The sequence below is a fragment of the Danio aesculapii genome, chromosome 7 (genome assembly GCF_903798145.1).
Source record: "Danio aesculapii chromosome 7, fDanAes4.1, whole genome shotgun sequence".
NCBI lineage: Eukaryota > Metazoa > Chordata > Actinopteri > Cypriniformes > Danionidae > Danio > Danio aesculapii.
Genome location: NC_079441.1, coordinates 23651508 through 23723596, shown reverse-complemented (window position 1 = coordinate 23723596; position 72089 = coordinate 23651508). Strand labels below are relative to the sequence as shown.

General features: G+C 37.4%; 1 protein-coding gene across 1 annotated transcript; it reads right to left on the bottom strand.

The window, feature by feature from the left end:
* Positions 1–23067: 23067 nt before the first annotated feature.
* On the bottom strand, positions 23068–47806 carry LOC130231884 (cytochrome P450 26B1). The gene is made up of 6 exons (XM_056461354.1): positions 46844–47806; positions 36848–37072; positions 32153–32428; positions 30590–30745; positions 26932–27213; positions 23068–25062 (listed from the first exon to the last, which is right to left on the bottom strand). The coding sequence occupies exons 1-6, from the start codon at positions 47045–47047 to the stop codon at positions 24670–24672; spliced, it is 1536 nt and encodes a 511-aa protein (XP_056317329.1). The 5' UTR covers positions 47048–47806; the 3' UTR covers positions 23068–24669.
* Positions 47807–72089: the final 24283 nt, after the last annotated feature.

Here is a 72089-nt window from a genome sequence, read left to right as displayed (position 1 = left end):
ACACGCAGCAGTGCAGGGCAGAACAGCTTCCAGCCGGATGAGGATCTCCAGCAGTGGTCGGGTTACACAGAGGACACGGCTCATCATCTCTGCTTCCTCACAAAGGTGTACTTCAGCACTGCCTATCTGTAAATCTCTCTGCGGTGTGTTTGTGGTGTCCCGTATCTGTTCCTGCTAACACCAGCTGCTGATCAGCATGCCATCACCCATCTTCTGCAGGATCCCACCTCTCTTTCCTCTCTTTCCTCAGTCAGAAAACACAAAGGTCATTCAGAGGGTAAGATGTTATGTTCTTGGCTAGGGGAAGGAAAATATCTGGTCATTCGATCTGCACGGTCATGTTGTAAACTGGAACCGAGTTTCGTAATTAACTTTTTTTCTCCATTTAGTTTTTAAATCTCACATCGGCCATTTGTTTATATCTCACAATTCAGATGATTTTTTTAATTTATTTTTCAGATCTCAGAATGCTGACTTTAGATTTTACAACTCCACACAGGCTCATTAGAAATCCGTGCTTCAGCCTACATGAAACTGCATGAAACTTGCATAAATAATACAAAACCTACTTAAATATACGTTTGACAGTAGTTTCATGGTAAAATGAACCCCTGCAGGGCAATATGACACCAATATTTCTTGTTCTATTTCACACTAATGATATTTACAGGGATATGTTATTGATGAATAAATTTTCACGTAAATTGTGGCACATGACCAAATATACACCACACAACATAACAGTGTCTGTGATTTGCAATCGAGTATGTTTGCCTCAACTATCATCTCCATTTGAACATCTATTCTAGTCTGACCCATTTGCTCAGTGGCTCACTTTGTATGGGGATGTTCTTGTGATTCAGAGCACTCGTGTTCAATTCCTGTGAAGCACAGTTCCACAAGACAGATAAAAGCAATGTAAAATCAAGGGAACACTACATGGACACAGTGTACTTTTCTCGTATGTTTGGTTTGGTTTAGGGAAGGGTTTAGGTCACAGGTGTCAAACTCAGTTCCTGGAGGGCCACAGCTATGCACAGTTTAGCTTTAACCCTAATTAAGCACAACTGATAAAACTAATTGAGTCATTCAGGCTTATTTGGAACCTACTGTACAGGTAACTGTTTTGATGCAGGGTTGGAACTAAACTCTGCAGTGCTGCAGCTCTCTAGAAACTTGAGTTTGACACTCCTGGGGTAGGTCATCTCCACAACAAGCCCTGCCTTCTCAAGGACACCTTTCTGGAACAGACAACAAAATATATCTATATATCAACCTCTAGGGCAGCACGGTCAGTTGGCATTTCTGTGTGGAGTTTGCATGTTCTCCCCGTGTTCGCAAGGGTTTCGTCTAGGTGCTCCGGTTTCCCCAACAGTCCAGAGACATGCGGTACAGGTTAATTGAATAAACTAAATTGGCCGTAGTGTATGAGTGTGAATGTATGGGTGTTTCCCAATACTAGGTTAAAGTTGGAAGGGCATCCGGTGGACATTTGCTGCATAAGTTGGCGGTTCATTCCACTATGGTGACCCCTGATAAATAAAGGGACTAAGCTGAAGGAAAATTTATGAATGAATAAATGAAAGAACATTAACTTCTAATGAATTTGTCATCTGAAATGTGCAATGAAACGTACTTGGAGCAAGGAATTATATGTTTCGAAGTATAAGGTGTATGAGGTTGGCACCAATTGCCTCATGGGAAGTGCTTATATAACACCATATAACACCATTGTGCTTGGGGCATCCTGGGTTTGAGTCCTGGCTTTCAGATCTCTTTGCCATCTTGACATTATAACTGCTGGAACAAAAATAATGCAATACAATACACTAATAAAACAAATGAAGAGTATCTGATTTAGAAAATAATTGACATTTCTTGGAAGTTGTCCAATAGATAGAGATAATAATTAAAGACAAGATACATTAATGCATCTCCATTCATTAATCATTTTATGTCGTCTTGTTTTACCGCATTACTTTTTTCTTATGTCTGTGGCAGAAATTAGCTTTCATAGTATGGATTCAAACCAATTAATAATAGTTAATAAAGTTGTAAGACAATTTATTGTTTCCTTTATTTGGAGATTTGTGACTATTCTAAATAATTACTTTTTAAAGACTGTAAAATTACAGAATATGTTTGTCACCATTACTTCTCAAAATATGGTGTCAAACATGTCCCATAACTACTCCTCCTTGCATCCGAGTCTATTTCCATCAAATCTGATCCTTCATCCATCTCTCGTGTCACCCATCATCTGGATCCAATTCTCTAGCACTTATTTTGAAAGGTCAGAGGCATGTGTGTGTGTCTATACGACAGTATATACGTTCATGTAATTGTGTTTGTGTGGACAGGCCTCTGATTGAGGTTGATGACTGTACATGAAAGAAAGGCCTTAGGCTAAATGAAAATAAAGAGAGACCGCTCATATTAATTATAAAGATTTTATCAGAAGTGTTCACATTTCATATCTGAGTTTGCTGACATCTTGAAGAAAGGATGGATGTTAGCAACATAGCGCACATTGTTTACATCACCTCAGAATGTTCCAAACTGATTTTAAATTCATTCATGAAGAGTTCTATTTAGCATTTTATTTTAGCATGGATAGCAAGTCAAATATGTTTACATTCAAAAGCTTATTTGTTAATGCAAGCTTATGATGTCTACATATCTCCACCACTTCTCATGTGTTGATTTGAGAAGTTGGCAGAGAACTTCTTGTAGATCTCTATCACTCCATCGTATGACCTGAAATTCGAATACAGTTACCCATTCCTGATCAGCCAGTACCAAGATGGCTGGATAAAATAAGGTTTTTACTGTGCACTCCTCTGTTCCCTCTTTTTCTTTGGTCGCTCTACAGTCCGTCCGCTATGTCTGTTTCTCATTATCTGCTCACATCTCCCCTCTTTTCCCCTTACCTCTTCAACTTCTTTTTTCTATTTCTCCTCTGTTTGTGTCTTTGAGGTTCCTGCATGTAGACAAAGCACTCATGTCGCTCTCTCGCTGCCGAATGTTTTGGCTGCTTTGCTGAACCACAGAATATTTCGTAACTCTGTTGGAGAATATGGATATGAAACATGTGTTTCCAGTATATTGGAAGAAAAGCCCATCTATTAGAAGACACCTGCCAGCAGAGGAGACGACTGCATTAATGGCAGCCTAAAACTGCTTCTACCACGAGTATGGAAATAAAGTATGATTCCATTAGCCTTTAGGGGTTTACATTGAACTCACATGACCATAATTTAAAGACATCAGCACAGAACGGCCTTTCAGAACCACTTTAGAGTGAGCCCATCCTTGGGTAAACTCCAGACATTTCTATGTTAAACACAGGTCTACAGTATATCAAGTGCTGTAATTTTGTAATTTTCTGTTTTATGTTTTTATATACCACCCTGATAAGTTTGCTAAATGGAGATGAAATCACAATGGGTTATAAGGACAGATCTATATCCTACTTGATAAACATTCCATTCAGTGTCTTGTAGAGCTGCACACTTAAACCTACAAACCTAACAGATCACTCAGATCTTTAGGATCAAATAGATTAGAAATCCCAAGAGTTCAGTCAAAGCAGGGTGAATCGGCTTTCAGCTACTACGCCCCTCGCTGCTGGAATCAGCTTCCAGAAATGATCAGATGTGCTCCAACATTAGGCACATTCAAATCAAGACTGAAAACACATCTGTTTAGCTGTGCCTTTACTGAATGAGCACTGTGCTACGTCCGACAGATCGAACTACTATGTTTTTCTCTTCTTTTTAACTCTTTTATAACACATTTTATCAGCTTTTATTTTATTTTATTTTTATTCTGTTTGTTTTTATTTCTCTTATAATTGTTTCTTTTATTCCTGTTTATGTAAAGCACTTTGAATTGCCACTGTGTATGAAATGTGCTATATAAATAAACTTGCCTTGCCTTGCCTTGCCTTGCCTTAATCATTAAAACATCAGAATCTCAGTTCAAACACCCACATGGTCTTAAACCTAAATGTTCGTGGTTTGCATATATTTATTAAACCTTTGATGATCATTCAATTCAAGTTTATTTGTATAGCACTTTTTACAATAATTATTGTTTCAAAGCAGCTTCACAAAAAGTGCACATTTCTGCATTACAATCAAGTTACAATCAAATATAAGTTATTATATTTAACCTGCATTTTTTTTGTGAATAGGTGATATCTATGAAGTTTATTAAGTGCACAGTGCTCAGCATAATTGAGTACACCCCATTTTGAAAATGAATATTTTTATCCATTTCTCAGTGAATATAGGCAATGTATTTTGGTGTATTCAAACAAAACTTAATATACAAAAACAAAAAAAACAAAGAATGTATTTTAGTCACCAAACATATTTAGAAATTAAAAGATAATACAAGAAATTTCAAGAAAAATATTGCAAAAAAATGACAACTTACAAACTAAATTTTTCTTTGTTTTTTAGCTTCTCTTGATTTTTCCTCTTTTTAAAATTTGTATTTAATATTTTTCTATAAGATATAAATTTGGATGTAGTAGTTTTTAGACTGTTATCGTAAGTTATTGAGGTTTTTTCCTCACTTTCTCCAATTGGTGAAGTTTTTCTTCTTTTTTTGTTTTTTTTTCCTCGCCGCTGTCGCCACTAGCTAGCCTGGTTCAGGATCTGTAGAGCTGCGCATCGATAAATTTGCTCTTCAGTGTTTGGACTCTCAGTAGTGATTATTAAACCACACTGAACTGAGCTAAACTGAACTGAACTTAAACTTTAAAAACTGAACTAAACTATTTCAATTTACTATGATCTTTTATGTGAAGCTGCTTTTACACAATCTACGTTGTAAAAGCGCTATACAAATAAAGGTGAATTGAATTGAATTATTTTGTTAGATAAGCTCCAGATTTGGCTTCAGTACTGACTAATCTAATGTATGCACAGATATAATATTGTATAATTTCCTATTAAAAATATGAATTTAAAAGAGAGATTTGTCAGGGGTGTACTTATATATGCTGAGCACCGTATGTGTTGTCCTGGAAGTCCTCGATGGTTGGCATCATCTCTTCGTATGTTGGACTTGGGGTCCTCGATGGTTGGCATATCCTCTTCACAAAATGCCTGGTGCATTAAGACAGGAGGAGTGTGTTCTACAGGTGGTTTGACAAGCCCACTTACACTCATGCATCATACCAATATGTGTGTGTATGCTTTGTGTGTATGCTTTACTAAAAAGACAGGTCTTTATTCTAGCTTCAAACTGACACAGTGTGTCTGAGTCTCAGAGTTTAGGAGCCATAAATTGGAAGGCTCGCCCTCCTTTAGTAGACTTTGCTTTTCTGGGTACTAGCATAAGCTCTGTGTTTTGATATCTTAAAGAGCGGGTTGAATCGTAGCAAGGCAGAAGGTTAGTTAGATAAACAGGAGCTAGATTATTTAAAGCTTTATAGTTAAGAAGCATTTTTATAATCAATGCAAAACTTAACAGGCAGCCATTGTAAGGAATATTATAATGATCATCATCCAAGTCTCATTCAAATTGTCACAGAAGTACTGGATAACAGTTTATTCAGTGCTCACCAAGTAAAAAAAAAAAAAAAGATGTCTAATAGACGTCTAAACATGGTCGTCTTGGTTAAAACAAGACTAAATTTGGGCTGTCAGTGAAAATCAAATAGACATCTAAGATTAGGCCAAAACTAGACTAGTCGTCAAATAAACAGAAATGAATGACTACAAATAAAGTCTGCCTATTAGACGACTAGTCTAGTTTTGGGCTGTCCTTAGATGTCTATAAGATTTTCACAGACAGGCCAAGCTTGGCCTTGTTTTAGTCAAGCTGTCTACATTTAGATGTGTATTAGATGTCTATTAAACACAAAATTGTTTGCTGGGTGATGTCTAAAGTAAGGAAAGATTTTGAATGCAACTATAATAATTTATTCAAGACATTTTTAAAAAAGTTTTTCAATAATTTATCCAAACTAAGATTTAAAAAAGACAAACAAAAAAAGTTATTCAGAGTTCATATTGATTCATTCAGCTTTAGTATCTTGCATGTTTCAGTTTTTAGATATAAATAAGATTTGATGTAAAAGGTGACATCATTTTTTATTTTTATTTTTTTGGTCTCAGCGCCACAGCCAAAAGCTTTTACTTGTTGCTGTACTTGCTTAATTTATTGGTGTGAACTTCACTGATGAACTCATCATGAGATATGTTCGGTGTGTGAGCACATTTGTGTGTGAATGAGCATGCGAGAACGCTGCTGTATATTTTATTAAAGTCTGGTGAGGTCATCACAGAAGCGGCCGATGGTGGGGTTTGTAAAAGTTAATCAAAGTTCAGTTGCTGACCCCATAATGTGCTACATGTGGCGCTAAACTGTGACATTGACACACTGAGTGCATTGCGATTGAACCATCTTGCCTCCCTGCAGTTTAATGATCTTTTTAAATGACGCAGAAGAAATATTGTTCTGCACATGCATCCTAACGCAAAGACATCATAGCATATTTATCTTTTGGTTGGACAGACAGAGAGGACTGAAAACCTGTGAAACCCTCCTCTTGTTCTCGAGCTGACCTAATCGAATAATCTGTGTTCTTGCAGTGATAATGTCTTTGTCTGAAACTTGAAGCCAGTTCCCTTGCATGGTTGGCCGGTCAGTGTTTTGTGTAAGAAGCAGGGTTGCCAGATCTGTGTAACAAAACCAGACGACGGGCGATCAAAAATAGCCCAAAACAAGACCAATTACTCCAATAACCAAATATCAAAATAGACTGTTCTCTTTCATAACTAGAATTTGTATTTTAGAGTCACTGTGTGATATTATACACAATTTCAACAAAAAAAATCATGTTAAAATATGTACACATGCAGTTGAAGTCAGAATTATTAGCCCTCCTGAATTGTTAGCCCCCTATAAAAAAATTCTCCAATTTCTGTTTAACAGAGAAGATTTTTTTCAACACATTTCTAAACATAATAGTTTTATTTTCTAATAACGGATCTCTTTTATCTTTGCTATCATAACAATATTTTTCAAGATACTATTATTCAGCTTACAGTGCAATTTAAAGGCTTAAAAAAGGTTATTTAGGCTAACTAGGCAAGTTAGGGTAATTAGGCAAGTCATTGTATAACAGTGTTTTGTTCTGTAGACAATAGAAAACAATATTGTTTAGGAGTACTAATAGTATTGACCTTAAAATGTTTTAAAAAAAATAAAAACACCTTTATTTTATCTGAAATAAAAGAAATAATACTTTCTACAGAAGAAAAAAAATTATTGGAAAAACTGAAAATTTTCATTTGGAAAATATTGGAAAAAATAATTCACAGGTGGGCTAATAAATTTTAACTGTATTACAGGTGGGCTAATAAATTTGTACTTTATGTTCATCAAGTTACAAAATATTGTTTATAGGGCCATGAAACCCCCTTGTCTCAGCAGCACCTCTAGTTTGAAAACAGTCAGGAAAGTGGGTGAATCCAGTTTTGTTTAGGTGGGTGTGTCCAGCAGTGAAAGAGGGAAGGGTTTGGATGAAAAGGGGAGTTTCATTACGTGCACTACAGCTGATTTTCATACCGGCAACACAGACACAGGTGAGGTCGACTGTGATTCGGAGAGCAGCATTTACAGCGGATCTAAAATCTGTGTGAAAGTTGAGGATTTACAGTCCAAAATAGTGTTATGATCTTACTGTAAACTTAGTACTAAATCTTTTTGACTAAGGTATGTGTTTAAAAACTGAAAGAGTACTGCTGATGATACTAACTAACTTTGCCATCTGAAAAAACATAAACAAAGAACATTGATCACACACTTACCAAATCTGTAGAGACAAGACAATCAGCACCAACTGGAACCGCATCTTTTTTTAAAAAGAAGACAAGTGGTAAATCCAGATTTCACTATTTCCAGATTCGAAAAGCTCTTAGGTAAAAGGTTTGTTCCTTACAAACATATTTTTGTCGCTTGTTAGCAGATCACTGTAATCCACATGCGAGCTGTGCTCTTATTGCAGGGAAATGGAAACAAAACCTTTGTTGCGGCACATTTATCAACACAACAATTCTTCTTCTTCCACTTGTTTGAATCACGGTTGGCAACATAATGTGGTGTCCCTTTGAACACTGTAAAATGAGTCTCCGAAGCTATATCATGCTTATTAATGAAGTTGCATCTCATTCACAATAAAGTGTGCTGATTGGTTTGAACCAAGTCTTTCTCATGAATTAATGAACAGATGTGCTGAAATCTTAATGACGTCACTTTGTACCAGCTGGTACAGACAACCAATCTCCATGCTAGAATTTACACAAGGATCTCATGGCCGTGACAATTTTTATTTTTTAACCGGAAGAAGAAATTAGCTTTAAACAACGCAAAAACAACCAAATCACTTTTTTTTTTTTCAATCACTTTTTTTGTGAAATAATTGTCCAAATAGTGTTTTTAGCAAGATGGGACATATATTACATGTCAAACATCTCAAAAAAGGTGTTTTGGTGTGACCCTTTAATGATGCTTCTTATAGACTCACTCTGTGCAAATCTGTTCTAAACAACATTTTAAAGATGTGAAATGATTGCTTTCTTACGCTGTGAGGTAAGCAGAATTCACATCAGCATGCACAGTTTTTGTATGTTTATTTTCTTTCTCTGAATCACACGTACATCACACACATCTGAGATGATGTTATGTTGGTTTCTGAGCATCATTTTATAAATGAGGCCCCAGATTGGACAAATCTATTTGAAATAAATGCAGTTTATGGGAAATGCACTTGGGTCTACATTGCAATACTGTTTCCAGTCTCTTGAGGTTCAGATTTGCATATTAGGTTTGTGGATCTGTATTTGATATCCAGGGTGGTTTAGGATATCGTGACTGGGCATTGTTCAGGATCCAAGAAAAGTTACATTCCCGGCAGTCTTTTTCCCAGTGACACCGGGAGCTGTCAGGCAGGGAGGTTTAAATGCTCCAACCGTTATCTGTACTTGAGCAGGATGGAAAAAACTAGAAGTGTGCTAATTAGCTTAGCTCTTGTACTCCTGGGGCTCGAGAGAGAGTCAATGAAAGCACAGGATGAGGGACTTTGGCTATACCACTCAGCCAATTCACATTAGCAATACCTCCGCTGGGCCCATGCAGAAAAAAGCGCCCATCCAGAAACGCGTCTAAATGTCTGAGTTAAGAAATTGCAGGCGGTTTAGAGAGGATGAATGGGAGCAAAGAGAGGTGCTCACATCTGAAGTTTATTTCAGTGTAAATCTATTCCAGCTAATGCTGAGTCCTGATGATTTAGGAACTGTGACCTGATATGACACTCAGCAAATGAATGGACCTGCAGACCTGGGCTTTGTCCGAACGTTTGTGGCCAGTTTGAGTCCACCAAGACAAAACATTTTGACAGATACGCCACCACAAAAGAGCGGTGAACTCTCATTAAACTGCCAGTGACCTTAATGTGCGATTTGTCATGTTTTGTTGAGGCTGGAGATCAAACGTGTGTTTAGATCAGGGTGTGGTGGTGTGTCAGTGCCGATGGTGTCACTTGGACAGGCTTTATTTGATAGGGGAGGCAGGAATATGTTGCTGTGATGTGCTAATTGGATTCTGGACCCTTGACAAGTTTGTGACTCAGCATGTGGTTTGTCAGAGCAAGACTTTAGGCTCTGCAACTCTAATACTCTGACAATAAATTCAGACTGTACTCATTCAGCTTAGTTATACCCACAGGAACAATACTAAAAATCTACTAAAAACGTTATCAGTTACACTAGTTAAGTGTGTCAATTCTGTTTCCTGAAACAAACATTTTAATTAGTGATTCAGTGAAATTAGAATCTTTAATCACACTTTACAATAAGCTTAGTTAATGCTAGGTAATGCAACTAAGAATTAGCAAGACCTGTACAGCATTTATTAATTGTAGTTGATGTTAGGGATGTCTAGATCCAATCACGTGATCAGAAATCGGCCCTGATCACGCAGTTTTAAACTCAATCGGAATCGGACGTTACCCCCCAATCAGAACTCGAATATACAGTATATGTATTTTTTAACACATCTATAGTTGTGCGGGGGCACACAGCTACACCTCTTTCTTGACTTCACACAGAAACAGCAATGCTTGCGGATGACCATTTTGTTGCAGAGATGCCATTGGTTAAATGCCAGCAAAGTAGAACACAGAAGCAGCTTGAAGCAGAAAGTGCGAGTATGTCTGTGATCGGGAGGTATTATAAAGTTGATGATGACAACATTGCCATAGCAAACTGTGAGATATGTAAACTTGGGATTGCGAGAGGTGGAAAGGAAAAAGCTATATTTAACACAACAAACAAATAGAGTTGTTGAATGTTAAAGGGCACCTAGGTTGCCCCTTTTTGTCTTTTGTGTCTCCAGAATGTGTCTGTAAAGTTTCAGCTCAAAACACCCATCAGATTTTTCATTATACCTTTTATAAGATTCTATTTTATACATTTTTGCACCAGGAGGCTGTTTTGTTGTACTGCACCTTTAAGGCTAGTCCTTCCCACCTACCATTTCTACGTGCCTTTCAGTGTGCCTTAATCTCCTCCCTCGGCTGCGTCAGACAACAGACAGACATAAGGGAAGCAGATCTTACATAGCGTTTGTGAGAAATACTACAGTAAGAACTTTACCAATTGGTATTTGATGCATTTGTTGTGTTGAGTCCACTTAACGGTGAGTTGCACACAATGTCGTTACAAAGTTCACACACACACACACATACACACACACACACACACACACACACACAGACAGAGCACGCGTTTAGCTTTGCACTCTTTTTGCACGCAAATGTGACAGGATACAGGTTAATCTCCACTGCTCTATGGATATCTGTTATGTTAATGTACACAAATTGAGATTGAAGCATCTTCCTTTATAATTGTTCTGTGGTGATGAAGTAAAGCTGAAGTGAATCACTGTAATTCATTACACACATGCACTGGTTTAAAACACTTTAAACTTGTAAAACTCACTCTTGATCACATTTGATGATGATTGATGATCCTAGCAAACTGAACAGACTTTTTATTCCCGGTTGCTTTGCGCACGTCTGGTCTTGTTGATATGATTATACACGTGACTACCGGGACATGTTAATGCGTGCAGCTGTCAATCAATTCGGTGGACGGGGGGACCGCACTTCTACGTAAAGTTGGTCTGAAAACCGCTCCAATTGGTCCACCGTTTTTATGTTTTAAATTGAAAAAAAGCACTGGGTGTGTTTATATCACCCCAATATGATGGTCTATACACTATACCTGCACATATGTCTGTCCAAACAGCTTGAAAGGTAGATTTTTCACCATAGGTGCCCTTTAAAATAAGGTGAACCAAATAAAAAATAAGGAACATCCTGGATCTGTTTCTTCGCTCTTTATTCTTTTTTTATGTATTAAAGAAGTATCGGATCAGGTTTTGGTATCAATAAATATTGAAATCAAATGACTTGGATTTCGACTCGAGGGCAAAAAATCTTAATCGCGACATCCCTAGTTGATGTTAATTTGAACATTTACAAAAGCGTTATCAAAATCCAAAATTGTGCTTGTTGACATTAGTAAATGCACTGTTAGTTTACAAGGTATAAAAATGAACAACTGTATTTTATTAACAAATATTAAAATTAATAAATCCTATAATACATGTATTGTTTATTGTTTATTTAACAAATACATTAATTACCATTGATTAATGAAGTCTAATTGTAACATGTTAAAAGTTTTTCCATATTCCCAACTCATGGGTGATGTTCTGACCACATTAAGCTTTTGTAAACAGATTGGTATAATTGGTGCCAATAAAATGTAATGTCGGGTGGCACAGTGGCTCAGTGGTTAGCACTGTCACCTCACAGCGAGAAGGTCACTGATTTGAGTCCTGGCTGGGTCAGTTGGCATTTCTGTGTGGAGTGTGCATGTTCTCTCCATGGTCAGTTGGGTTTGAATTATGATTGCCCTAAAACTGACATTCAGCTAAGTTGAATTCAATCCATTCAACTGCTAAGTTACTGTGTCTACTAAACTACAAAATGAACAACTAAAATACAGAACACCATGCTCCCTATGTTCCCACACAGATCCATATGAAGTAGTTGGTGATGTCACTGCTCAATAGGGTACTTACTGTAAGGTGTGTTGTCCAGCATTGTTCTTTTCAATAAGTATCAGACAATTCTCAAATACCTGATTAACATGTGCATGATATGACTGCTTTCAGAAAATCACAATTTAAATTTACATGGACATGATGATATTGTTTACAAAAACTAAAATGCTTTTTTCAGGCCCCCATAATGCTGACGTTATGTATATTATCTATGGTCAAAACTTAAAAGCTTTAAATGATTTTTTTTATTTCTTTGTCTTTTTATAATATCTGTAGTTTTTAATTCTTTTTTGTTTGTTTGTTTGTTTGTTTTAGTTTTAAGTTAGACTAAATGAAATTTTAAAAAGGTCACACTTTATTTTGATGGTCCATTTGTTGAATTTAAGTTAGATTGCATCTACATGCCAACTAATTCTCATTAGATTATTAGTAGACTGTTAGGTTTGGGTTAGGGTTAGGGTTATGGTTAGTGTAAGTTGACATGTACTTGCAAAGTTTCTTATAGTCAGTTAAATGTCTGTTGAATTTCTGTATCAACATATATTAAGCAGACAGTCTACTAATACTCAAATGAACCGTCAAAAAAAAGTGTTACCTTTAGAAATACTTATTGGCAACTTGATGACATAAAATTTGCTTTTTCACTTCATGTTTAACAATTAAAACGCTTCCTAATTTGTTATTAAAAGTGCACCATTGTCATTATCGGTGTGTGTGTGTGTGTGTGTGTGTGTGTGTGTGTATCCCTTATATCAAACAATCCTTTCACCTTCTTAATATTGTTTATTCAGAATTATGCCTAATTTTACCACCGATTTCCACTCGAGTTAGCAACGTAAATTGCGACTGAAAAATAAAGCAAGCCCCTTTGAGCGTTCTCATTTTTGCTGGCAGTCTCAACTTTAGATCTCCTCCAGCTTGGACCGTGCATCCACAACATTTACCCACAGACTTATTCTAATGTGGGTTTTGACAAACTTGATGCTAAATTCTTGAAATAAAAAAGGTACAAACAGAGAGTGGAAAATAAACAAGTTGATATGAGCAGGCATGTCCTGTGAAGAGATTTTGTTTATTTTACAAGAACACTGCGGAACCGAGAGCGATGCAAATGCAGTGACGTCGTGATCCAAACAGAACTTTTCATCAAGATTGTTTTAAAAATATATATTAAAATGAAACCGCACACTGCTGCAAATATGGCTTGAATATTAATATTTTTCTAGACAGAGTTCTAAACATTGTGCATGACTTCTTTTTGCATGAAATGGTCTCAAATAGCTGCACAGACAAATAGAATTATGTAATGAAGTGAATAATTTTCATATGGAACAAATTTCAACCCAGTGGTTATTGAAGATGATTATCACTCACTGGAACCCTTATAGCATTTCTTTTTACATTGTGGTTTTAGGTTATTCTCATCTTCTATCCAATGATTTCATTCTTCTACAGTACCATGGTGTTGTATTTCCAAATTCAGTGCTTTGGTGTCCAAGAATTTAAACGTCACTTTAAATTCTAGATGTTTATGATATAGATTTCATTGCTCTCCTGTGAGAATAGTGATCAATCCAGTAACCCAGATCTAACCTTTAAAAGGTTTCTCCATCTCACCCATATGTTTCTGTGAGATCTCCACATACACCTCTTGCAAAACCTTTTGAACGTCACCATTTCATACCTGAAGAGGAAAATATGCTTATGGGAAAGACTTGAGTGTTATTTTTATCTGGAATATCTAAGCAATGTCAGACCTGCGTTTATTTTAGTCTCCAGCTTGACCCTGCTGTGTCAATGAATCATGCTGTGAATTTCCAATCATTATTCCCTAAAAACTGTTGCAGATTGGACAGACACATAGATGGCCATTCACTGGAGCGTCTGGACACAGTGTGAAGTAAACTCCAGAAAGGTCATTGTTCATAAACAAGCCAGAATGAAGGTCTGAATACAGTCATACACACAGTCTCTCTCTCCTGGTTCTGTCAGCCAGATCCGGCATACACTGAGGGCTTTGTCAATTCAGACTGAAAATTAGAAAGGAAGTTAATATGGTTTGGTTTAACGAATAAAAAAAGATTGAACCACTAGTTTTAACAGAATACCCCACATTAAATCTCCATACTGCCTTGCAGATGCTGTTCTCAATTAAATTTCAATTCTCCAAACCACACCTGATTCATGTGTCCCAGACTCCCTCAGCCGAATCTAATCTGGTGTTTAGGTTAGTCAGGTGTATATGATCTCATATAATGTTTCTTCAAAAAGAAGCTGATCTCCAATGGAAAGCGTGTTTACCTTTGTCCAAGCCTGTGTTTTTGCGGGTTTTGGGTTTGATCGCCGTTCTATGGCCAAACATAGACCAAGTATGTCCTGTCATCACTCCATCCTGGCTTCACAGCTGGGAGTTTTAAACCCCAAATCAGCTTGTAGCAATTACAGGCAAACTGAAAGCGTGCGTCGCTGTGACTTCGTAGTGATACACGTTGCTTCCACTTTTAGTGTACTTATTTGGCAAGCCAGGGGTTGTTCCCATCACAAATTTGATGCTAAACAACCGCAGAAATGTAAAGGCTTGAGCTCTCTTCCTATAAACATAGAGAACACCAAAGTGAAAGAGAAACATGAAGATTAACGGCCGCCCAAGTATATTTAGTGACACATTTTTCTAATATTATAAACATCCTTGTACACTTTTTGTACCCGCTCGATATTACCAAACATCCGCGATTGATTAAGTAGTGGAAAATCTCTTGTTTACCAGTTTCGTTCTGTGCACACGAGACCTGTCAACAATCGTGCACAGTTTCACGTGCTCTTCAGACCCACAGATACGTGCCTTTTTGGCACTTAAAAAATTAGTTCGGCCCAGGTGTCTAAATCTCTTAAAATGTCAGAAATTCAACTTTGGCTTTTGCTTTCTAAAGCTTAGATGCGTTTTTGCATTACTCTTTTATTAAGGATGCCTTGTTATTATCTGCCTGGTTTCACAACTGACAGCGCACGCACAGCCACAATACAGAGAGAAAAAGTAAATAATACATTCATTAATCTAAACGGCTCTGAAAAACTTTACTATATACTCAGAGAGGATGAAATGACTAAACTGGCTGCAAAATATATGTAGGCTACACCATTTGTAATGGTTAATCAATGCATTTGCCTTATTTAAAAACAATACACTCTTTTTAATCTTGCTGTTATGATCATTTTTAGAGATATTGTCTACTTTTAATCAACCTTTCTGTCATTTATTTTTTAATTTGCTGATTATTTTATTAATTTGATGATGTTAATATATTACATAGGCTATTTTATATACATATCTAAAATTCTTTGCCATTCAAGTTTGCTTTAAACTTGAAAGATAGACTTGTCAGTAGGTGAACATGGCTCCTGAATAGCATACACGTATTTCTTTTTTTATTTCAGTCTTTTTTAACAGTCTTTTTTTTTTTCCTTAAGCCATTGAAAAGAAACAGTGTCCTAATAATTACAATTATTATTAAAAATTAAATTATGTTTTGTTTGTCGCATATAGATAATTATTTATGTAATGTGGGTAGATGATGTATTTCAATCCGGCTACCACCACAAGTATATTTCAGACCTGTGGAAAGCACTGATTTGTCATATACTTTTTTACAGCATATTGAAATATATGATTTATTTGAGGGGAAAAATGTCAAAATTATATGACAAAAAGTCTTGTCAACAAATGTTTTATGTTACTTTAATTTTAATAGGTTAATCAGGTTTCAGTTTTTGGTTTTACAAAGTTTAATTGAATATTTTTAATCAGTTTGAGATTACCAGAAAAGTTAAGATTACTAGAAAAGTTCAGTTTATTCAACTATAAGAAAATAGGCAGTGTACAGTGTATAAAATTAAACATTTTACATAATCATACAGAACAAGTATATATAAGAGCAAAAAAAAAATATTCAATCAAACATTTGAACAAACTGAGTTATCTAGATTTTTAAGAAAATACTATATATAGAGGGCTTTCATTCAAGTACAATGTTTTGTTGAGGCACATCCTGTTATGACCATATATATATATATATTTCCCAGTACTGGGTTGCAGCTGGAAGGGCATCCGCTGTGTAAAACATATGCCAGAATAATTGGTGGTTCATTTCACTGTGGCGACCTCTGAAATAGAGACTACGCCGAAGGAAAATTAATGAATGAAAATATATAATGTAAGGTTTTTAAAAGACGTATTTGCTTACTGTTTGACTGAGAGTTTTTTGTGGGTAATTACTTGCATAAAAACTCTTTTCATTGGTGAAAGTAAGTGATGTGTCCACATGCTAAAACAGCAAACAAAACTGTGGGATGTGACCCCTTTCTTTTTTACATTTTAAATGATTAGTAGTTTTCCTCCCCTGAGATAGCGTATACCAATTAAATGGATGTCTCATTTTATTAAAAATAGGCCCTGTTGCCTGGAGGCAACACAGTTCCACAGAGATTTCCCAATTTTGCTTTTGGAGGTTTAACATTAGTTCAAGTTTAAAAATAATAATATTAATAACAGTCTCATTTTCTCCCATTATTCATTCCCATGATGTCTGAAACAATTTGTTCAAAGATCCTAAACCTCTCCTTTCTGAGAGCAGATTTTGCTCTGATCTGACAGATGGCTCAGTCTCTGCCACGACTTCAGTATTTGAGGGTCAAAATAAACATTTTTTGTGGGTTGGTTCAGGAAGTAAGACTAAAATTACTGACAACTTTTTCAGGACGTTCAGAATCAGTTCTTTCTTTTGAGAGACAATATATTTGTTGTTCACTTTAATTTTTAACAGTTTGCAGACCTTTCACATTAACAAACAGCTACATTACAGACTACATAAAGGGAACATCCGAACAAGCATAATTAGAGCACTTTAACTATTTAGCAATACTGAGAATGTGCAAAGGTCAAGTTCATTATAGTAATTGTTCTGTCGCCTACATTTAACAAAAGATCTAGTCCAGCCAGCACTCAAACCCTAAATCTCTTCAGCGTCTGTGTGAACATTGAACATGTGCTTTTCCAAATGTCACAGCCTTTTGTTCCCAAATGTAGTCCAAAATTGGTTGCAACCGTTTGAATGTTCTTGGATATTTAAGTCCATTCAGGATGACCTTTGTCTGTTTCATCCACGAAAATGGGCAAAATGCAGAGGGGAAGTGGAAACATATGAGTGTTCTTCAAGAATGTTGTGGAGAAGAGCGATTGTTAACTCATGGCGGTCTCACTTGTGATGCCGGATGTCTTAGTGTTCTCCGCTGAGAACAATGAGAAAGCTCAAGAATCCTGGAAGCATCTCCACTTCCTCCAAATATCTGCTCACAGATACTGCGGTTGGAAATACGGATTCCTGGGAGGGTTGGAAAAGGGGGGGAGAAAAACTGAAAGGAATCCATTGTTCTGCATCAGAGAAGATAAGACAAAGAGGGCAAGTGGAGTCACATAGATATCTGTTGAAAAGGGAATGGAGGGGAGATGGATAATAAAGGTTAAGATTTCAGAAAAGCATGTGGTCTCTTTGCAGATCACATCACACAACACCTTTCTATGACTGGGCAATGCTCACCAAAATTATTTGGCTCAAGTGGCAGCAGACCTTTAAGTGCTTTAAAATGATAGTTCACTCAAAAATGTAAAGTTTGTCATTAATTATTCACCCTCATGTTGTTTCAAGGTCCCATTCATTTTTAAACACAAATTGAGATATTTTGGATGTAACGCAAGAGCTCTCTGATCCTCCATAAACAGCAATGGTTCCAAGATGTTCAAAGCTCAGATGAGTACCAACAACATCCTCAAAACAGTCTGTGTGCAAAAAGAATTAATTAGAATTTTATGATGCTACAAAAATACTGTTATAATTATATAATCATTGGGTTATATGTCAGCAGTGTGACACAGTGCTCTGGAGAACAACCATTCTGAGCACCATTCTCAACAATGAAGAGAAGAAACTGTTGAATTATTTTACATTTTTTGTTCATATAAATTTTGGACTGATATCTTTAGATCATTTTCCTCTATATATAACAAATATATGGATCCTAATCCTTTGACCTCAGTTTTTAATGCAGTTACAGAAGAAATGCACCTATCAGTTGATCATGTAGAAGTCATTGCCTTCTCTTCATTATCAGACGCCTGATTCTTCTGAGGTGGAAAAAAGCTAATTCACCATCCCACAAACACTGGATATTAGAAGTGTTATCACATCTTAAACTCGATCATCTTAAATACACCTTCCAAGGCTCTACAAAAAAAGTTTTATGAGGTTTGGCAACCCTTTCTATCCTACATTGAATGCTCAGGAGTTACTGTGACAGTTTACCCCTATTTCCCAATTTAGTTAATTGATTAATTTATTTGTTTATTTTCTTTTTTCTTTCTCGTCTTTATATGTTGTTCAATATGTAAAAAATGTAATACTATTGGAAATCAATAAAAATATTAGATTTTTTTTTTTGTATTCTCGTAATTTGGACCCCTGAGGACACATGGATTGTTGTGGAGATGTTCTTGGTGCTTTTTTGAAATTAGAGTGTTTTGTAACCCTCGTTTTAATGGAGGGTCAGAGAGCTCTCACATTTAAAGTATCGTCATTTGTCTTTGAAGAAGAACAAAGATATTACAGGTTAGGAATGACATGACAGAATCTTCTACTTTGAGTGAACTATCCATTTAAGAGTAAACATTCTCAAAATACTTGCTTTGTTAAAAATGGTGTTGAAGCTATTTTTACTCAGAATTTGCTAGTAAATTTTCTGACACTTTTTGATGTCAATTTTATCTGACTCTATGTGAAAAACTGAATTTCTGAGTGATGTACTGAACTTGTTTCACATTAATGAAACCTCATAGCTGAAGAAGTAAAGGTGGCTTGACTTGAAGTTAACACAAATTGAAACAATGTTGTGAGAAATTATCATGGTCAACTCTGTATAAATGTTGTAGATCACTTTTAGAACTGTTTTGGTCTATTGAAATTTTCCTCCAGAGTGAATGAATCAGAATAGTTTTAAAAACTACAAACTATGAAATGCACTGTATAGTTTAATCCATCATATTCGTCATTCATGTCAAAAACTAAATATGTTGTTTCCCAAGTTTTGTCCTCTAGTCTCATAGTTGCACTGTAAAAAATAAATATTTTCCATATTTTGTTTCTTTCGTTTATTTACAGTTGTGAATTGCATTATGGGACCTTGATCTCTGCTTTGTCGACTTTTTAAGTTGAAAATTCAACTTTACAGTTTAACAAAGTGACTTTTATTGACATTTTGAAATAATATAATGTTTAAGAAATAATATATAAAGAAATAAACCTGTAAAATGACAAAACATACTGGCAGCTTATTAAAAGGCTTTTGTACTATAATATTCAACACCAACTCAGACAATATACCACTTTAAACTATTAAAAATGTTGATAAAATCACCTTTTGCAATTTTTTTAAGGTTAAAAGCTGTTAGAAAAATTATTAAGGTCTTATAATGCAATTCACAAGCATAAATAAAGCTAAACTGCTAATTTACTGATATTTTTTAACTTGTTTACTTGTCTTATTGACATGTAATTACAAATACAGTATTTCAGAGTGAGCATACAATGTTTAAAGGGGACCATCAAAATAATGATTTACTGTAAATTTCACAAAGTATTGCAAGTAACTGAATTAAACTTGAACATTTTAAGTAGAAAGTTCACTACGATTAAATAGAAATATACTGCACAAAAAACAAATTTTTTAACACACCTCCACAAATTACCGTTAATTGTGTTTTGTCTTCTTGCAGAAGTGAAAACTTCTACTGAACTTTCACTTTTCTGTATCCCATTGAGTAATCAGCCTCAAAATTGATCTGATGTTCATAAATGATTGTTATCAGATAATGGGGAAAAGGAAGTGACCCCATCAGTGATCTGTTAATGATCTAATGGGAAACCAGATAGTAATGACAGAGATATGCTTTCTTGTGGTCCTAGCTGTCAAGATGTTCCCCACTTAAGTTATTCTGCTTTCACTTACATCATGGATCAATATCATGAAATATTTATTAACCTCCGCTCAAAGAAAGACCTACTGAGATTACGGCATTACCCTTTCATGTAATCGACGCAACTTCCAGAACACTGTTAGGGCAAACTTGGATGATTTTAATAACTAAACAGCATGCAGTAATTATTGAAAAAAGCCATAAATGAATAAGTAATTCTCCAAAGCAAAAATGAGTACATAGCAATGGTTGTTTGTGCGCTAAGGCAGCTCTTTGAAGTCAATGCTGGTCAACACATCTGGCGTCTATTGAATAAAGCTGTTGTTTGTTGAATTGTGTGCATGTGTGTGTGTGTGTTCATATCACTACTGTAAGGTTTGGAGGAAAACTTGGATGTATGCGGTCACTTTACAGTGTGTAGTATTGTTACACCGTGTGTATATGTACTGTACAAACACAGGTCTGAGCATCAACAAATCAAAGATCAGAGAAATCAGCTTTCTTCTTTCCTCTCGCAAACTTCAAAGGAATTTACTGTGGTTCTTAGGTGATGTGAAACAGACTTGCATGTGGTTAACAATTAAAATATTTAGCCATAATTTGAAAGATTGTGTCCAAAACACAACCAGATACCCTTGAATCTAAGTGGTGAAGGAAGTTGTTAAAGGAGCACTCCACTTTTCTGGAAATAGGCTCATGTTATAACTCCCCTAGAGGTAAAGAGAGGAGTTCTTGCATTTTTGAATCTATTCAGCTTATCTCAGGGTCTGGATGGGAGCACTTTTAGCTTAGCTTAGCTTAGCATAAATCGTTGAATCGGATTAGACCATTAGCATGTCTCTTTTTTACTTATTTAAAATGAGCTGTATTATTACAATTCTTGAGTTTTTTTATTCTTAATTCTCAATTTATACTTAATTGTTTTACATTCAATCCACTTGAATTTGTAAAAACAATTAAGTTAACCTAATCGATTTGTGTTGGGAAAACATGAATGAATTGTGTGGTACCCAACATTTTTTTTTGTGTAGCTACATTACAGTTTAGATTCTCTGCCTGAGCCCAGGCTTGACCCACAGGTTGGGTTGGGCCAATATTTCCAGCCACTATCCTCAGGCCAGGCGGGCTGTGATCAAGAATTTGTGTTTTTTTTTTTTTTTTTTTTTTGTCATCACATAATTAGCCTATTGTGTGGAAAGCTATACACAAATCTATAATCTACAAGTACTTTGGTACTGTTTGTGCTCATTTAAGACGAAATTATTTGTGTTTAAATTAAAAGATGCCAGGACGGACTTGTTTACATAAAATTAAGTGTATTTGTCTGTTTAAAAACACACCCAAATCCCAAAACGTCCACGTTTGCTCATCTTCAAATTGTGAGTACAGAAGCTGATTTGAAAAGTGTCTTTATAAAGATATGTTTGTCAGTCACCTGTGCGCAGAGCGTATTGAGAGCAGAAGCAGCGCGCAGGCGTTTGCCTTTCACACCGGCTGTGCCTGCTTCGTGCAGCTGATCGGTGGCTGCTGCACAGATCAATCTATCTCTATTCTATCTAGTTAGCTATCTATCTTTATATATAAATACGCTTTTTTATTATTACTTTTCATCTGCACCAAGGCCAACTTCCTGCACGTGCGGTGTGAGAGATTATATAGTGAATGCAGCCATTTTTTATTAATTTCAACATGGTTTCACTTTTCATAGAATGGTTAAAAATATAGAAGAATCCCAGAAAGCATAACCCTGAGAGTGAGGTAAGATAAATCTAAACTAATTTCTGTAGTTCAAACAACTCAGAATTGTAGTTGAGAACGTCTGTTATAACGGCCCACCTATTAAAAAAATAGTCAGGTTTAAATCGGGCTCATAATTACAGCTAATGTGTCGGACCGTGTCGGGCTCGGAGACAAGGTGCACGGGCTCAGGTATGGTCGGGTTTTTAAAATTTTTTTCTCTGAGCTCTATGTTGCAATGTGTACTAAGTCCAGTGGTGTAAAGTAACAAACTACAAATACTCAAATTCCTATAATTAAGTAGTTTTAATCAGAAGTTGTAATTTACTATGTAATTTTAAAAATGTGTACTTTTGCTGTTCAATGAGCACATTTTAGTGCTGTATTTGTACTTTTACTCCTCTATTTTCCTTCAACCAGCAGTCACTACTTTTTTTGTGGGGTTTGTTTGGGGGGGGGGATTGGCTAATGTAGAATAATCAGTCCTGTGATTCTTGTCCCATCTAATCGCACATAAAAACTCAATTGCAACATACTAAACAACCGCAAGACATTAGTGCTTCATATATGCAATGACCAGTTTGGAAGCATTAAAAGTGTGCAAGAAGATGTTGAAAATCTTTAATGATTGAGAGACTTTATAGACTGCATGTCACTGATGAGAAGATGAATGTTTATTGTATGAGGACTGAAATCACCAAATGCACTTAAACAATTACTAATGCACTACAGAATGTTACGTTTACACATCCGTGCACAAATTGCATGTAAACACATGAGCCGTTCGCATCGTAATCACTACACACTACTCACAACTCTTGATTACTTTTAAAAGGGCTACTTTTCACTCCTACTTTGAGAAATATTTACAACAGATTGTTTTACTCTACTTGCACTACATTTTTGGGCAAGAAATGGTACTTTTACCTGAGTGTGATTTTTCAGTACTCTTTCCTCCCCTGACTAAGTCAGACAGAAATTTTAAACATTGGCTGAAAAGATTCAAAAGTATTGAATTCAAAAGTAACTGTTTAACTCTAGGGGAGTTGTAAAATAAGCAACCCGCCGATCTGCTTCGCCCCCACCCAAAAAAAAAGTGGTGTTCCTTTAATATTGTTATGCGTATTATATCATAATAATGAGGCAGGACCAAGTGACTGATTTTCACATTATAGTTTATTACAAGGGTTTATAAAATTACCAAGTACATTTAAGAATCACTGTAACAAAAAAAGAGAGGGAAAAAAAAACATTCATATTTGAACTAAGTGAAATGTGGTCTTGTAAAAAGGAATAAAATATATGTACAGACAAACGCAACAATCGACAAAAGAGCAGAACATGTAGTCAAATGGCACTCAAAATAAACATACCTCGCAAGTGCTTCTGTTTATTAATAAGAACTAAATGCAATGATAATAATGATAAACAAAAGGAAATTATAATTATTACAATAACATAAAACCATATTAACATTTAAACACTGTGTACAATACAGTATAACTGAAATCCATATCATTCTAAATAGAACAGTATTTACCAACAGACTTGACTTATACTAGAACTCTATTCTGAAATATAACAAAAATAGCACTTAAAATAAGATTTATTACAATAATATTAATAGCAAGAATATTAGGATATTAGACAATGCAAATATGCTTTACCCATGGCTTTCTAATGGTGGAATTCCACTTGCTTAGAAACAGCAAAAACCGTAGCTGAAGGTAGCGATTTAGTCTCTGTTAGAAAACGGTACACTGAAAGCAGCAGACATTATTTTCATTCATAAAAAAAAGATCAGTGGCATATTTTATAAAAAGAAAAGTCATTCTGTTAGAGGAAGTGATGGAGGATTGAGTCCCAGCGCCTCTCAAACTTTCAAGTCCTTTCAGAGGCATCTCATCTTCTGATATATATATTGAGTTATTAACTGATGACTTTCATCATATAATTTCTTCTTATATCGAAATGGAGCAGCAGGAGAAAAAAAAAGAAGCCTTCCTTTGCACTCTGCTCCATCATATAAATAAAAAGCGGCTCCCAAAGCAGCATATACGACTTGATTTTTTTTTTTTGCTTTCTTTTTTTTTCATAAATGTCTTCCGATATAAAATCTGCAGCAGGAACAAGTCCCTCATTCCCTCTATAGCTTGTTTTTGAGAGCCCGCACAGGTTCATTCCTTCTCATATACTGTATATATAATATAATATGTCTTTCTTCATCTCCTTTTCATGCTCTCTTAGCCAGAATATTATGAATTGTCACTTATGTACAGAGCGTGTATAACAAGTACTGGGTTAGTCTGAAAGCTCCTTCTGTACTGCAAACACACACCTGAGTAAATTACACAATCCTCCCATTCATTCTAGTTTACACTGCCTACTCCGACTCCTAATATCTTAGCTGAGTAACAACCTGTCCATGCACGCAAACAGGCACACACACACACACACACACATATACACACGTATTTACACGCACACACGTACTGTATATACATATAGATGAACTCACCAACACTCACACTAGTCGAAAACAATTTCAAGACTGATTCGTCCAGAGCCGTCCTGCGCTGGCCATACCCTGTGACTTATAAAACTGTCCTTTTAACCTCTTTCCGGAAACCTTCCTCTTGTGCTCTCCTGATGTAGCAATACGTTCATATATGTATTTTTGATATACTTCTTTACAAATGATAGACTATACATTTTTGGCAAAATGAGAGTCTTTTTTCGGAAACTTCAGCTCGAGTTTGTCACACACTGGCGTCGAGCATCTCATCCGACTTGGCCATGATCTGGTTCTGATTGGAGTCGAGGCCGAAGAATTTGACGCGGAGGCCGTCGGTGGGATGGACCACAGGGACTGAGATCATTCGTGGGAATGTCCTGGTTGACAGCTCAAATCGGCTGCCTCCGGCGAGCTCCACGGCCAGCAGTTTGAGGAAAAGAGTGGCCAGCTGTTTACCCAGGCAGGAACGAACGCCACCGCCAAAGGGCAGGTAGTGGAAGCGGCCCTCGCGGTCCTCGCTGCGCTCGGGGCTGAATCGGTCTGGGTCAAAAGCCTCCACGTCCTTAAACACAGCTGAGGTGTCGTGGGTGTCGCGGATGCTGTACATCACACTCCAGCCTTTGGGAACCTGGACTCCCTGAGAGACAGACGAAAATAGATTTAAGTAATGTTCATTCATTTTACTTTTTTCTTTCCTTCTGCTTAGTCCCTGATTTATCAGGGGTCGCCAAAGCAGAATGATGTGTGCAAAATATCATGTTAAAAAAAGATATTTATATGTAAAATACAAGATAAAAGCTAAGCAGAAATAGAAAAAAGGTGAAAATACGTATAGTAAAATATAAATAGAGCACAACAAAAATGACTAAAATCTGTACACCTTCAGAGATTTTTTTAAGAAAAATTTAATTTGTAAATAAAAAAATAGGCTATATGCTGAGCTAGTGTTTCTTCTCATACTGATAAACGTACGATGATTGGTTAATGTGACGTTTTTTTCAATTTTATACTGTTCCTTTTACAGTATTGATGCTGCATTGTAATTAAAATATAATCAGTTAAATAGACTTCAGAGTTCATTTAGTTGTTCAATCGTAAAATGAGATGAAAAGCCGTTTACACGCAAGTGCCTGTCAGGATTAGCAGGCTAGTGCAGAAACTCAATTGAATAAACTGGGATAAAATAAATGTTCATATTTTAAAGACATGATGCGAAACAATGTCATTTACTGCAGTGCTTCTTGTACATTCTGTGATCCACTTTCTATCGTACATCAATCAGGCAGTGGAGATCTTTTGATTTAAAAAAAAAAACAGATCTTAAACGCGCCGATTTTGTAACGGCATACAGTTTACTGGAATAGCTAGACCCAGATTACTGATAAATTAAAAGTTCTTCGGCATAATTCTGCATATACCCTATTATATAAAAATAACAAAAGCACAAAATTTAATTAACCCAAAGTTTGGTAATACATACATAAAGTCAGCAACTGAGTTAAGAATTTACTTTTAAAAAATTAACCAAGCAGTCCATATTTTAACCAAAATTTGGGTTTAAACATCCGTTTTTTTTTATGTACTAACACCTGTCCACCCCAAAAAATGTTTTAAGTCTAAATATTACTATACAAAGTATAATTAGTTTTTAAAATTTAAATATTAAATAATCAATAATAAATCTGACTATTAAACTGTTAGAAACTAAAATAGCACTGGTTACATTATTAACAATTAAGAGCACAAGATAAAAGCCCATAAGAAATAGAAAATATTTATAGTAAAATAGAAATAATTAGAATCTGTACACCTTCAGAGGTGGAGCTCAAAAATAAATTTTAAAACATTTTTGGAAGAAAAAAAAAATTGTAAGTTGTAAATAAAAAATATTTAAAAATAGCAAGAGCATAAAATAAAGTTCACCCAAATTTTAGTAATATATACACAAATCCAGCAGCTGAGTTGAGAGCTTAATAAAAAATCTGGGTTTAAACCCAAATTTGGGTTAAAATATAGACTGTTTGGTTAATTTTTTTAAGTACTAACACCTGTGCACCTCAAAAAATGGTCTAAATATTATACATATTTTAACAAATTATTTCAAATGTAAAAATATTGACTAAACAATAACTAATTTGACTACAAAAATACTAGAAAATAAAACAGCACATGTTACATTAGAAACAATTAAAAGCACAGTTCAGATTCCAAAATGGGAATCCTGACATTATTTATTAATGTGATTGCCATTCCAAAGTAGTTATTTCTTCTTCTTCTTCTTTTACATTTAAAAAAACCTTCTAATCCAAACAATAAACAGTAAAGCCCTCCCCCCCACAAAAAAAATATATATTCCTCTTTCTACAGCATTTTACACAATGATAAAACAGCAAATAATATTCAACTATATCAAATAATAAACTTTTATCATGTATGCATACACCTTTATTGACCAAATTGATATTTTGGGTCAAAGTAGACTTTCTGTAAATCCGTAACAACTTACATCCAGCTCAAAGGTCTGCGTGGCTATCCTGTATCCTCCAGACACCGGGGCGAAGAGACGCAGGACCTCTTTAATGACACAGTCCAGGTACTTGAGGCTGATGATGCTGTCCAAGCGTAGCTCCCCCTGACACAGACAGCCATCATGCAGAAGACCACAGCTCCGCAGCTCCTCACGCAGCTTCTCCAGCACCGCAGGGTGACGCAGCAGCTGCATCACAAGAGACGTGCTGGCGCTGGCTGTAGTGGCAAACGCTGCAAAAATCAGCTCGATAGTGGACTCCTAAGGGACAATCAAAGGCGATTTGGTCACTAAATGACACAAATATGTAGACAAAATTCTTGTGGTTTGAAGCATTCTGTACAACTTGAAGATGGTGGCAGCATTCAGTGTCATGAACTCTCTGATATGCAGAGTTGAAATATTTCTTTTGTTTAAACAACGGGGTCATGAACTGCCGTTTTAATTATTTTGTACACTTGTTTATAATTTTTACATTTAAAAAACTATTTAGAAGTAAAACTGTCCTGTTTTGATCCTCCTCATCAGGATTATGATAAATACACACTGATATGATTGACAGTTTTTCATATTTACATATTTTTAGTGCTTCGCCTGTATGCTTTCAATGTTTTTTTTCTTGTCAATTTCTGAAAGTATGTTTGATACAACATATCAATGATGTATACAACTGTGACTGTGGATTTATTTATGTCCGCAGCCTAAAATGATTGTTTTTCTGACATTGTTTCTCAAAACTTATGGCATCATTTGCTTCGGTACTTGTGTTTTTCTGTGAATATACACAAAAATTTAAATTTTCTTGTCATTTTTTTTTTGGACTCAAAGGACGGATTATTAAGGAGTACATAACAAATCATAGATACATAATGTACAGAGTTGTGTGTAACGAGTTCCACAGTAACGCATTAGTGTATTCTAATTACATTTTTGAGGAACGCAGTAATGTAACGAATTACATTTTAAATTTGTGTAATTTGATTACAGTTACTAAAGTCAATGTAATTGTGTTTCTTACGTTACAAATATATATTTTTTAAAAGAAAAAAAAATGCTTCGTTTAAACCACGTTTTCTGCTGCAACATCAGTTAATAATCATACGCTTTTAAATTGCTGGAGAACGCAAGCTGAAATGGCTGATAATGAGAGTGGTTGCTTCTTTAAGTGGAAATACTTTCGACATGGCTGGTTTTTAACTCAACCAGCAACTTGTTCAAGCACTTAAATGGAAAGCATTCTATGACAATACTCATCGTCAAGAAGGACACCAGCACCCAAAAACATGGCAGACCAACTCAGCTCAACTTTTTGTGCAGGATCGAGAGTGAATGTATCTTCTTAATGTGAGGAGAAGCGTAGCTGCTTTTGGGGCCGTTCACATATCGCGTGTTTTGCGCACACGCTCGCATTTCCAGGCGCGAACAGTTGAATTTAGTCAAGTGACAAGAACTGACCGATCAGCTTCATACTTTGGAATATACACATTTAGGTAGACTAATTACCTCGGACAAACACAGAACACCCAAACACTGCAGTGCTTTTGCATCCTATGGATGTCAATGGTTACAGGTATCCAGTTTTCTTCATTTGTGTTAAAAAAAAAAAACAGGTTTGGAACAAGTGAATTATGAGAGAATTTTAAGTTTTGGGCGAACTCAAAGTATTTTGAATATGTCAAGCTGCTGTGATTAACCCATTGTAATTTATTTTAGTGATTATTAAATTACTGAAGGAGCTGATGTATATTTTTGTATTATTATAGGTATATTTTATTTGTTTTAAAAGTAACTTCAAAGTAATTGAAGTAATTAGTAATGTAATCAGATTACAATTTTCCAGTAGTAATCAGTAATTTGTAATTTTCCAGTAGTAATCAGTAATTTGTAATCTATCACTTTTTAAAAGTAACTTACCCAACACTGTAAATGTATGATAACAAACCACTTAAAACCATGTAGAAAATCTGCATCAAATTGTGTCTTGTTAAACAAGTACACAGTAAAATTAAATGAACAGAGCACCATGTTCTTACTATTATGATTTGGAACTCTCTTTCCTAATGCTGGGATTAAAAGAAATGTAATGCAAATACTGAGGTTTTTTGCAGGCATTGATCTTCTGTGAAGAGGGGATTTACAATAGCTAAACTGTTGCATAATAAAGTAGCACATAATATATATTTAAATTAAGAACTTTATGAGTTCTGAAACTTTACTACATATTTGAGTGCAGTGACTCAGCAAGCACAATTTGATTTTTGTTTTGTTCTTAAAAGAAGACTAATAGACGTTTAAACATAGGCAGCTTTCTAAAACAAGGCTAAATGTTGGCTGAAAGTCTGTCTATCTGATGACTAGTTTAGTTTTGGGCCATCCTTAGATTTATTTATTAGATTTGTCTCCTACATTGTCACTGAAAGCCCTAATTTAGCCTTGTTTTAGCCAAGCCATTTCGATGTTTATTAAACACAAAATTGCTTGGTGGGGACTTATATGTCAAAAGATTTTAAGAATTTAGATTTCTCAGTTCATAACTTCCTCAATAATCTTTAGGAATATTTTTACTGTCACTTTTAATCCCTTGCATGCATTCTTGCAGTATACTATATATTAGCATTTTAGTACATTTATTTATTGTCTCTAGTCAGCCACCTCACCACAATCTTTTCCCCCCCAAATTCTTAAGATCGAGCTTCTTTATTTCTTTTCTCTCTTTTTCTTTCATTGAGGTTTGGCAGCCATCTTACACAAGTTTTTCTCTCTCTCTCCTCTTTCTGCCTTCCTTTTTTTAACTGCTTGCCAGTGAGTTGGTGTTGACAGGCTAGGGAGCCATGCACCCCTGCCGCCACTGTCTGAGAACCCTTATCCACCTTAGAGAAGAAAAACGCTGGAATAACCAGGTAAAAGTGGCCTACAGGGAAGCATTTATTGACTATTATCTGTGTCATTAAATACCTGTCATCCCAGTTTGGCCTTGTGACTAGAGAACTGAGCAGGAGAGAGAGAGACGAGAGCAATCAGTGGGTAAAGTGTGCTGTCAAGCAGTCACTGCAAGCCTCTCATTATCAGAGTGTTGACTTCCTTTTCTGCTCTAATATGTAATCAAATGATCACTGTTTGACCTCACATTGAAAACATGATGATCTGCTGAAAGGAAAATTAGCAATATAAAGAGACTAGGAGGATGACTATGTGCTGAAATGCAAGACAAGTTTGACAAAAATGTCATTCAAGTGCTTCATAATTGTATCTCTTTTTTCCAATTTAATTTCTACATTCCATTTTGTTATATTAAGAAACTTTTAGCAGCTTGTTGATGTTTGTTTTTCCCCCAAATTGCATTTAGTTTTTTCCGAATTTAAACTTTTATTTTGAGGAGTTGTTATGAAGTACTGGATATGACTATTTTTTCTGATGTGGGACCGCCAGAACAGCTCAAGATCAGTTCAGGTCCTAATTTAGTGAGTCAGCATCAATTTAACCCGTAACATTTCTCTTGCCTCATAAGAACTAATTCATCATACGCCTACAGTCACTACCATCATTTGCTGATTACTTTTTAGAACAGCCTTCCAAAGAAACCTGTGAGGCCTTAAAATATTGTCTGGATAGTCAACAAGTGTAGTGTCCTGCTCACCTTGAGCTCCTGCATTGTAAGCTCTGTGTTGTTCTCCTTGGCGCTTTCTAGAAGCACATCAAGAGCATCAGTGTAATCTTTCCCCTGTGTATGGAGCGGTTTCTCTCTGATGGCTTTCTCTATGCTTTTTTGGAGTGAGTCTCTTGCACGAATACCCTGCAAACAAAACAAGTTTGTTAGCTTAAGAGACCATCTCTATTTTGACTATACACAATAGCTATAGTCTTATGCGCATAACTGAAACATTGCATAAAACTTTTGAAAATAATGAGTCGAAGAAAACTAAATCGTCACTTCCTGATAAACTGGCGGCAAATATCAAAAATGAGCATTATAGAATGACTAAAACAACATTTCAGATGTTTTATAATGTGGTTGGTCCACTGGTTTGTCTATTAATGCTGTCGCATCACGCCCATTTTTATGAAGCCAGATCAGTCTCAAAAATAATATTTTTACTAAATAAAATTTAAACATTCACTGCACAATTCACATTTACAAAATCCAATTTGTAAATTCAAAACATTCATAAATACAACACACAATTTGCGAATTCACAAGTAAAAATCATAAATATTTTTGTCAAATAAATCGGATTTGTGTATTTTTTAACTGTGTTTTGAATTTATAAATTAGATTTGTGTATTTACGAATCGTGTTTAGAATTTACGAATTGGATTTGTGTATTTACGAATCGTGTTTTGAATTTACGAATTGGATATGTGTATTTACGAATCGTGTTTTGAATTTACGAATTGGATATGTGTATTTATGAATCGTGTTTTGAATTTACAAATTGGATATGTGTATTTACGAATCGTGTTTTGAATTTACGAATTGGATAATTGTATTTATGAATCGTGTTTAAAATTTACGAATTGGATTTGTGTATTTATGAATCGTGTTTAAAATTTACGAATTGGATTTGTGTATTTACGAATCGTGTTTTAAATTTACGAATTGGATATCTGTATTTACGAATCGTGTTTTGAATTTACAAATTGGATGTGTATTTACGAATCGTGTTTAAAATTTACGAATTGGATTTGTGTATTTACGAATCGTGTTTAAAATTTACGAATTGGATTTGTGTATTTACAAATCGTGTTTAAAATTTACGAATTGGATTTGTGTATTTACGAATCGTGTTTTGAATTTATAAATTGGATATGCGTGTTTACGAATCGTGTTTAAAATTTACGAATTGTATTTTTTATTTTTGAATCGTGTTTTGAATTTACTAATTGGATTTTTTCTAAATGTGAACTGTACTGTGCGTGTATGAATTTATTTTGTAAATGTTTTTTTAGACTAATCTGGCACCATCATTTTTATCATCACATCGTATAAAACACATTTTTTTGCTACACTTTCCCTTGTAGTTTATACACATTTTTTACTTATTGGATAAAAAGTTCACTACGCAGTTGTGTGCATATGTTTTTTTAATTCAAATTTTCAAAACTGCATCTTGGCATTCCATTAAGCATTATTTTTTATCATATTCCAATATGCGTATGAAAACAAGTAGATGGAAACATACTATATCTATTGACATTTTACCTTTCTGTAACCACTAAATGGCAGGTCAATTGGAAGACTGAAGACGTTCTCCACAAACTCCTGGAAGGTGCTGAACAAACAGTGCATCTCTTCTTCTGGGATGCGGAAGCCCAGGAGCACGCGCACAGCCATGTTGAAGGAGAGCCGCTGGGACTCGCGGTACACATTGATGGGGTCAGGATTGGAGCTCCACACACGAAGGGTCTCCTGAATGACCTGCTGGATCTTGGGCAGGTAGCTTTCCAGAGCCTCGTGGCTAAAAACTTTAGCAAAGATCTGGGAAAAACACAAACAAACAAGTGCATTCAGTTTGCTGTGGAGATTACTTAGTGTTTGCATTAACTGAGTTGAAAAAGGGAAAGGGTGTATCAAACATTAATATTGGTGCAATACAGCTTTTTTGTAATGTACATTTGTACATTACAATGTTTAATTTTATTTTTAGTGCAAATACATAATATATTTCATTGTCATTCCGTGTAACCATAACTTATATAGAATGAGAATCATTTAGGGGCATTTCTCAACTGACTTAAGACTTAAGCATCACAGCAGAGCTCCAAATTACAAATTATTTGTCATTTTAAATCTTTTTAATTTGCAATAATACATTAAACCCAACTCATTTATTAGCTACAATACTTTAATGGTTTAAAAAAGTTTGATAACTTAATTTTTTAAAATACTTTAACAAGAACATATAAGTATATGTTTACATTTCTCATAAATGTGTTTACACTGAATGACTACGCAGTATTTCACCCATGTTTTGGCATTTTGCTTTGCATTATGGTTGCATTTTGTGTGTCCTCTTTATGAACAAAATCCCCTGTAATCACCAAAGCAGGACATTTGGCCTTGAACTCATTTAAACACGTTTTTCCAAAGCACTACACGTTTATTTTTTACTTAGCCCTGCAGAACTACACTTCCCACAATGCAGCTGGCCATGAATCCCTCATCCATCACAATCCAACATGTCTGTGCTCCACAGGCAAGAAATGTCATGAAAATATTATCTTGAAGCCACAGTCGGTGCCTAAAGGCCAAGCTTATTTGTCTTATAGCTTGAAGCATGGAACATTCTCATTAATTCTGCAGGCCTCGCTATTTTTGACCTTCTCGTACTCCTAAATGACACTCGCCTACCTCCACCTCTCGCCCTGAATATCTGAGAGAGTTTTCCTCGGCATCAGCAGCGAGGGTGAAAGGCGAAGGTAAGATTTTCCTGGCCACAGCAGCGCATTTCTAATGTGCCTCAGTTGTGCTGGTTTGTTTAGTCAAATAACATCCATGTTCCAGTGCCAGTGACTAACAATAGCACTTTTTATATGCCATCTCATTCCAAATACCTCGTCTCCACCCCGCTTTTTTTTCCACAGTAGTAAAGAGAAGGGGTGGAGAGCCGTGTATCCTCCTCCTGTCTCTCCTCACGTCTGACATTCTCTCGCCAAGACCTATTTCTTTGTGTCTCCTTTTCTGTGCTGTTCTCTCCAGACACACTTCTTCATTGCTCAACTGACTCCTATTTGTAGCTAGTATTTCTTTGTATATACTCAGTTGTAACACTGAGTTATCCATCCATGCCACTACATTACTTACATCCCTTTTTTTTTTTAGAAAGAATTTGTGGCTACAAGCATGTTTGCGTAGCATGTCTCTTAGCGAATACCCAGAAACGAATATATTGCGATACAACACTATATTTATACTGCTTATTGGTTTGGGATTTTTGGGAAGCTTACTATTTTCCTTTAGCGAGTCTTTGCGTAGTAGACAGACGTCAGTCAAGCTCTACTTATGCCAGTCTCCATTATACAGGATTTTGAACACTACTGGAAAAAAAACAGCCGCCTGTCTTCATTACAAAACGTGACTTCTTGTACTGCACTTTCCACACACACACACACACACACACACACACACACACACACACACACACACACACACACACACACACACACACTGCCTTTTAAAGCTCCCCCACCCTAATAATTTCCATATGTCTTAAATTATATGAAACTGCTCAAAGCTGCTGGTTTGACCAGAATGTAAAGACCTCTTTATTCTCTCCCCCAAACCATTCACTTTCTTTTACACTTCTCTCCACTTTTCCAATCTCTCCCTCTCTCTCTCTCTTTTCTCTCTTCCCTGCTGACTAAAACAAAATCCCTCATTCACAGCGAGAGCACTTTGTGTTGGCAGGTAAGCGCAGAATTAAGATCCTCTGCCCTCTACTGGCCAACCTAATAAACTCAACACCTTTCCAAATCCACTTCCTGATAGCTCTAGGTTTGATAGGCTAATATGGTTGCTTATAGTATACTCAGTAAACTGTTGCGCATTGTGCTAATGTTCTAGGATATAATTAAAGATATGGAAGAACTCATTTTTTAGGAATTTCCATTTATAGCAAGCAAGTAACTAAAACTTGTAGTCTTCTAGGAAATTATTTCCCAAGGTCACAGAGGTATTTACGCTGACATCTCTTTAGTACATGTATATGTGTAGCAGTTATCTCATTCTTCATTTTATACACTGAAAAAAATTATTCAAAGATGATTCCTTGGATTTACTCAATATTTTTACGTTAAGTGGTTTTAAACAATTTATTTGGGTTGAATTTAAACAAACAAATTAAGTTGAACATTGCTCAATTTAATTGGTTTGTTTAAATTCAACACAAATAAATAGTTTGCAACAGTTTTGCATGCAACACTTTTTTCAGTGTACTAAATTATCTTGTTTTACTGACACAGGACATACAAAATGCTTTTAACTCTTCAGTCTCTAATATAACTCAACCAAAATTGAAGAATGAACTGGTGTGATGTAATTTTGAAAAAAGAAAATAATAATAATAATTATTATTATTATTATATATGGCGGCCAAAACAAAGTTTGTTTTAAAAGTTTGAAACAGCTAAACAAAGAACTACTCATGGTGGCATTCGCTCTGACTGGTAAGCACATTTTAAATCCCATTGGTCCATGGAAATTTTGTAATAGGTAGGTGTGCAATAAGGCCCTGCCTTCTTTGAGGTAGAAATCTTCTCTGGTTCATTTCCCCTGTTCAGTCTGTCAAGATCGGACATCCATAAGTAAAACATAAACACCTGAGGGACGCTTCATGGTATAAATTGAAGTATAATTATAATTGCAAGCAGCCCTGGTGCTGTTTTACATGTTTAATATTGTAAAGCTGCTTGCTTTAAACCAGTCACAGAAAATAATGCTATATAAATAAATGTGATGTGACTTGATTTGAGTTTGTGGAGTCATCCTTATTTATCTGCTATTATCAGATGCTTTAAATGCAAACAGCACATATTTGCATACTCATCAAAACTATTCTCAGCAGTATGAATTGCATCATAATGTTCCCTAATAATATATCACTGCTCATTTGTTTTGAGCTTCTTTTAACCTTAAACAAAGAACAAAAAGTACAAATATGTGTGTCCCTATTGATGTAGACAGCAAAATATAGGTTATCTAATGCTGTCCGTCTCCAGAGAGATTGAAGAACAAATGAAAATATATTTATGACATTAGCGTGGAGAGCGGGACATTGAAACCTGTCTGAAGGAGGTCTTTGTCTGCCTGAGACTTGCTGACTAATTAGCAGTCATTAGGGGGTTTGCGTGAGGCCCTGGACCTGGAGGATTAACCAGACTGATTACACCCCACTGACCCCTCAATGGAGCAGGTGTGTGATGGGGTGAAACTCAAGCCTCCAAGGGACCGAAGAGAACCAGGGTCCACAAAAAAGCTATTTTGTTCCTGAACAATAGCTTGGATTTGAGTAGAAGCTAGTTATGAGCATAATCCTCCATGTGGTCATTGTGAGCAGACTGTTATGAGTGATAACAGTGAGCGGGGGAGCAAGGCATTATGGGTATCTGTCTCCAAATCCGTCCTATAGACGGCAAAATCTTTTCTGCATCCATTTGACTTTCTATCTTGTTTCTTTCACTCCATCTCTCATTTTTTATTCTCCATTTTTCCTTTCGATGAGTCAAAACAATTCAAGACTTGGAAATGGAGCAAAACTGTCCCATTAGGAGATAAGGACAGTTCCCAGTACATTTTAGGGTTGATTAAATCAAATCAATCATTTAATCAAAGCTAATTTTCATGTACATTTTGTCAGTAATTTAAGTTGTGTTATCAGTAGTAAATCTCCAGCATTTGCTATGAGAGGGAGCACCATTTACAACACAGTGTCACAGTTATGCAATGCAATATCATGGACAATTTAATTGTATGATAATGAAATTGAGGATAATTGTTCTGCAATAATGACAGATGTTTGTTCATCTTCTCAGCAAACTACAGCTCTATGATAAAGCTACATCTGAAAGCACATGAAAATTTCACATTTTATAACATGTTTTACTCCAAACACGCTTCATAACTTAAGTAGAACGTTTGAAATAATGATTACTAGTCACATTGAATCAATGGAAGAAGATAAATCTTCTGTTTGTTCAGAAAACTAGGCATTTAAACACTCTATTGGAGTTTCTGCACAAGAGCACCCTCTAGTCTTCAAAGGAGATTTATCAGTGATCACAGAACTGTGCCTCCCTTACAAGATGTGCATGACAACTGCAGCTTTTCTTTATTCATGATTGTGATTTCATCTAGATTTAGTCAAGCCCTAATCGGAGTAATAAAGGACATTGACCTTACCTTCCTCCTTTTGCGATGGATGTCTCCTATCGAGTTGGCCAAACTGTTGGGCCCCAGCAGAGTGCTGGTGCTTTGGGGCCAGTCCACAGTGACCAGGCTGTGCTCTCCCATAAGAACCTTACGCACATTCTCTGCCCCTGTGACCCGGATCAGCGGCCGTCCCAGCAGATGAGTCTTGAATACATTCCCATACTTCTGCCTTCTGGATGCATGGAAACCTGCACCCTGCAAAACAGGTGTGGAAAGAAGAATACGCATTAGGTGTACATACTAAGAAGACCTTATTTAGAGGACAGAAAGATTAGCAAAATATTCATGGTTACAACTGTGTCCCACATTTCTTAAATTGACAAAAGGATTTGCAGTTGATGTTTGGATCTAATTAAATGAGAAAACAGGGAATAACCGGAAATCAGGTTCGACGTTTCAATACATCAGGCACATTCAGTTTAGCAGAAGGAGGATTTTGTTGGAGTTAGATCAAAATTCAGTTTAGTTTGATATGAATATCAGTGTGTACCAACCCCAATTAAGTCAAAAGGTGAAAGTGGTGAGGGACCCAACCTTTATAAATTGACAGAATTTGGGAGAAAAAAGCCTTGGCAGAAGTCGAGGCACTTGTTTTCCCGACATATGAATGAAGGGTCGTTTTTTCTTTGAAAAAAATGCTATACGTGGGCAGTAAAATAAGGCCTTAAAAACAGGCCTTAAAGAGTCACAAACTTCTTTTTGAACTTGAGGGCAGCAGTTTACAACGCCATGTCATGTGTGAGACAAATCCAAAAGCAAGATAAAGCCAAAACGTTTTCATCATGCACATATGAGGAGTGAGCCAGTGTTACAATAATGTTGAAGTGTAAAGTTTTTATTTTAGGTTATAATATGCTATAAATACAGGATGTTGTATCATAATTGGGTGATTGTGATCTGCAGGAGTTTGAGAAAGACTTTGATATCATGGATTCACTGTCATTGGTTTCATTGGTGCAAAATGAATTGGAAAAACCCAAAGCAAATGTAACAAGGAAACAATTCTGAAAATAATATAGTAACTTTAAGGCAGTATGGTGGCTCAGTGGTTAGCACTGTTGTCTTACAGCAAGAAAGTCGATGCTTTGAGTCCTGGCTGGGCCAGGAGTCATTTCTATGTGGAGTTTGCATGTTCGTGTCCTTGTATTCGCGTGGATTTCCTCCGGGTGCTCCGGTTTCCCCACAGTTCAAAGACTTGCAGCATAAGTTAATTGAATAGACTAAATTGCCCGTAGTGTATGAGTGTGCATTAATGAAGAGCATATGGATGTTTCTGAGTGCTGTGTTGTGGCTGGAAGGGCATCCAGCACATAAAACATGCCTGAGTAATTGTTGGTTCATTCCGCTGTGGCGATCCCTGATAAATCAAGGACTAAGCTGAAAGATATTGAGGGAGTGATATAGTTAATTTAAATGTGTTACTGTATGTAAAAATGTAATTTTAAGATACATTTCAGCCAACCACAGCTGTCAGTTTCTAATGTCATTTATCTTCTGTAGTTAAAATTAGATAGGCTTTTAGGCTGTACTGCCAGCATTGTAGGCTAAAGGGCTTCTGTCTGAATATTACACATGTAATGAGGTGTTAGGGCTAATAGGTATTTGTAATAAAGGGTGTTAGCCTTGTGGGATAAGCCCGCTGGTTTGTTTTGGTATTGTAGGGGCATAGGGGTCCCGTTCACAGAATTCTTTATGCAATTGGGTTAGCTTCAGCTAAGAAGGGGCTCAGGCTTAGCCTTAAGGATCACACTGAGAAAAGTGATCTAATGAGTTTATGAGCACAGCCGTTAGCTCCATGTGCGAAAGACTCTGAATGTGCTAATAAGCAAGGAATCCAGTACATCCTGCAAAGTTTTTCACCTTTGACCCCCTCACCTCTGTGATTTAAGAACAAGCAAAGTGATTAACCCAAACATCTGAATGGGTTTAAAAGTTACAGCAACAAACTTCAGGTTTTTCACAGGACAGGAGATGTTAACCTGATTCTAATAGCTTGAACATAAAGGAACACTCATTTTACAACTCCCCTAAAGTTAAACAGTTGAGTTTTACCATTTTTAATCCACTCAGATGATCAGGTGAGTCATGAATCATTGAATCATATTATCATTGAATCATATTTTCACTGAATCATATTAGACCATTAGCAAAAACTTTAGATGCTTTTCTTATTTAAATCTTGACTCTTTTGTAGCTACACCATGTACTAAGACCAGCTGAAAATGAAAATCAAGAAACTTTGCTGCAGTACCATTGCTGTGCAGGATCAATGATATTACGGAGCAGGGTTACCTAGCTTAGTCCTATACCAGCAGACACACAACATCATAATATGTTAATATTAGGTTAGATTTAGGTCACCAGATTTAGGATAATGTTATTTTGACGTCCAAAAATGATGTGAAATGACGTTGATATTTTGTTGATTTTAGGTTGTGTTGGAAAGTGATGAAAATCGAACATCGAGTCAACGTCTTAAACCAACGTCAAATTGATGTCAAATACTGACATTTATTTGTCAGGTATGGCAGCCAAAATCCAATGTCTGATAGACGTCGTATTGGTAATGTCCATGAAACGTCAAGCTGTAACATCATTAGACGTTGATATTTTGTTGTTTTTAGGTTGTTTTGGAACGTAACCAAAATGCAATGTCTGTCTGGTGTTGGACATCGACGTCGTGATTTTCATTTCCAAACAAAATGCAACGACCCATGACGTTGGGGTACAACATCAATCTGATGTCATGTTGACGTCCTGTGCCTGCTGGAATGGTCCAGCTGTAGCCATGGTACTGCGGCAAAATTCCTTGCTTATTATACCAGTATGAGAGTATAGTAACCATTTCTGCCTAGACAGATAACTTTTCGTTTTCCGTCGGCCTTAACACATAGTGTAACTTCAGAAGAATCCAGCTTTAAAAAGAAAAAATATTGAAACTCATTTCTGAGTGAGTTACTAGTGGTCTAATTCAATTCAATGATCTATGCTAAATTAAAAGATCTCCCGTCAGGTCGGCGCCAGTGGTGTAGTGGTTAGTGCGTCGAAACATACACTCAGGTGCTCACGGTGACCTGAGTTCGATTCCTGCTTCATGGTCCTATGCCGATCCTTCCCCTCTCTCTGCTTTCCTATCAATACTCTCTACTGTCTTAAACATCAAAGGTGAAAACTCAGAAAAACTAATTATAAAAAAAGAAAAAAGATCTCCCGTCAGATCTGGAGATCTGCTGAATGGAGTCAAAAATGGTCAAACTCAGCTGTTTAACTCTAGGGGAGTTGTAAAATGAGCCTATTTTTAGTGCTGAAATGGTGGAAGATCAATGCTGTATGTACTAAAAGCATAAATAAATATACTGCAGAAAACTCCATGCATTATTTTGCGCAATACTTAATTAGATCATGGTCATTATGCACATTCAAGTGTAGTTCAGTAGAGTTGTGCATATGATAACGACTGTTAACTCTGCCTTGAGTTGCTCTTTCCAACACACAGTAATTGCTTCTGGCCCTCGAGACCTCTGCTGAGCACATAAAGACGGCCTGTAACCTCTCAGCCTCACACACACATACTGACCCCACGGCAGGAAGTGGCAGTAGAGCTGTTTGCGCCCCCTTGCCACCCTCCCCCTCCACCCACTAAATTTTGTGACCAGTTTCATCAAGCACACTCCAACACTCACACTCTTATTTGCAGGGATAAATATAGCAGCATGCAAGGCTTTCCCCCCCTGTTTGGCTGAGGTAAACTTGTCTGTATGCACTTCACCTCAGCAAGCTTCTTTGCGTTAATACCTGCTCAATATAAATGCTATATTAAACTAATTTTGAAACGAATAGCCAACAAATATTCACAATGTTAAAGGACCAGCAAATTCATCCAAAATTCTATCACAGAGCAACTATGAGAATCCAGTAACGCCCCTGCTGGTAGAAGCTATAAGTACACTGCAAGCACAAGGTGTCTTTCTAAATGTATTTAAAAGGAGCTGTGGTTTCTTACCACATTTTTTAATGTAAAAATCATGAAAAAACTTTATAGTGCATCTGATTATTTTTTTACCACCGACATATTTTGGAGTACTTAAGGTGCATTTGATGGGCTTTATATCTTCAGAACTGTAAAGCAAAGATGGCAGAATCCAGACTGCATGCTTTCAGGTGGCTTCATACCATTTTCAGAATTGTGTATGGACAGAGCTCCTGGGGCCTCATTTATAAAGCATATACGGTATGAATGGATTTTATACAATGCAAGATCAAATCTGTGCATACATCCGAAAGTTCATGCCAATGGTCACAAACATAAATGGCAATCGTATAATGACAAGCACTTCCCAGTGTCCTATTTGTCTACCCTCAGTCCAGCAAGTAGTCTCTTTTTATGTACTTGTGGCCAGAGGCTGGGTTTCTCACCTCTATATATAAACAAATAAACAGATTAGATCATGAATGATGCCTTAGCCTTAAACATTTACAATATGTGCCAGCAAACAAAAAATGCAAATGTAGAAGCATCATCTGAATAACTTTAGTGTATAAACATCCAAAGAGTACAAAAACCTGTCAGATATTATCCTACAGTTAAAAGTTTTGACTTCACTTATTGGACCTTACTCTTTCACTTTTGGTCACCTTTGACCTGACTCTCCCCATTGACTGACTCAGCTAACACCACCATAATGGCAGAGGCCCAAAACGACAACCTGAGCTCTCGACTGGCTGAGATCTCTGAAGACTTGGCAAATGTCTTATGACCCGCACGGCACCTTAGTTTCTAAAACCCTATAAGAAAATATTGTCTTAATTAAACAGTAAGATTATAAGATCAAACTAATGAGACATATGCACTGTGAGGTTACACAAGGTCAGACCAAAGGGATTAAGTCTCACTTTCTCAAGTTTAACCAGACCTGGCTGAACATGTGGGAGAAGCTATGGCTGTAAATTCTGCACTGGTGGACAAACTTAAACCATATTTCACACTTTCACACTTTTCTTTCTCAGCTTTCACAATTTTTCCAGCAAATGCCTGTTTTGGGTTTTATAGTTTTGGCGGGATTACATGATATTCAAAGGCTTTTTTTTTGGTTCCTCATCATGAGAAGCTGAATAAATTCCTTAGTATAGAAGCACAATGTTAAAAATGGCTTCAGATAGTTTCTAATGGCCGAAAGAGGAACTCTGAACATGGCAAAACAGACACATGGCATCCCAGGACCTCGCCAGGTGTTAGACAGGGGGCACTGCCACTGCGTGAACAGTGTGTGGGGTGAGAGAAATGTTTGCTGGCCAGCTCACAACCAGTCTATACTTAAAAACACAGAGGATTTCACATATCAGGTGAGTGTGAGGGCAAGAGGTAATGCTGACATGAACAACCACATGCACACCCACACATCCGAAAGCAATGCAAGGCAAGAGGGAAGAAAATAAATGTAGTATCTTTCACCACATGGTGAGAACTGAGTATGTGCGATGATGGATGATTGTGTATGTGTGTGTGTGCTCACCTCTCAGCGGTCAGTATAAGAAAGAGAAAGAAGCCATTTTCAACCTGACAGACTCGAGACAAGGCTGTCTTTCACACATGCCCAACATAAGGGCACTCTCTAACTCTGTTGATTTCTGTGCATAAACACATTCACGCACAAGTGAACTTGTAATTTGTATTAAATTATGTTTGTTTATGGTCTTTGCTCTGTCATATTTCCCCTTCAGACATCATGTGTAACCTGCGTGAACTTAGTGTGTTTGATAATTCTGGGAACAAGAACATTCATTATAAACAACACGTGCTGTCATCCTTACCAGGCCAGGGCCTTTTTTTTCCCCCACCTCTCCTGGAGTAGTGAAAGTGTGCAATGTATAGTCACACACTACATCACCAAAAACACATATACATTTCTCACATGTATGTGTGTGTATTTACACATGTAGGGGCCAACGGTTCCCTCTAAAACAAGTGTACACAGAAGAGCAGCCAGACAGGATCCAGTCCTGACCTGTGTGTTACCAGTGGAAAGTGCAAGCAAAGATGGTAATGGTATTGGTTTTCCTGCATGGAAGCGATTGACAGTGAGGCAAGAATGAAAGAAAATGTGATTGGGTGGATAAATGGTCAAAGCGTGCTTCTTAGAGAAATGATTCGCATTCTGGAGGCAAAATGTGGAGACAAACGTGCTGGGCTTGGCCGCGCAGATGTCATTTGGCTAGAAGGTGAGAAATGTCCTCCCTCATTTCACAAGGCCACAGAAGCTCAGACGTGCAGAGAACGAAAATAAAACAAAAAACCCAAAAGGGTCACTGACGCACAAAAGCCCCACACACCCTGGAAAGCAATGAGGTAATAATCTGCGGCATACTCGCACTGTCAAACACACATGCATATATGCGGTCGGTGTGTCCATTCATTTCTGCACGCATGCACGGTGATGCACAGATATGGCTATTTTTTTGCGTCAAGCTCATTTTCTTCAAAACCAACTGAAATCGCTTGTCACTCAAAGAAAACCCTGTTTGTTTTGAGCGAAGGCAGATTGGGTTCAAGAACTCTGTTAGAGGTTGAGGTTAGATGATCTTCAGCGATAAGCTGAAAAAGCTTTCCACAGTAATTTGGACCGCAAAACACATGTCAGACGACGCTTTAAGATGATAATGAGTGCAGGGCTCATGGGAGGAGAACATCTGTATCAGAAATGCTTGAATAGTTTTTGTAAACTTGATGTAATTGAAATCCTCTAAATCAGAAGGCAATAAATATACAGATTCCTTCATTTCAAAGCAGTTTCAATCCAATTCAAAACATGCCTGTTGTCTGCTGCCTCTGGCAGTGGAAGGGTTAACTCGCCACGTTCAATAGTTTCTTTTATTTTGAAAAGAAATTTATCAGATATTTTACAAGGGGGCGCAATAAAGAGAACCGCTTTTTTCCTCTGGCCCAGTCCACAGAGTGCGCAGGACTAAAAATACAAATTTCTGTGTAAATTGGACACCAGTCGAGCCTCCCGCTACATAAATGTGGCCTTTGTGTGCCAGTGGAAATGTTATACAAATGACCCCTTTATTAAAATCACACAAAAAAATTGTAATTATGTTTATTCAGATCAGCTACAGTTGACCTGAACATGGGGGTGCTACATTACATGAGGGATCAAGAGAGGGGGTGCATTTTCATGTGCAATCATATGCACCTCGATGTGTTTCCTCATTGTATGCAGAAAGACAAAAAAATATGAAAGATGGAGCAGAGAGATTTAGAAAGTGTATGGCAAGTTTTCCTAGGCACATGCTTCTGCTCAGTACTCTCTATTTGTATCACTCATTATTTTGATCCTCAGGTCCTTCTGTATAAATGCATGCATGTCTGCATGGCTTAGTGTGGAGCTGCTGTGTTTATTAGTTCAGAGCGGCAGGTAACGGCACGGGGGGACTTCTCCATAGGCTGACCCACAGTCTCAGCGTAAATAAATATAATATGTCCATTTACTGAAATAGCCCATTGGAATCTCTCAGGATGTGTGCGTTGGCATGTCTCCATTGGGGTATATGACAGCATTTCTGCACAGAGTACGAGAGAGAGGGGGAAGCGAGCAGAGGCAGTAAGACTTGAGGTCCTATTATATGGTCATCAGTCACCCTTGGGTGTACCCGCCAAAGAGGGTGTTTTGGAAGGCACATGGGTATGCATAAATGAAAGCAGATATGGGAATTTCAGGCAACGCAACGAGAATCAGCAATCAGCATCGGCTTAATGCCGAACGAACACCAAAGCCCACGAGACAAGCGCAAAGAACCTAAATGTGGCCAAGCTGAGAGAATGGGCTCCCCTTTGACCTGGAAACACTTTGTGGAGAGAGATTATGGTTGTTCAGTGCAGTGTGAGCGCTCACCCCGGGGACCCCCTTTTCTTTTCTATTATATCCTCCTACCTTCCTCCTCCTCCCACTACTGCTGCCAAGCCCCCTCTGCTTTCACCCCGTTCCCTGTTCCTAAAGACAAGAGGCTGTTTGAGGGGTTGGTGGTGCGTTCCAGAGGTGAAAAAGGGGCCACACCACGCTGGTGCCAGTCATGCCCGTTTCATGCTCGCTAATCCCGACAAGCCCCAGGAGAGAGCCAGAAAGCAAGAGAGAAGACTGTTCCTAATCCCCCAGGTCTCTACAGGCCATGCTCTCTGGAATTCTGATCAGAGCCCCAAGCCATGTAGGCTTTGTCCCAGGGTGTGGGTGTGTTTTTGACCCCCTGGTGGGCAGCTTTATTGCCACCCAGACTTGGGTCAAGGTGAAGACGTGGGGTAGAGGTAAGGGAGAGTTGCCTACTGGGTGAACAGTGCAATGGAGTCAAGGAGTTACTATTGTGACCCAATGCATAACTAATAAGAAGATTTGTGCATTCTGAATGATCTTATGTGGCACAGTCAGAGTTAAGAGCTCATATTGGTAGCTCAGCCAAAACCTGGAAGACTGTTGTGAGTGGCACAAAAAAAAGAAAGCTCTGATCTGATATTATGTGGTCTCCCAAAAACCATGCACAGACAAAATACAAAATCATATCATAATTCATCACGCCAGACACACAGCAAGAGAGCGCACCGAAATGTAGACTCCTCTGAATCCATAAATCTGTGTCAATCACAGATTTGACCCACTTATGGTTTTAGCTGCCGCTAAGTTTTAAGAAGAGAGAAGAACATGGACCACAAAATGGGCTGAATGGCAAAGTTAAAGGGGGTGTCTTAAACATACTGATATACGCAGATGTTAATAAGCATTGAATGTTTTCAGAAGCACAAATAAGAAGATAACATTTCAATCTGAACTGTAGCTTTCATTCGCCTTGCAGTCCTGAACTGAGCTGTGGAAATAAAGAATGACAAAAGTTTGGCTCAAATGGGCCGCTCCAAATCCTATTGATTTTACACATATAACTCTGAGATGCAGTCAAGTCTGTTTGTTTTTGCAGAGAGCCTGCCAGCTGCATGGAAATTCTCTTCTGGATTTCCAGCAAGTTTGGAGAATCTATTCCTGACCAGAGAATTTGATCTGTACACCACTCAGACCAGGACATTCCTCCCTATTGAATCTCTGCAAATCTCACTTTAAAGAAACCCACTCCAGCTACTGCAAACCAGTGTCCAGAGACATCCCAATGCGCACCGTGGATTTAATATGGAAAGAATTCCTGAGACAATTTTTACAGCTAAGGTTCGTGTAATAAACTCCTTTCAAAATACCACATTATAGCCGCTGGTCTGATCTTAATTTGATCGCTTATTTTAGTCTTCTGAGCGTTCACAAACTTTCTTACTGAGGACGGTGAGACAGAGACCTCCAGCGTGCACTTTATGCGCCCCACGCGCTGTCTGGGTATCATGACAGAACGGCACGGCATCATTCACAACACGCTGGCTCTTTTGGAGTAACCGGCGCGCGTAATTACACTGAAGCTCAATAAGAGCGCGACACTATACCTGCCCTCGGCTCGCGATCAATCTCACCCCGCGCGCAAACAGACGCGCGTAGACAAGCGGTGCTCAGTGGCTGTGTTCTCGCGCGCATCGGAAGCCAAGGACTACAATATTTCTGGAACGGAGTGCGCCTGTCTTGGCAGCCGCAAACAGATTGTTCCACGTGGATTGAGAGCTGGCTGTATTAAACAAAACTGACGGCTATCTAAAACAGACAGCTTATTAACACCATGGAAATATGGCACGGATGAAATTGCACACGTGGGAATAACTAACCTGCAGGCTGTTCTTATTTTAAAGCGCAATATTACGCACGAGTGCACACGTGCGAAAAGCATTAGTGGACGTTATCCTACTCTTGATGTGTCTTTAACAACCCAGTTACCTGCAGGGAAACTATATGCGCCGAGCCCGCGGTGTTTGGCGCACACCGGAGCGCTGTGCGTGCGACAGCAGGGAGACTGGAAACTTGGAAAGGTACAAGGAGAATGAGTGCTTACCTGAAAGAACCAGTGGCATGTTTCTCCGATGATAGGGAACCCCATGGAGCCCTTGGGCATGGGCAGCTTGCAGCTCTTGTCCCGTGTTGCGGTCCACCTCAACTGCCAGAGCTGCTGGGACACGGCCAGAAGAAGTGCCATGGACACTAAACACGCAGCCAGCGTCGCCAGCGCCGAGACAAGGTCAAAACTCTCGAAGAGCATGGCTGTGAACGTCCGGGACTTGTCTCAAATATCTCTTTGGAGTGATGAGCAATAAAGTGGTTAAACCTAAAATTAGGAGAGTGAACTACTCTGTTAGATAGGACTCTCTGCGACAAAAAGCAAAAATAGCTGAGCTGATCTTCTTTCACTAAAATCCAATGCTAAAAGTTTATGCAAAGTAAATGAATAAATAAAATATAGTCGGCTATTTAATTTACAGAATGCTGGATATAACAAATCGATATGAAATGTGTGTATATCATTTTAGATCATCCAAATCGGTGTCCAATATTTCATGAATTTTTCAATTAAATTACAGTTTTTGAAGTGTAAATTTTGAGTGAACTTGTCCAACTTGAGTTTGATTTGTTGTTTTAAATTTCAAAAGTAAAAAGGCAAATAAAAGTAATCAAGAAAAAGTTACTTTTTGAAAATATAAAATAAATTGCTTTAGTTACAATTTTTTTAAATAGGCCTATAAATAATCTTAAAGCTCGATATAAACTCTTTAAATAGACTGAAATCAAGTAATGGTCATATGGAAGACGAAGAAATAAATGAAAGAAATAATCCTCCGAAGTTTGATGCCTATGAGCAGTAAAAATCTTCAGATGACTGTAGTGCGTCTCGCAAGCCCGTTTTCTGATGCGGTTTCACTCTCTACCTCTCTCTTGCGCTCCAGCTCTCTCTCTTTCTCTCTATTTCTCTCTCTCTCTCTCTTCACATACAGTTTCTTAATGTGAGTTCGCACAGCGAGCCTCCAATGTGTGTTTATATAGCAGAGGCAGTGAGGCGGCATTCGGCCAGGGTGCAAGCGGCTCCCCCCTTACCCCACCCCACCGAACTGAGGCGGGGTGAAAAGTGAACGGGACGGGCGCTGGAGCGTGCGGGACCTGGAAAAGAGCCCAAAACAGAGAGAGGGAGAGGGAGGAACACTTTCAATATTTCAAATCTCATATACGGTCGGGAACTTATCACCTGCCACTAGCGGAATATACGCACAGGGAAAATTAATGTGGACTTAAAATGCGCTCAAACTGATGTACCTTGATTACCCAAATGATGATCCAAAACCATCACAACAAAAATATGAAGTAATATACATTTTACCGGAACATATACGGACTCTTATGCTAACTCAATATGCTCTTGACTTCAAAATGTTTTGATTGTTCAGATGCGCATCTGTTGCACGCAGCAGCAGCAGCAGTCCTCTGAATATGGAGTCAGCGGTTCATTCATTGACTCACGCATTTCATATTTGTTTTGCGTTTATATTTACAACTTGCGGGGGTTAATGTTATAAATCGATTCTTATGAAAATAATGTAAATAGATCTTTATAAACTGGCAAAGTTTTTGTTAGTTATATCAGATGGTCCTTGCCAAAATTGTTGATGTAGTAGCCAAATATTGCGATCTGTAACGCGTTTTTTATGAATGCTTTAACTTGTGTGGCGATAAAAATATTCATAAAATGTAAAATATTCGATCTAGTAAGTCATCCACCTCTCTATCTATCTATCTATCTATCTGTCTGTCTGTCTGTCTGTCTGTCTGTCTGTCTGTCTATCTGTCTATCTATCTATCTATCTATCTATCTATCTATCTATCTATCTATCTATCTATCTATCTATCTATCTATCTATCTATCTATCTAAGACACAGCCAGGGCATGGCCGATTCGTGCTGGTGTCATCTATCACAGATGAGACGTGGTTTCAATTACGGTCACTATCTGATAATAATCACTCAAGGGCAGCTCTGTGCTGATTTTGAACATATGAGAGACAACCATTACAGAGCAGAACCCCAGCTGTTTCGCTCGCCCTCATCACGGCGCACAGCTGATGCGCAGGATGGGACGGGCAGCCGGAGACTTACAGACAGACGGAGAGATGCTCTTTTCGCTCGAAAGATGAAGAGAGTTCTAGAGCGCGCGCGCGCCTTTAATTTAAGACCCTCCATTCATTTCTCCAGTCAGTGTTCGAAACAGTGCGACTTGCGCATTCTCTCCATTTTGCTTCTGCTTTTTTATCCATTTTCTAAGCCAAGGTAAATCTGTCCCCGGTTTGCACCGAGAGAAGAAGAGATTTCTGTCTTTTGTGATATTGTCCTTAGACATTCTTTCGCTCACGCCGTCTGCCGCTGTCAACCTGCGTGCGTCTCTCAACGTCACACTGCCGCCTAGCGGAGACTAAGGGTACTTCTCAGTCTCTGAATCCAGCGCGCACACCTACAGCGAGCACGTAGGCCTAGATATCGTTTGTTTAAGATTATTCATTCGTTCATTCATTCATTCATTCATTCATTCATTCATTCATTCTTTTCGGCTTAGTCCCTTTATTAATCTGGGGTCGCCACAGCGGAATGAACCGCCTGTTTAACATTAATAGGCTGCTAAAATGTAATGAAAAATAATACGCTATTGGAAATGAAATAAAATACTTTACAATACACCAATTGAAGTGTACGTTGTTTTAAAATAAACCGTTATATCAATTAAATCTGATATTCATTCATTAATTTTCCTTCGGCTTAGTCCGTTTTTTAATCTGGGGTCGCCAAAGCGGAATGAATGGCCAACTTATCCAGCATATGTTTTATACAGCGGATGCCCTTCCTGCTGCAACCCATCACTGGGAAACACCCACACACATTTATTCACGCAAATACACTATGAGCAATTTAGCTTATTCAATTCACCTACATCATATGTCTTTGGACTGTGGGGGAAACCGGAGTACCCGGAGGAAACCCATGCCAACACAGAGATAACATGCAAACTTCACACAGAAACGCCAAGTGACCCAGCCGGGACTTGAACCAGTGACCTTCTTGCTGTGAGGTGACAGTGCTAACCACTGAGCCACCGTGTCACCCCTACTTCTGATATCTAGGTAATTTATTAAATAATATTCTTCTTATTGTTGTTTCTCTCTGGCAAATGAGCTAAACGGGCAAAGACGTACAGCTCAGAGAGCATTTCACATCTTGATGAACTCTTGTTTGATGTGAGAGAATTAGCAGTGACGCAAGGTCGCCCTGAGGGGCCTGGAATTACCAGATTTATTCCAGAAGCCTATTAATGTGGATGGGTTGAAGGTGCTGGTTGATTCATGAAATGTTGCTATGGGGGATTTGTAAACTGCAGGGCTTTGCAAAATGGGCATAGCTTCCAAATTCACTGAAATATTGTTTCAGAGGAAGAGCCAGCTACTGCAATTTGATTAATGTTTATGAAGACAACCAGTCTTTGGAATAACAAACAAATCTTAATGAGGAAAGTTAAACGGGGAAAGCTTAAAATGAAACTTTTCATAACTGAAGTGTGAAGGGTCACCTATAGGGTAACGGCAATGTTTATGCTTTTTTACATCCATTATAAGGTTACACTTTATTTTAGACGCCTGTTGACAATAATAAAAATAACCACCTCAGCTAACCTCAGCTTATTAGCGAATTATCAGTTAAGGTTAGGGTTAGGGTTAGGTGTAAGGTCACGGTTAGTATAGAATACATTGAGATCACTTAGTCAATAGAAGTTTTTTTTCCAGGCACTGAGTTAGAGTTTGGGTTAGAGATAGGAGTTTGGTGTTTCAGCTTTATATTTATCTTAGGAAATGCTTATTTTACTACACCCCAGAACAAAATTATGTACTTTTTTTTCCCACAACATTTCATAAATGTATGTATTTTGAAGTGGAGAAATCATCAGCACATCAGGGATGTGATAGCAGTGAGTCAGAATGGGATATTCTTTTATCCTGGATAATGTCTGATGATGATGCAAAATGTAAATTACTTACATCGAACTTTAAGATATTCATTCATTCATTTTCCTTTGGCTTAGTCCCTTTAGAGGGTTCAGGGGTTGCAACAGCAGAATGAATTGCCAACTTATCCAGCATATGTTTTACACAGCGGATGCCCTTATAGCTGCAACCCAGTACTGGGAAATACCCATACACTCTCATGTTGACACACACACTATGGCCAGTATAGTTTATTCCAACACAATGTCATGGCAGTTCACTTTTTGATTTAGTGGCTAATTCGTATGAATTCATATGATCATATTCGTACAATTTTGTATGATTTGCTCATCCCCCAATGACGGTTGGGTTTAGGGGCAGGGTAGGGTGCCACGTCTCCTTTTTAAAAGCGTATAATTTTGTACGACTGAACTCGAATTAGCCACTAAACTGACAGAACATAAAATACATACATTTTCTCATGAGATCAGGCTGTTTATTCACCTATACTGCACGTCTTTGGACTAGGACTGGGCCAATAAACGATATCATATCGAATTGTGATAAAATTGTATTCGATAACGATGATAAGATCTGGACATTTTTATTCAATATTGATATAAGAGCCAAACGCACAGCAGCAATATGCGACAACTAGGACCATAACTAACTATCGCCCTACTTTGGATTGTGGGGCCCAGCTCTACTTTGGACCATATCGCTCAGCTCTACTTTGGACTGTGGAGGAAACACCTGCAGGAAACCCACACAAACACAGGGAGAACATGCAAACTCCACACAGAAATGCCAACTGACCCAGCCGGAACTCAAACCAGTAACATTCTTGCTGTGAGGTGACAGTGCTACCCACTGAGCCACCGTGACGCCACTTTAAGATATGAAGAGTTCAGATGCAAAAACCTCTAAATGCCATCTGAAATGTTCTACTAAAATGACAATTTTTGTCAGCCTCCTATGTTTATGTTCAGTTATTTCACTTTAAAGGTAATGTAAACTTATTCATCACTATAAAAGCTAAATTACTGAGCCTAAATGCTCGGTAAAATGCTAATTTTAGAAAAAAATATCAGATGGCTTTTAGAGGGTTTTGCATCTAAACTCTTCATATATTATTGTAAATTAAAACTTACATTTAGTTTACATCTGTCAGTTGTTTGTAAAGTAAATATTTTGTAAAAAGGTGAATGTTTAAGCCCATTGTGTATGAAATACTATGTGGACATTATCATATTTAAGTATCCCTGTCTGAATTAGAAAGGTCTGGTTATTACAAATTTTACCACACTTTGTCCTGTATCACATCTTTTTAATACAGTCTGTTTTATATTTAAATGTGTCAACACACATTGTGTTTATTTCTTTATGTTATATACTAGACTACATTAGATACTTTATTATCTTCACTTTTTTGAACGCTCAAATTATCTATAGTTGTCAGAATGGTTAAGAGCAGTGTTGGGGAAAGTAACTTTTTGAAAGTAATGCATTACAATATTAAGTTACTCTCGAAAAAAGTAAGTTGCGTTACTTAGTTACTTCTTATGGAAAGTAATGTGTTACGTTACTTTTGAGTTACTTTTTCATATCTGCCTTGATCTCTTTCAGAACTTGCATGGTATTTTTCTTTTCTCTGCATTTAATGATGCACTGTACAACTTACACCTTCATTTACCTTTAAAAATCTTTAAAAAATTTGAATGTTACTTTCTGAGAACTTGCTGATGCAATACATGCTGTATATACAGATACATTTGTTTGCTACTTTTGTTTTTTTTGTCTTATTAGTTTAGTAAAATCATCAAGACTATCCATTGAGACTATCCATTTTTCTTTCATGTTCAAAATAACGAGACTACTTCAATCACAGAAATGTAGGGCTCTGCCATCTTGGATTTTGTCTGTTCCCATGGGGAGCTCATTTGAGTGTGATACAATGTGATAATGCTAAGTTTAATTCAGCAAACTATTTTAGAGTATTAATTCATTTAAAAAGAATCTCAAATATTATTACTTATTTTTGAAGTAACTCGTTACTTTACCTGTTACTTGGAAAAGTAATATTATTACAGAACTTGTGTTACTTGTAATGTGTTACCCCCAACACTAGTTATGACTGACAACTTTTGGTAACACAACAAATTCTTTCTCACAAGTGAAGTACTTTTATTTTTTAATACATTAAAAATAAATTACAATTTTACTTTGACTCAAGTGAAATCAAAAAGCAGCACTTAAAAACCTTCACTGGAGTAATATCTTATTAGGGTTCTTAGTCCACCACTTCCTCTGGTAGACATTGCAAAGTTACAGTTGTCACCAGAAAGTCTAAATGGGAGCATCAAAATAATGCTTCCCAGTTAAAAACACCAGTACAGTTTTATAACATTTTACTCCATGACCCTGGGACCTTGTGACAAAGAATTATGCCCTTGTGTAAGCATTACCTAATTCAAAGTAGGCTTACATGCATATATGTTCTGGGCCAGACTTCTTAAATAAGACAAACAACGCTTCCATCTTTTAAACGGAGGTCACGTCAAATGAAAGTGCTGTGAGATTCTATTAGTATATTGTACACCTGTGGTCTATTAAAGTCAAACTGTAAATTGTATAGTGTACAACTTTTACTACCTATTCTACATTAAGTGCAGAAGAGACAGATTCACCGAGGTGCCTGTTCTGTGAGTGTAACATGACTCACTAGTGCTACTCATACACAATGAATCCTTCCTGAACTGGTGTACAATAATGAAGCTGAAGGAAATGACAGTGGAAATACAGTGACTAATCACCATTAGGCATGATTACAGCATAAATCAAAACCACACGTTCACAAATCATATATAAATAAAAACCATTAAAGGGAATGGTTCCGCATCCATATGCCCCAGACATAATCGCAAACTAAAACAAACTATGATTACTCATGTATTTACCAATGTAAACACCATTTGAATCAATTCATGAGAAAAAAAAGTGAATTCTGGAGAAGAACATGATTTACTTGCTGTTCATTTGTTTCTGATGGCTAACTAGTCACATTGAGGATAATCAGCTGTCTCTGTGATGCTCCTGATCCCTCAAATAGAGTTATACATATATGACAGATACTAGATAGTAGGTACACTGTTATCTGAAAATCATCAGCATAGCCCAGTTTGCTTTGATTACACAGAGCACAGCCGGAATATAAGGGTCACCGGGAGGTCTGATGGCTTTCAGCTGCTAATCTGGTTTGCATTACGGCTAGTGGACGCAGTTTAGCCACAACAGTTTACAGTACATTACCTGATATAGAGGCTGAATCATTGCGTTTGCCTATAAAAATCAAGCCAGGTCATTTCCAGTCTTTCCAAATGACATTTTAAGAGCTTGTAGCGTATATAACTGTAAGCAAACCCTATCAAACTGTAGCCCTGTAACCACTAGTGCATTAGCAAAGGGCTTAAAGAGCCCAGGTGAATCAGAGAGGACGGGTGCAAAAAGTTCCCCCAGTGTTGTCACTCGATGAAAGCATGTGTTAATTCTGGTCTTTCCCTTTCATTAGGGAGAAGGGGTACATGGCAGCATTCCATTAATGGGATGAGTATCATCACTGACAGACACACTCAAAGTAACTCTAAATGTCAGTGCAATTGTACAGTAAATAATACCTGGTAATTAACACAGTTTGCTTTTAAATTGCGTTATGGGATCTTAATCTGAACTTTTGGCAGTCAGGTCAATAGTAGACAAGAGAAAGATATTTACATTTGTATCTAGTGTTTAATCCGTCTAATTTGTCCACTTTAAACAACTTTTCTGATTTCTTTGAGTGAAGGGCTTTTGTATTTACACTCACTGGCCACTTTATTAGGTACACCTTACTAGTACCGGGTTGGACCTCCTTTTGCCTTAAGAACTGCCTTAATCCTTCATGGCATAGATTCAACAAGGTAATGGAAAATTCCTCAGAGATTTTGGTCTATATTGACGTGAAAGCATCATGCAGTTGCTGAAGATTTTTCGGCTGCACATCCTTAATGCGAATTTCCCATTCCACCACATCCCAAAGGTGCTCTATTGGATTGAGGATCTGGTGACTGTTGAGGCCATTTAAATATAGTGAATATATTGTGTCATGTTCAAGAAATCAGACTGATTTGATTCGCACTTTATGATATAACACGTTATCCTGCTGGAAGTAGCCATCAGAAGGTGGGTACACTGTGGTGTAATAATAGACACGGTGTAATAAATAGACATGGTCAGCAACAATGCTCAGGTAGCCTGAATCGAAATCGAAACTGATCAGACCAGGCAACATTTTTCCCAATAATCTGTTGTCTAATTTTGGTGAGCCTGTGCGAATTGTAGCCTCAGTTTCCTGTTCTTAGCTGACAGGAGTGACACCCGATGTGGTCCTCTGCTGCTGTAACCCATCCACCTTAAGGTTCAGAGATGCTCTTCTGCATTTTCGGACCATTCTCTGTAAACCCTAAAGATGGTTGTTCATGAAAATGGCAGTAGATCAGCAGTTTCTGAAATACTCAGATCAGCCCGTCTATCGCCAACAACGATGTCACGTTCAAAGTCACTTAAATCACCTTTCTTTCACTGATGCTCAGTTTGAACTGTAGCAGATCGTCTTGACCATGTCTACATGCATTGAGTTCATATTGATCAAAAGTACACTGTGGGGTACCACAAGTCTCAGTTCTTGCTCCCCTGCTTTCTACATTATTTATGCTCGCTGGTTCAAGCCTTGGCTGGATTAGTTAGCGTTTCTGTGTGGAGTTTGCATGTTCTCCCCACGTTCACGTGGGTTTCCTCCAGGTGCTCCGGTTTACCCCCCACAGTCCTGTATTATATAGGTGAATTGAATGAGCTAAATTGGCCGTAATGTAAGTGTGTGAATCTGTGTATGGGTGTTTCTCAGTGATGGGTTGCAGCTGGAAGGACATCCGCTACGTAAAACGTGCTGGATAAGTTGGCGGTTCATTCCACTGTGGCAACCCCAGATTAATAAAGGGACTAAGCTGAAAAGAAAATGAATGGATGAAAAGAATGTTCCAGAAGACAATGCAAAAACAATACAGAAAGGTACAGCTTTAATTTCTGCTCTCCTAGCTTTAAAATTATGCCAACTGTTATGAGCTGTCTAAATTAGTACTGAAAGGATAAAAGTACACTCATGCACTCATTGTGTTAACAACTGTGGTTACTAAAATGCAAAAAAGGAAAAACATAGTCTTTTTAAGCGCATTATAGGCATAATTTGGCTAATAATGAATGTTCTGTTAATAATTACTCGCCTTCATCACTTGAACCCCTTATGAAGGAAAAAAGAATTTATTAAAGAAATGTCATATAAATGTGGTCTTTTCAAGCTTTCCACTTTTCCATTGTATTGCTTCAGAAGACTTGGATTCTAGTGAGTGAGATCGGCAACATTTATGACATTTATTTATGATACCTTTAAACATCCTGTTTGCCGAAGCTGTGTGCAGTCTGTCAGAATGAATCAATGAATGTAGTTAAGAGGTTAGCAATTTGTTTTATTTATTTTGGTGTCTTGGTGTCAACTGAGTAAACACAATTAAGCCCAAAACCAGAGATGAAGGAACGGAGACCCAGAACTCCACACAACAGGAACTGCATAAATATCTTAAAACCCAAAATCACTGGGGATAAAAACTTTTGGAGCATTGTTTGTAATACAACTACAGCATCGCAAGTCACAAACGTGGTTCAAAAGGACATGTGTGCCCCACACCAACTCCAAACCAATGTTGCCTCTAGGTCCATCTGGGGTCAATTCAACAACAAGATGCAGAAAGTGTGTTTCACATTAACACTGTGAAGTTGTTTCTCATGTCCTCCTGTCACCCTGAGTCTTTTAGCCACTTTGTTCTTTCCCTACTTAAATAAATATTTGCATTTAGATATACTTTTTTATTTCAGCATGGATATCAAAATTAGAAAACAATTTAGAAACAAACAAACAAATACTTTATCATTCACAATTTGAAGGAATTATTGTTTTGGCTATGCTAGAAGAACAGTGTTTAACAAAGTAACCAAGGCCCTTCAACTAAAACTAACTAGTCTTACAGACATCTCTAGACTCTCACAGGACTTCACTAGTCTCTCGCAGACATCACTAGACTCTCATAGACATCACTAGACTCTCAAAAGACTTAAATAGTCCCTCACAGGAGATCACTAGACTTGCACATGATTTAACTAGTCTCCCACGGGACTTAACTAGTCTCTCACAGACATCACTAGATTATCACGAGGCTTAACTAGTCTCTCACAGACTCTCACAAAACTTAACTAGTCTTAACTAGTCTCTCACAGACAACACTAGACTCTCACAGGACTTAACTACTCTCTCAGAAATATCACTAGACTTTCACAGAACATAACTAGTCTCTCATAGACTCAGTAGTCTCTCATATACATCACTAGTCTCTCACAGACATCACATAACTAGTCTCTCATAGGCATGACTAGTCTCTGACAGACATCACTAGTTTCTCACAGAACTTAACAAGTCTCTCATAGATATCGCTAGACTTTCACAGAACTTAACTAGTCTCTCAGAGGACTTAACTAGTCTCTCACAGACATCTCTAGACTCTCACAGGCCTTAGATTCTCATCGACATCACTAGTCTCTCAAAGGACTTAACTAGTCTTGCACAGAACTTAATTCGTCTCTCATAGACATCACTAGTCTCTCACAGGCATCACTAGTATCTCACAGGACTTAACTATTCTTTCACAGACATCACTAGACTCTCAAAGACATCACTAGTCTCTCATAGACATCACTAGTCTTTCATAGATATCACTAGACTCTCACAGGACTTAACTAATCTTTTATAGACATCACTAGTCTCTCACGGGACTTAACTAATCTCTCATAGACACTACTAGTCTCACAACAGACTTAACTAGCCTCTCACAGGCATAACAAGACTCCCAAAGGACTTAACTAGTCTCTCACAAACATCACTAGACTCTGACAGGACTTAACTAGTCTCTCACATACATCACTAGACTCTCACAGACATCCCTAGTCTCTCACAGAAATCACTAGTCTCACAGACATCAATAAACTCCCAAATTACTTAACTAGTCTCTCATAGACATCACTAGACTCTTACAGAACTTAACTAGTCTCTCATAAACATCACTAGTCTCTTACAGGACCTAACCCATCTCTCACAGACATCACTAGACTCTCACAGAACTTAACTAGTCTCTCAGAGGATTTAACTATTTTTTCACAGACATCTCTAGACTCTCACAAGACTTACCTAGTCTCTCATAGACATCACTAGTCTCACAGATATCACTAGATTCTCGTAGACATCACTAGATTCTCACAGGATTTAACTAGCCTCTAATAGACATTACTAGTCTCTCACATAACTTAACTAGTCTCTCACAGGACTTAACTAGTCTTTTATAAACATCACTAGTCTCTCACTTAACTAGTCTCTCACAGATATCACTAGACTCACAGGAGTTAACTAGTCTCTCATAGACATCACTAGACTCTCGCAGACATCACTAGACTCTCACCGGATTTAACTAGTCTCTCATAGACATCAGTAGATTCTCACAGGATTCAACTAGTCTCTCACAGACATCACTAGACTTTCACAGGACTTGACTAGTCTCTCACAGGCATCACTAGACTCTCTCAGGATTTAACTAGTCTCTCACAGACATCACTAGACTCACAGACATAACTAGTCTTCACAGGACTTAAGTAGTCTCTCATAGACATCACTAGACTCTCACAGGACTTAACTAGTCTTTCATAGACATCACTAGTCTCTCATAGACATCACTAGACTCTCACAGGACTTAACTAGTCTTTCATAGACATCACTAGTCTCTCATAGACATCACTAGACTTAACCAGTCTCTCACAGACATCACTAGACTCACAGACATTACTAGTCTTTCACAGGACTTAACTAGTCTCTCACAGATATCACAAGACTCACAGGACTTAACTAGTCTCTCATAGACATCACTTGACTCTCACAGGACTTAACTAGTCTCTCAAAGACATCAGTACATTCTCACAGGATTCAACTAGTCTCTCAGAGACATCACTAGTCTCTCTCAGGACTTAACTAGTTTCTCACAGAGGTCACTAGAATTATATAAAATAATTTGACTAGAAAAACTTGACCAGAATTCAGAGTTGCAAAGCTTGTGCAAATCAAAACTGCTATGATCAGATCCTTTAACAGCTGTTTTCTCAGTGCTGTCATTTTCTTTTGTATCTTATCCCTCTAAGTCAAGGCTGTCCAAACTTGGTCCTTCAGGGCCGGTGTCCAGCATATTTTAGTTCCAACCCAATTAAACACTCTTGAACCAGCTAATCAAGCTCTCTCTGGGTATACTAGAAACTTTCAGGCAGGTATGTTGAAGGAAGTTGGAGCTAAACTATGCAGCACATTGGACATCCAGTACTGAGTTTGGACACCCTTTCAAGTGAAGCGATCCTAGCATTCAGTGAAGAATGGCGGTATTTCTGTGAGTGTGTATTTATAATAAGCGCGTGTTGTTTGCTTGAATTGATTTCTCTTTTATGAAGTGAGGTTCATGCAGGTGAGTGGGCTTGACAAACCACCCGTAGAAACACACTTCTCTCAAAAAAAAAGAAAAACAAACAAACACTAGCACTACATTCTCTGAGCACAAACAGTTCCTTTGCATAATTAGCACTTCTTATGTGCATTGCCTCTTCCTGTTGAATCACTGAATGCCTCAGTTAGTCGCCTTGGACAAAATCATCTGCTAAATGACTAAATGTAAATGTAAGTGATAAAAACTAAATTGTTTGAAGATTATTGTCAGATCTTAACAGAGGCTCAAACAGGAATTAGTCAAATATGCACAGGCTTGCCAAATCCTCCAAAATAAAATTTTGGGTGAGATCTGCACATACTTATTGAAAGTTGATTTTACTCTCTTATCTCAGATCACATCTAAAACCAAAGCACTGCATTATTTTCATTTCAGGAGCCGGTGTGACAGGAAATCATGTACATTTTACCCTTCTGGGAGTTTCCAAAGCAGAGGCAGAAATCCCAGTTGAAATGATGGAATGATTCACTGATGAAAGAGTGAAAAAACGAGGTCAGATGAGGTTGGATGGGCAGACAAATGAAAGCAGGTGAGTCTGTTACAGGCGGGGGGGGGGGGGGGGGGGGGGGGGGGGGGGTGATACCAGCAAAGGTTACCAGAAATTGAACATTGTAACAATGTTTCCCATGTTATTGTTCCCTGTAAATTTACAACTTATCACTAGTAAAGCAATGCCAGTATCCATGAATCTGCATTTAACCTTAAAATGTACTGCTATTCACCATAATAACACAACAATAATAGAACACAAAGGCAATATTTGTGAATACACCGTTAAAAAAAAAATCTGTTAATTTCCATAGTTTTTTCAGGTTTTTCGTTAATTTACAGATGTGACTTGCATTAATTTGCCTTGATCTCTGCTCTGTCAACTTTTGATGTTGAAAATCCAACCCTGCAGTTTAACAAAATGAATTTTATTGACATTTTAGTAGTTTGAAATAATAAAATGTATAAGAAATATGTCTGTAAAATAACAGAAAATGTACTGGCAGCTAGCAACAAAAAAAAAAATGTTGGAAGAAAGATCAACGTCCCATAATGCAATTCACAAGCATTTACAGATATATTTTACAGTGTAGATGATGTAAAAGAAACATACAACATTAAAACAAATAATTAACAGAAAATATAGCACAAAGCCCCTAGCGTGCAACAGAACTCATCACTTTAACACTTTTTTCTTTGTTGTGTGGAAACAAATTTTCCCAAACAGAAACTAAGAGAACTAAAAGAAAAGGACGTTCCCTGACTTCCTATTAGTTGTCTAAAAAGAGCACATTGAGTGATTTTCTTTTACAAGATTACAAGACTGATTTACTGGAAGGGCTCGGGACGTTTTCCAGGAAAATCTAAAGAATGTGATGTTTACAAGCCTCTCTTCAAATAAAACAAATGCTCATACGTTTATGAGCTAATATCTAGGAGAAAACCAGTACTTGTTAACATGGTGACCAGTTCAATTCATGTAAGAGAAACACCTGATATACAAGGATATTTTGAGAAATAAACGCACCTAAATATTTGTCCAAAAAAATGTTTTTTATCCCAAAAAGAAACATTTATTATATATTTTATATCCCATATATGAAAACAGCATTTAGACAGGCTTGTGAAAATGATCTTCAAGTGCCTTCCTGTTAATAATGGGATTGTGTAGGAATTCTGTAAGGGAAGTGATGACAGTGCCTGCTGTTTCCATCAGAATGAATAAACGTCTGTTAATCACCGTTGGCAAACTATTTCAACAAATAGAGAGTGTAAAATTATTGAACACATCACAATGTATCAGGTTCTTTTTGTTTGTTTTTTAATTATTGAATTTTTTTATGGTAATTGTGCATGAATATTAGTGATTCAAGGTAGTGGTGAAATCCAGAAATTCTACAGAGCTTCTCACTTTGAAACCAGGAACATTTGTGACGCTACTCAATGACAAACACATTGGTTTTCCACAAAACAGATGGAGGAGAGAAGAAACAGATGAGGGAGAAATAACTGTTCTTATGAAAGCCTTCAGTCTTTTCTGAGCTTCAGCAGAAGAAAAAACTAAAATCCCTCTCAGGTCTTATGCTAACTAAATTAGCCTGTGACGTTTACGATAATGTCCACAGTATTGAAGCTAATAATATAAATACAGTTGAAGTCAGAATTATTAGCCCCCTTAAAATTTTTTTTTCCTTTTTTTGAATATTTCCCAAATGATGTTTAACAGAGCAAAGAAATTTTCACAGTATGTCTGATAATATTTTTCCTTCTAGAGAAAGTCTTATTTGTTTTATTTTGGCTAGAATAACAGCAGTTATTAATTTTTTAATAACCATTTTAGGGTCAAAATTACTAGCACCGTTAAGCTATATTTTTTCGATAGTCTACAGAACAAATCATCGTTATACAATAACTTGCCTAATTACCCTAACCTGCCTAGTTAACCTAATTAACCTAATTAAGCCTTTAAATGTCACTTTAAGCTGTATAGTAGTGTCCTGAAAAATATCTAGTCAAATATTATTTACTGTCATCTTGGCAAATAAAATAAATCAGTTATTAGAAATGGGTTATTAAAACTATTATGCATAGAAATGTGTTGAAAACATCTTCTCTCCGTGAAACAGAAATTGGGGGATAAAACAAACAGGGAGGATAATAATTCAGGGGGGCTAATAATTCTGACTTCAACTGTATGTTCACTCACCAGGCCCTAGAAAGCTTCCTCAGAGACTTTGGTTCATATTGGCTTCATGACACCTCTCAGTTTTTGTACATTTATGATGTGAATCTCTCCCTTTCATCCAAATCTCAGAGGTGCTCTTTTGCTGGAGCCTAAAAAAAATTAAATGGATAAATTATAATTAACTATCATGAATAAAAATGCTAATAATTAATACACATTTTATCAAAATAACAATGAATATAGTTTACTAAACTAATATATAATGTGAATTAATTATTATATCCAAATCTCAACTATTAAATAATAAAGGCATTCAAAAACTGAATGAACAAACAAACAAACAAACAAATAAATAAATAAATGAGAAAGCTAATAGCTTGGTAATTATACAGATAAAAATAAAATGCTCTTGTTCTGTCTCCCTTGAAGACGCCTGACTTGAAAATATCTGTAAATGAAATCAAATGACCCGAAATAAAGGGAAGGGAAGTGGGCACATATTTTTATTGTTTTGAAATAAATCACTTAGAAAAATGTATAAGCTGTTGTCCCACAAGGTCAAAATGATTACTATGCTCTTTTTTATTACAACCCACACACACACACAGATAGAGAGCGAGAGACTTATCATCTGACACCTATTTCTATTATTAAGTGACCCCAGTAGGACATATTCCTGGAACAATATCAGTATCCCTCAACCTAAACCTAACACTTAACCTAACGCACCTCTAAATATCAGAGAAATCTGGAGAAATTTTGCTGCAATGATGGTCCAGGATCAACACAGACGCTGAGCCAAAAACCTGCCCTATTTGGCCAAATCATTTCAGATGCTGTGCCCTCAGCAAGTGAGAACTAAAGAGACAAAAAACATCATATCTAAGATCATCTCAACTTCATTAGAAATTAGATTTAAAAGATGGGGATTTAGAATTAATGGGATAGTTCACCCAGAAACTCAATTTTACTCACCCTTAAGTGGTTCCAATGTTTTAAGAGTTTATTTCTCCTGTTAAACACAAAGAAGACATATTGAAGAAAGCTGAAATCCTGTAACCATTAATTTACAGAGTAGGAAAAACAAATATATGTGTCAATAATTACAAGTTTTCTTCAAAATAACATCTGTTGTGTTCAAAAGAAGACAGTAAATTAAACCAGTTGAGAAGAGGATGAGTAAATGATGACAGAATCTTCCGTTTTTGGGGTTTTCCATGTTGGTATACAGGTACACTACTGTTCAAATATTTGGGGTTTGTAATATATTTTTAAAAATGTTTTTGGAAGAAGCCTTTAACGCTCACCAATGCTGCTTTTATTTAACCAATATTATTGTTAAAATATATTATTAAAGATTATTTCAACTGAAATTAAGTTTCTTGTAAATATTCTAATATACAGATCTTTTAATATATTTTAAAAGAACAGTTTTCCTTTGACAGTAAAGCTAAATTGTCTTTCTTGTCATTATCATCAACGATAAAAACATTAAAAAAAAATTCTTTTATTTTTAGGTGAAAGGCAGCCAATGGCTCAGTGATTAGCACTGTCGCCTCACAGCAAGAAGGTCGCTGCATCGAGTCCTTGCTGAGTCAGTTGGCATTTCTGTGTGAAGTTTGCATGTTCTCCCTGTGTTGGCGTGGATTTTCTCTGGATGCTCCAGTTTCCCCCACAGTCCAAAGACATGCGCTATAGGTGAACTGAATATATTAAATTGGCCGTAGTGTATGAGTGTGAAAGTGTATGAGTGTTTCCCAGTACTGGGTTGCAGCTGGAAGGGCATCCGCTGCGTAAAACATATGCTGGATAAGTTGCCGATTCATTCCACTGTGACGACCCTTGAGTTCATCTAGAGTTTATATAGAGACATCTATTTCAGAATGTGTTGATTAAATACAAGACTCTTTTATTATTTGGAACAATGTAGAAGTCTTTACTATCAGGTGTGATCAAATGAAAGCATTCCTGCTGAATCCTGAGTAGTAGTATAAATACCAGAACACAGCATAATTTTGGTATAAATAGCAGTTAGGAGAAGCAAAAAAAAAGAAAAGTCAAACAGGCCGTTTTTGACATTTTCCCCTTCAGCTTTGGCATGAAATCTCTGAATTAAAATTGCTGTTGAAACCCTAAATCACATTATTTATAAAAGAGGAGGTTTTGATTTCAGGACAAGCATCTAAAATAGAGATATCAGCATTTGGACAGTAACAGGACCCGAAAGAATCTGACAACCAAGGGAGTCCAAATCTAATCTAACCTAAATTCCTAGCAACTACATTCCAAAGCAGTCATTCAATCCAATTTAGTGTAAAACAAGAAAGATTCAAAACGCCAGGTCTTTGGTCTGTTGAATGAGATGGGCTCAGTTGTAATAAATAATGCGTGTTTTAGGTTTTCCAGTCAATTTTAACGTGGTCAGAACTAAACAGGTTCCTCATTTACCCCCTGCTTAAAAGTCTTAAAAGTCACTCATCTAGGAAAACAACTGTCAGGAGATGTTTTTGAAGGAAATGAGCGTAACTGAACAAAATGCAGAGGCATGACGATGCTCAAATGAAAAGAGCAAGAGTTGTGATGTTCAGAGCGTTAACTATATGAAGATGCTGGTGAACAGCCGGTGTGTGATCCTCTCAAGTAAATGTTGTCTTTTGATACTCACAATCTAAATGTTCTTTTTTATTCTTTGATTTGAAAGAAGTTGGAAATACTTGTGCAGCCTATTATCCTTTTCAAAAAAATATTCATTTTGTTTTGGATGTCTCCTAAAATAGACTTGCATGCATTTATTGTTAAAAAAAAAAGAAAAAAAAAGAAAGGAAAAAAAAAAAAGGAAAATAAACTTTTTTTTAATGACTTCATTTTATAAAGATTCTCAAAAATAGATTGATCACTTTCATTGGATGATATGTTATTTCTAAATCCCTCCTTTCTGAGAGCCTGCTCTACTCTGATTGGTTATTGCCTCCACTACCAGAACTTATTTGAAATTAAATGTTAATTACCATGTCTTACATGATGCTTTTTTTTTCTGCATTTGCAAAGATTGCATTGATTTCACTATATCAATTTGAGTCCACATCTAATGATGAAACACTGGGAGAATCCACCCAAGTTGATCCATCCAAACTTTCGTCACAATACAACACAGGCAGGACTTTTAAACAGTTTTTTTAAGTTTGTGGTAAATTATGAGATTTTATAGCTTTATAATAGGTATGTGATTGCAGTTTTTTAAAGAGTGTGTCTCTAAGCACACATTGCTTAGATTTATTCAAAAGTTTGTATGAATGTCACAGCAATGAATCTTTTAGCAAGAGAAGTACGTAGATTCAAATTTGTGAATCTTAAATTTTTATCCAAATTTACAATGTCTCAAATTCATTGTGTCAAATTACTGGTCACCCACAAAAGACAAATGCGTGAGAGGGCAGGATAATACTGAGAATCACATTGATCAGCCGGTCTAAAACTATAGCTGGTATTTTTCACCAGTTCTGTGCTGAACAGAAAAAAAGGATCTCAGCATTCAGTGTCTCCACATTTAAGAGAATTTGGACTGAAAGTCTAGTCTAGATCAAACCTTCTTCAGCAGAAAGAATCAAAAGCCTTGACTTCCTTTTACTGAGGAGCATGTACACTAAAAAAACCTGGCTGCATTAAATTTATGAGGTGATTAAAATTAAGCTTATGAGTCAGTTGAACTTTGAAGCAGCATCTTGAAGTTAAAAACATGGAAATAAGGAAATGGCAGCCCAGAGCCCCAAGTTAAACCTAAATAAAAATCTCTGAAAAGTCCTTCATGACAAAGATGTTTTGGGGGGGGGGGGGGGGGTTGTGTCACTATACTCTGGAGGAAACCGAAGAAGAGATTATCAAGATTGCTGCAGAAAAGTGAGACAAACTAGAAACTGCTCTTTTACTCCTGTAAGGATAAGTTCAAATAGGACTAAACCGTGTCCTCCAAATTTAGGAAACTAAAGCTGTCCTCTAACTTTGATTTCCAATTTAGATTGGTTTTGGAAAGGAAGCAAAATTCCAGATGATCTGTCTTTTTTTCAAGAGATAATAAATTAATTGGCCACTTAGATCTTTAAAACATTGCAGACCTTTTACACTGACAAACAGCTTACAATATGACAAACAACTACAAAAGCATAAGGCGCTTTAATAAATCAAAATTCTTACATGCAGCCTCTTGGAATAGCATGGTTTGGTCAATGAATTGATCCTAAATCAATTTAAAATAGACAAGGTATTACTTATAGGCATCTTGTGCATGACTGATGGAGATTTACCACACAAACTATGTTAGGAAAAGTATTATGTGGAGTGATTGAGTGGTTGGGTGGATGGAGATGGATGGCTCAATGATAACCCCCACTACCCACTGCCTTTGTGGAGGCCAGCGCTATTAGCATGTCCATGTAACAATAAATCCCCAATCCCACACACACACACACACACACACACACACACACAAAGTCCAGCAAGCCCTCAGTGCTCCATAGCAGTGATGGATGGGCCCCTTCAGGCCTGTGGAGGAACCGGCCTGTGTGTCGCTGTCAGTGTTCAAATTAAAGCCGCACTCCTCCCAGAATCCCTCCCAAACACCTTGACTGAAGGGGAGGACGCACACAGAGGAAGCCCCGGTTTTGTTTCTGTAACCTTTGACTCCCGGAGCCCATCAATAATGTCCCGGCAGCAGAGAAAGAGGAGGGTGGCCTGTCATCCGTCTTCATTGCAGGAGAGGAGAACGTGCGCTCGCTGTCGCTCCTTTCCTTCATCATCACTCCATCTTCTTCCACACTCTCACTTCACTTTCGCTCACAGCCTTTTGTCTGTCAGTTCTACCTCACAGCTTTCAGTTCATCTGGATCTGAATGTGGAGGAAAACAGATCTACAAATACCAAAATAAGTTAATATTTTCATTTTCAACATTTTTTTACAATTTTTTTTAATTGGGGTTGGAAAGATTTTCAACACAGGCTCATTCTGAAAATGTAGCCCTATCTACATTTCTGGTGATTGCGAATTATGTAGCCAGAGCTGCGTATGACTGCATTACATTTTTAAACCAATAAACAGAATCCGAAAAACAAAAAATAAACAATTAAATAACAGGGTGAGAATATGGTAAAATCTGAAAACGTGGTAAAAATCAGATGAGGGCTTTTCTTTTTCTGGATTACTTTTGAAAATTATTGGTTGGGTTCAGGGAAGTGGGTGGGTGGGTCAATCTGTGCTTTTGAAAACACTACTGGTTGGGTTTAGGGAAGGAGGAGGGTTGGTCAGTCGATCGATCAGTCAGTCAGTCAGTCAGTCAGTCAGTCAGTCAGTCAGTCAGTCAGTCAGTCAAATAGTTAGTCGACAGCGGCCTCTGGTGGGTTTATGCAAGAACAGCAGGGGTGAATGGCACTCGCGAGAGAAATTTAAGATCTCAAAAAGCATACACAGCGGCCTCTGGTGGATTTGCGAAAACAAAAACTGCACAAAAAAACAGCTCCTGGGACGTATTTGGCTCTCTCCAGAAATGTATATAGAGGTACGTTTTCATAATGAGCCTGGGTTGAAGATTTTGCTTAAAAAAAAAAAAAAAAAAAATATATATATATATATATATATATATATATTGCTAACTAAAGCCTTATTCACACAGGATTAGTATCACTCAATAATAGCAAGTCATAGTAATAATATATATCAAATACATATAAGTAATAGTAGTCATTAACCACATTTTCACTGTCAGGCCAGAGCAAGCCAGGGCTTTGGGCCAGGCCAATCAGGTTGGGCCAGGCCAATAGCCTGGGAGCTTGAGCTGTGAGGCCGAAATCATGTTGGGTTTCCACTGTTAGGCCAATAGCTCGCAGCACATCACCCCCAAAACGCCCCCCCCCATACGTCACACAACCCGCCCAGTTCAGCGGGAAGAAAAAAAAAAACCTAGCCACTCGTGGCATTGACAGCAGGGCCGAACTAAGCTGAACTGGCGCTCTAGGCAAATGATGATCATGGGGGGTGGATCTTGTCGCGAACGAAAGTGAAGAGGGCGTCGCGGACGAAAGCGAAGAGCTGGGGGGTGGTGTGGTATGGGGGTCTCTCCATGCCACCCCTAGTAAGTTGTTGCCCTGGGCAGTCTCCCATATTGCCCATGCCTAAATCCACCAGACAGAGCTGTGAAGCAAGTGCTCTATTATCCGGCCAAACACTCCTTTTAAATGTGACAATAATTCTCTGCAACTGAAAGTTACTGGCTCCTGTGTCTTTAATATGGTGTAAAGATTATTATGCCTTATTGATACATGAGGATGCAGCAAAAAAAAAAAAAATAAATCACATATTAAATTAAAACTACTTTAATTCTTATTTAACGCAACACCTTCAAAAGGGAAACATAAGGGTGATCTTAAGCAAAAGAAAAAGACCCCTAGCCTATAAGATGTTTTATGTAATATCATAGAGGGAGGGGGTAGAAATCAGGGGCCGTGCGATTTACTTCCAGAAGGAAGTTGAAATTGGGGGGCACTTAATTAGAGCTGTAAAGCTTAACTTTTAGATTTTAGGTAAAAAAAAAATCGAATCTGTTGGAGATGTCCAATAGATTAATAGGTACCGAAAAAGTCCATAGAGGGTGGGATGATCACCAGAATGAGGAATGGCTGGCTGAAAAAGGCCGGCCATTGGCCCCAAGGAAGCCATGCTTTGGTCCGATCAGGCCCTGGAAGTGACTGTGGAAACGCGACTGGCCTTGGCTCCCACTGGCATGCTCAGTTTAGGTGCAACAGTGGAAACGCAGCAATTAGTAGGGACAGACAGAATCTGAGGAAATTTTTTTGCTATTTCTGTGGGATGATTTTGAGAGTATTGTAACTAAAAACTTAATATATGAAATAATAAACAAGACTTTTTAAACTTTTATTTAACAATTTTACAATGGTGGTGGTGGTGGTGGTGGATGAGGAGATTCCTCTCAAAAATGTGTAAAGCACTTTTGGTTTTCAGAAAAACGCTAGTAAAGGGAAGGAATTGTTATTATTATTATTACTATTACTATTATTATGGCAATGCAAGTACAATTAGATCCACTTATTTGGTAAACAAAGCAAATCTCACGTATAATGTATCTACAAAAAGACAGGAAAATATTACTTTGCAAATTGTATTGTAATCATATAAACATTTTAATATTAGTCAATAATATTACTGAAAGTCTGGTACTAATATTACTGAAGGCCTTATTAATAATCACAGACGTTGTCTGTGGTCTTAATCCTGCGTTAACCAGCCACAGCTGTAATTTCCCTTATCCTTGACCAACCATATTTTGCCGAACACCAAGGTTTTGCCAAAATCAAACCAGGCATTATTTATTTGCCACAAACCTATTTGACTTTCTTTTTTCTGTTGAACACAAAAGAAGATATTATGAAGAATGATGTAAACAAGCAGCCATTGAGTTCCATAGTATGTTTTGTTCCAACTATGGAACTCAATGGCTGCTGGTTTCTATCATTGTGCAGAATGTCTTGTTTTTGTTCAACAGAAGAAAAGTTTAGAACCACTTGAGAGTAAGTGCACGGTGAGGAAATTTTCGTTTTTGGGGTGAACTATCCCTTCAAGTTTCGGTGTTTACACAGTCCAGTTTAAATGTCTTATTTTCACCCTGGGATTCAGCCATCTCAATGCAAAATTAACTATGCTTTTCCACTTCAAATGCACCTTTGATCAGCTGGCCAAGTGATTGTTGGTCACTGTCCTGCTAGTGAACAGATAAACTGCAGCGTAAAGAGAGAGAGACAGATTGAGATCAGTTCACAGATCACCATATTTCCATAATCAGTCTGATATGAAGCCGTGGCAGACGCTATGCAAACAACTCACCGCTGTTCATCCCTCTTCGGCTTTTTCATCTGACCCGTTTGCAAAACATACTCGCAGATTTTAACAATAACTTATATAAAGGCATATAAACATGTAGGGTATTTTTAACTCCCTTCCGTAACAGACAAAGATCCACAGGTGACATGCTATCAGCCATCGCCATCACAGCCCGACTGCTTTTATCTCAATCATTTTCTGTCTTCCTTTTTAGTTCTGAGCAAATGTTTATTCTGCGCTCTTCTGCACGCTATCTGTGCGTCTCTGGACATCAAATGAGACGGTGACCTCACATGGCCTCTGCTGCACAGGACACACCAATAAATAAATACAAATGAATAATAGACAAAAAAATAAATATTTCTGAAGTGGCGTTCATTATCAAAGAGTGAAAATGCTAAATAAGAGCACATCCCACCTCATTCATCTTAAATTGTTTTCACGCTTTACCATTTTCTAAAGCAATTCACAAAGTTCCCAAAATGGGGTTTATAAACAGCAGGTCTGCCTTCTGAAATGTTTATACACCTAACAGACACAAGCATATACACAACTGCTGCCTGATTCTGGAAAAAAACAACTGTCATTTAGATATTTTGTTGTTTTGCTAAACAGTATACACTCACCGGCCACTTTATTAGGTACGCCTTACAAGTACCGGGTTGGACCACCTTTTGCATTTAGAACTGCCTTAAACCTTCGTGGCACAGATTTAACAAGGTACTGGAAATATTCCTCAAAGATTTTGGTCCATACTGACATGATAGCATCACCCAGTTGCTGCAGATTTGTCAGTTGCACATCCATGATGCTAATCTCCTGTTCCACCACATGCCAAAGGTGCTCTAATGGATTGAGATCTGGTGACTGTGGAGACCTTTTGAGTACAGTGAACTCATTATCATGTTAAAGAAACCAGTCTGAGTTGACTCGCGCTTTATGACATGGCGTGTTATCCTGCTGGAAGTAGCCATGAGTAGATGGGTACACTGTGGTCATAAAGGGATGGACATGGGCAGCAACAATTCTCAGGTAGGCTGTAGTGTTGACACAATGCTCAATTGGTACCATTGGGCTCAAAGTGTGCCAAGAAAATATCCCCCGCACTATTACACCACCACCAGCCTTAACTGTTGATAAAAGACAGGATGGATACATGCTTTCATGTTGTTGATGCTAAATTCTGACTCTACCATCTTAAAGTCGCAGCAGAAATCGAGACTCATCAGACCAGGCAACATTTGTCCAATTTGTCCAATCTTCTACTGGCTGTAGCCTGTCCGCCTTAAGATTCGACCATCTAGTTCAGCAGTTTCTGAAAAACTCAAACAATCATGCCACGTTCCAAGTCACTTAAATCACCTTTTTTGCCTATTCTGATGCTCAGTTTGAACTGCATCAGATCGTCTTGACCATGTCTACATGCCTAAATGCATTGAGTCGCTGCCATGTGATTGGCTGATTAGAAATTTGCGTTAACGAGCAGTTGGACAGGTGTACCTAATAAAGTGGCCGGTGAACGTATATGTGTATAAAAAGTATCCTAGAGTAATTATTAGGTAACACTTTAATTTAAGGTTAGACAAGGTCCATGCACTTATAATTTAATGAATTATGCATAATTGCCTATACCTAACCCACATTCTAACCCCAGCCATATAGTTAGTCTATGCAATTAATATTACTTAGAAGTTAAATAAATAGTTGCACTGTAAATACGTCACCTTAACATAAAATGCAGCCATATTTTTAAATATGCATGCTTATTTATTGAAATGCATGTTCAGTAATTTGACAGTACTATATGTACTTCAAGGGATAAGACCTGTGGCCTTAACATCTGTGGCCATGAAGTCATTCGAAAGACTGGTGCTAGCATATCTGAAGGACATCACTGGACCCCTGCTGGACCCCCTGCAGTTCGCCTATAGAGCAAACCGGTCTGTGGATGATGCAGTCAACATGGGACTGCATTATACCCTACAACATCTGGACAAACCAGGGAACTACGCAAGGATTCTGTTTGTGGACTTCAGTTCTGCCTTTAACAC

Bases quoted from the DNA above. Each gene is read 5' to 3' on its own strand.
- LOC130231884 (XM_056461354.1), bottom strand. From the start codon at position 47,047: ATGCTCTTCGAGAGTTTTGACCTTGTCTCGGCGCTGGCGACGCTGGCT. The intron at 37,073-46,843 runs GTAAGCACTCAT...CCTGTTTTGCAG, and splicing joins CATGCCACTGGTTCTTTCAG to GGTGCAGGTTTCCATGCATC. The intron at 25,063-26,931 runs GTAAGTTGTTAC...TCTGTCTCTCAG, and splicing joins CGCAGACCTTTGAGCTGGAT to GGAGTCCAGGTTCCCAAAGG.